General features: G+C 32.6%; 2 protein-coding genes and 1 long non-coding RNA gene across 6 annotated transcripts; 2 read left to right on the top strand and 1 right to left on the bottom strand.

Annotated features, from left to right (window-relative positions):
* Window positions 1-16,673: 16,673 nt before the first annotated feature.
* LOC129885546 (abscisic acid 8'-hydroxylase 4) lies at window positions 16,674-20,801 on the top strand. 2 transcript variants are annotated; one of them, XM_055959853.1, is made up of 10 exons: window positions 16,674-17,141; window positions 17,229-17,553; window positions 17,729-17,878; window positions 17,975-18,223; window positions 18,522-18,608; window positions 18,695-18,773; window positions 19,521-19,627; window positions 19,763-19,881; window positions 20,021-20,122; window positions 20,405-20,801. In XM_055959853.1, the coding sequence occupies exons 1-10, from the start codon at window positions 16,933-16,935 to the stop codon at window positions 20,514-20,516; spliced, it is 1,539 nt and encodes a 512-aa protein (XP_055815828.1). In that variant the 5' UTR covers window positions 16,674-16,932; the 3' UTR covers window positions 20,517-20,801. The 2 variants fall into 2 exon arrangements, with proteins under 2 accessions (XP_055815828.1, XP_055815827.1); XM_055959852.1 differs by lacking the exon at window positions 20,021-20,122 and having other exon boundaries at window positions 16,681-17,141.
* On the bottom strand, window positions 17,621-25,287 carry LOC129885547 (uncharacterized). 3 transcript variants are annotated; one of them, XR_008766089.1, is made up of 5 exons: window positions 25,056-25,287; window positions 23,950-24,016; window positions 21,910-22,067; window positions 21,534-21,615; window positions 17,621-17,959 (listed from the first exon to the last, which is right to left on the bottom strand). It is a non-coding gene; the product is annotated as an uncharacterized LOC129885547 (long non-coding RNA). The 3 variants fall into 3 exon arrangements; XR_008766090.1 differs by lacking the exon at window positions 21,910-22,067; XR_008766088.1 differs by lacking the exons at window positions 21,910-22,067; window positions 23,950-24,016.
* A 7,637-nt stretch (window positions 25,288-32,924) lies between these two features.
* Window positions 32,925-42,359, top strand: LOC129885545 (ceramide synthase LOH2). The gene is made up of 6 exons (XM_055959851.1): window positions 32,925-33,380; window positions 36,877-37,085; window positions 38,709-38,864; window positions 40,931-41,116; window positions 41,204-41,382; window positions 42,024-42,359. Exons 1-6 carry the CDS (start codon window positions 33,264-33,266, stop codon window positions 42,041-42,043), a joined length of 867 nt encoding a protein of 288 aa, XP_055815826.1. The 5' UTR covers window positions 32,925-33,263; the 3' UTR covers window positions 42,044-42,359.
* The last annotated feature ends 9,423 nt before the right edge of the window (window positions 42,360-51,782 follow it).

Below are 51,782 nucleotides of genomic sequence, written 5' to 3'. Positions count from 1 at the left end.
CATGTTGAATGCACCAATTAATGCCAAAACTGGTTGCCTGCACTTCCGCTTGATTATTTGTTCCAACTCCCAAAGGAGAGGCAAAAGCATATATCAAATTACCCTTATGATCCCTTACTATGCCTCCTGCTCCTATCTTTCCTGGGTTGCCTATGGCACTCCCATCAGTGTTAAGTTTAACTATGTTAGGGGGGGTTTGAGCCATTTAACCTGGGTTACTTTTATGTCATGCTTACAGTTTTCTATCCAAATAATTAGATCTTTCCAAGCTGGTGGTCATTGGATATATGGAAAAACTGTGGTAATAAGCATGTATATTTCTTTGATTATATTGAACTTCACCCTAGTAGTACTAGATTTCTTTCCTTCATATTTACTTGCACACCTGTTCTTCCAGACATTCCAGCAAATAAATATAGGGAGGGCTTGCAACATGAGTTTATGTACAGCATTGTTTGGTTTGTAGGTCCACCATCTCATCAAGATGTCTCTAATGGAGTTGTGGTCCTGCCTGATTCCCCCCCAGTTGGAGAAATATGTCCAGATGTGTTTAGCAAAGCTTCCAGAGACAAATATGTGATCTATGTTGTCCAAACCAGGCCTGTAGCAGCATGAGCACTCTGCAGTTTCTCTCCCAAAAGAAATCAGTTTATCATTGGTTGGCAGTTTGTGTCTCAATGCTCTCCAAAGCAAGAATGAAGCCTTGAAAGGGATGTTAGTATGCCATGTCATCCTATCTATCAATGTCTTGTTTTTTTTCTTTCTCACATTTTCCCAAGCTGATTTACAAGTGAAATTTCCATGTGATTGCAGCTTCCATTGAGCTTGATCTAATGTGTTTTGTTGGTACATGATTTTAGTATTGAGAATTGTGTGTATCATGTGTTGAGGGGCCTGTTGCCTGATTTTCTCTTCATTCCATTTTCCATTTGTCAAGAACATGGAGACAGTGGAGTTGTTGAATCTTGGAATATATTCATAGTGATTGGCTAGAGGGCCAATACCCAGCCAATCATCCCACCAGAAACTGCAGTTTCCTGAACATAAGGTCCACTTAATGTGAGGTTCTATGTCACCTTTGTTCTTCATCATGTTCTTCCACATGAGAGATTGACCTGTGTGCCACTTTTTTGTGACAGGGTGAGCTCTTTGGCAGTATTTAGTTCTCAAGAAATCCCCCCATAAAGATCTCTTAGTTCTGAACAACCACCAATGTTTGTATTGCATTGCCAGACATATATCTTCCAAGTTTTTTACACCAATACCTCCCTCCTCATATGGTAAGCTAAGGGTTTCCCAAGAGGCCCAATGGTACTTCCTTTTCTCCTTATCCCAACCCCAGAAGAAGTCAGCAATAAGGCATTTTATTTGTTTCAAAGTGGTTCTGGTAGGGGCTATGGCAGATAACAGATGTATAAGAAGTGATTGAAGCACTGATTTGATCAAAGTGGCTCTCCCCCCATAGCTTAGCATCTTTGTCTGCCACCCTTGAATTTTAGCAATCACTTTTGAAACTATACCAGTGAAATATATGACCCTTTGTCTTGACCCAATAACTGTTTGTGTGACAAATTGGGCTGTCCAATAGATTTTGGGCCTTGCCCAATACCATATTTCAATGAACCAGTCCTCTAACATCTTATAGTGATCTTAATTGGAGCTGACAATTTAGGACAATAAAAAAGATGTCAATGATGGAGGAGTCAACACTCCATATTTTACTCAGGTGTTATGAAAAATAAGAAAGAAAATCGATGATTGGCTGAAAGAAGAGCTAAATGAAAATTAAAGTACTAAGTAACAAAAAAAAAAGGGTCATCTCATATTATTTAATGATCTGATGGAGACATAACTGGTAAAGAAAAACAGCAAAATGTGTGGAACCCTCCTGTCTCTCTTACTAATTATAACCACAAAATACGAAATCAGAATCAACAATTATTAGGTTCACACTGGGTTTATGAGGCCTTTCTCCGACCCTGCAAACGGAAGATATTTTGTGTATTGGATTATTTTATTTTAAAGATTGTAATCTTATAAATATATTAGAATTTTAATGATTTTAGCTTATATTATTCAATTCCAATTAATTCTAATTTTTTCCTCCAAGCTATTCTTCGATTCAAGTGTTAAAGTGCATCATCTTTAATTTAAGACTTCATGATTAGCGTTGCTCCATATTAAAGCGTTCTCCAAATCCACATCAATGTTTGTAAATGATAAGTTCACTTTGTTAGTTTAAGATGTCATATCTTACTTTAGAAATCTAAATTGATTTCACCTGTCAGAGAATATGACATGCCAAGTTAAATGAATGGGCTAATGAAATTATGACACATGCTAAATAAGGTGACATGCTTAGCCTGATTGAAGGCCAATAAAATGTACAAATAAAATCCTTCATACATCAAAAGGATCATCAGATTATTATAATTTATAAGGTCAGAAACACGCCAAGAAATCTTCTATACATCAAAATTTATATTCACGTTTGTGATTAAAGTTTGGCTCCACTTTGGTGATCAAGTTTGGCAAATAAATTCGGTTTATCATCAATTCAAAAACGAATAGCCAAATACTTGAGTTTGATAATCAGCATATTATAGAAATTATAATTCTCGTCATTTTAAAAAATCAAATATTACAATTCATTATTATTTTTCTTTCCTTAATTTCTCAAGCACGAAAATTTTGCGACACATATACTAAATTTGGTCCCAAAAATATACAAGTAGGCTGCCAGAGCCCACATGTATAAAATTACCATTTTAAGTATAATTGTGTCAACAACTAACCTTTTATAATCCACATGGCACTACTTTAATGAACAAACATTGGTGTTATATTTGGGTGATTTGCACAAATGGAAATATTTGAGGCCGTTGTTTAACTTTTGTCTTTGTTTAAGTAATTTGTGAAAACATAATCCCAACGCTACATATATTAAATAATCCCATTCTAGCACAACAAAAAAGACGAAATATATACTTTATTCAATATTAAATCTTTTTTTATGGTTCCGCTTCAAAGAGCAAAAAAACTCATTTTTTGACAAACCTAATACTCGATATTTTTCACCACATGCGACATGAGATTTTTGTAAAAATATTTTGAAATGGGTTAGAAAATATTGTGTAAAATGATAGCCAATCAAGTACAAGATATTAGTAGCATTTTGTACTTATTCGATTTTGTAGTTATAATATGCCTATGATTACAGAAAGTGAAAGGTTGAATGACCATGAGTAAAATTAATCGGCGTGTACAAGTTTTATTGTTATTATTGTTATTAGCATAATTGAGAAAAAAACAACTTTTATCTATACGGTTAAATTAGATTACTTAATCTGGTATTTGGACCATCATAATGTACACTAGAATAGCTTATATAAATATTGTGAAAAAATTTTAAATGTCTTTTTTAGTATAAGAAATTTCGAGTTATGACATTAGTTTATAACTTTCAGGGTATAACATATTTGATTATATTATGCATTAATTAATTTTTTAATAAAGCTTTACAAAATAAAATGTATTAGATAAACGAAAATGGTAATGAACATATTAATGGAAATATAGAATTAGCATTCAATTAAGACTAATAATTGATTTTGAAATTAAATTTCTTTATTTTCTCAATTAGTTTCAAATCTGGTGAGACATTTCCAAAACTAAAAATTTTATTTGAATATTTGTCTCCAACGTTTCTCTCTCTCCTTCATTCAACTACTTTTCAACATTTTGAAAAGCAGTTTTATTTTATTTATCATGGAAAGTGAAAGTTTTTTATCAATACTTGTTCAACATAACGAAAGATGGGATTGTTCAGGCAAGTTAATTAGTGATTTGATTTCCGTTTTCATTCTAAAACTTTGGTTTTGATGAATTTTTTTTTGTTTACTTGTAGTGATGGTAGGATTTTCAACATTTTTATTGATTTTTTTTTTCTGCATGTTAATGACGTTATGCAGAAAGTACATTAAGTTTAAATAATATTTGAATGAATTTGTAATTAATGAAATGACAAATTCAGTGGACGTAAGATTTAGTAATGAAATGACATTTGCGGCATAACGTTACTAGTAGCCAATCTTTTTTTGTTCATTTAAAATATTGAAAATCCTGGTTCAGTTAACTTGTAGCGATAGATGAATGAATTTATGTGAATATATTTTGTATGAATAATGTATAAAATTTGATTAAATAAAAAATTGTATGGATGAGTTGTGTAAATCTGGTATGATTCGATGTTAATAATTTGTTTAATTTAAATATACATTTTGTATTAAATAATTTTTTGTATTTCTATTGTGAAAATTTATTTTGTTGGTTTTTTAGCTTGGAAAAGTGCACGGTGGATAATTTTTGGTGATTTTAAAATATGTATGAATTTGTAGTTAAATTTTGTGGGTTTTTTTTGTTTTAATAGTTATGTGGTGTAAACGTTGGTATAAATTTAAAGTGGTATGCGTGTTGTATAATTTATGCATAATGTAATATTTTTTTGGATTTATTCGGTATGTGATATTAGTTTGTATGTGTATTGTATAATTTAAGTATATATTTTGTATATAGGTAAAAATATTGAATTTCAAATGGAGGTTATTATATATGATGTTGTACACTATACGATGGCTTTGTTAATGCAATATCATCATAATTTGGAGTGGACACATCTGTAGATGGATTGCAGATTAAGTATTTCGTGAGCGATATGTGTCCACCAATAATGATACATAATGATGTGGGTGTATGTGTGTTCTGAACATAGTCTTCTTTAAGTGTTCGAAGAAAATAGATTCCTCCGATGTCTTTCAGTTGAAAATATGAGGTGTGTGGTTTGCAACTTTGATAGCAATTGAACTGTCAACCTTGTGAGAACACTCGTAAAACCAAATTTACAGAGCCAAATGAAATCCACTAAATTTGAATGACGAAGGATCATTCGCTAATCTGTGGTTGCACACTTCGAGAGTCCGGTGGAAACATTCATTCCCCCATGGATAGTTGATGTATTCACTACTCTCAACCTAGTCGAAATACAGTTTAGGGATCGATGTTTTCGTTTGTTCTGAACCTAACAGAAATGAATTGTTGAAATACAAAATACTTATCTTTAGACGGTCTTTGGGTCTAAAAAAATCTTTTTCTAAAAATACTTTGTAAAATTCTGATTTCTTAATCTTTTTTATGCCTAAAAAATAATCTTCGATAATCCTATTTGAAACATCAGGGTCTGAAACAAACTCGCTATCCACCCCGCATTTGAGACCAGTAACACCTGAAAATTCCTTTATGCCAAATCTTAGCTCAGTACCATTTATACTGATAATGAAGAGATCATCTTTGTCGTTATCAGTTTCGATAAGTAAAAGATGTTGTAACAGTTGTGCCTGCACCCTTATGAAAGGTATGTCCTTATAAAATCTGAATGAAATTTGCAAAAACCCATGGAACTGCTCATCTGTTAAGAATGCTTTAAGATCATCAAAGATCTTCATATTGGTGCATGATTGCCAATGTGTGTATCTCTTTTTTTCTTGAAATAATATTATAAACAAATGTAATGACAATTTAAATATAAAAATACACAAAGTCTGGACAAATATTTAAATTTAAAATGCATAATTGTTATCCCAGATTCATTTCATTTATATATATATTTCATACCATTTATATTCAGAATGCACGCCAATCATGTACAATTTTAAAAACAACAAAAGAAATTGATATACCATAAATATGACAATTATATTTACATCTCATACAATTTATATTCCAATTACACACCAAGTAAGTAAAAGCAAGACACCAAAAAAGTAGTTATCCCAATTTCAACCCACCTTTTTATACAAATGTCATACCAATTTAACTAAAAAAATACACCAAATCTGAACCACTTTTTCAAACTTAAACTGCATAATTGTTATCCCAAATTCATCTAATTGACAATTATATTAAAATCTCATACAATTTATATTCCAATTACACACCAACCATGGATACCTAATGAAAAACAAGATACCAAAAAAGCAACAAATGTATCCCAATTTCAACCCACCTATTTATACAAATGTCATGCAAGTTCAACTATAAAAATACACAAACCTGAACAAAAATTCAAACTTAAAATGCATAATTGATATTCAATTTTCATTTTATTTCCATACCATTTATATATATAAATAACACAGTGCATACACTTTTGTTTACTACTACATTCATACCAAAATTAAATCTATTTTATACTCAACACGTGTATTTAAATAAAATACAGTTTTTATGACATTACATGATTTTTGACTAAAAAATTAGGGTAGATCAAATTCATAGTATTTTCGTATTAACTTCAATAACCTGGTATTCATACAAAATTAATCAAAGCATATAAAAAAGTAACATTTTAAACAATACATTTACAACCGTCTTGACCTTTTTTTGCTTAGGAATTTTTAAATCACCTTTGAGATTAGAACTGGTTCCTTTTTTTTTGAGAGTTTTGATGGCTCAACCTTGGTAACTGACTTATATATTTTGGGTTGCTTTTCACTAACAAAATCAGAATCTAAATCCGAACATTCAACTGACGAGGATTTCACCATCTTCTCCTTTTTTTTTACCCCTTTGTCATGATTTCTTTGATTTTTACTAGGCTTTGTTTCTTCTTCAAAGGGGTTAGTTTCTTCATAGCTGTGGTGATATTTTTCTTAGCGATCATTCTTTTTGACTGATGTTTGGATTAATATATTAAAACTAGGTGGCTCAATCTCTATCATATCTTCGTCTTCTTTAAATCGAGGACTTTTCCGAGGTGTATGAGCAACTTTGTGGGTTTTCTTCATCATACTAAGCTCCTCTATACAATAGTCGTAAATGGCAGTTTTAAAATGGTGTGGGATGAAGAAATCTAGACGAAGACCGATGATTTTTTTCTTAGAATATATTTGAACAAATTGAAGAAAGAGAAAAGTACATAAAAGTTGACAGATGAAGCTTTCTTAGAGAAGTAGGGGGAGGCGTGTGTCAGTTAAGAAAAAATGTTTCCTTGATGGTAGTGAATATATTATTACCCATAATTAATGCGCCGTTTTTACTTTCTCTTTCTTATTAATCGTGTAAAAATTTAATAGATAAAAATAATTAATTTAAATAGTTAAATTATAATGTTAAAATCCGTAATTAATAATTTAAATATAACAATTGCACAAAAATTCATTTATAATCTGTAATATAAATCCTTAAATAGATGTGTGGTATATATTTCCATGTAGTCTAAATTTCAAATCTTGTGAATGAAAGCACCTATGCTATAAAGTATACTATTTCTTTAATGAGTTATATACGATTTAAAATTCAATTATTCAAGACAGTGGCCGGATTTTGATATAAGAAATGATTATACCATAAAATTAGACGAGTTAATTTCAGATTTTAGATCATGTATTTAAATTATTACAGTAGAAATAAATGGTCTCACATTATTGACTTAGGAATCCAAATTGAAAAATAAAGTCAAGTCACTTTTATTTTTTCCTTTTTTTGCGATGTCAATAATTGTGCAAAAAAAAGGAAGTGGAGGGTGTACTGTATATGAGGCAGCAAATTCCAAATTGAGAATCAAAGAGTAGGTGACCTAGTTTGGCTAAATTTGGCACATATACTTAACAAGATATTTGCCATCTTTCTTGGGCATCTTTTCCCCCTGTTTTCTTCGAAAACTCCACATTCAACCATCCATTGTTTTTATATAAAAAAAAACTCTTTCCCCCTCCTCTCTCTAATAAGTGTTTTTAACTCATAGCTTTCATCTCAATTTATATGATATAGTTCAAATTTCAGAATCAAATAAGAAAATCTTTGGCCACAATGTATTTGTATGCCCTTTAAATTATTAATTCCTGTGATTTATAATGCTTTTTATTAAGTTTCTTAACATGTAAATTATGTTACAAGAACCTTAAAAATTGTATATCCAAAAGGACAGTCAAAATAAATAATTAAAAATTTAACTTTCTAAATTTAAATTATTTCATATAAATTAAAATGAAAAGATATATAATAGTATCCCAAAAATATTTATATATTGTACTTAATTTAATCAAACACTAGTAGTAATAATAACCTAAAAAGCTAATTTTTTAATATTACGGATAAAACACCCAAAATGTTTCAATTTTGACTCCTAACGAAATGATGGTATGGATCCAAAAAGGGTGGTTTAAATCGCATTTACAAATATTACCAAAAATATTGTGTGAATTTGTTGCATTACTTGCATACATCTATAGATTTTTCCTTCGATTCCTCCATTTAAAACATTTAGAGCCATGTCCAATTTTTTATTTAAGTTATATACATTATTAGTAAAAAAAAAAAATTTATGCTATCAAATATTTTTATATGTTGTAGCATGATTAGAATTTGATAATGTTAGACATCATGCTTAACACATCCAAATGAGGAAAATAAAAATTATACCTAGCTATAGTGTATTTGTTAATACAGTAATATAACTTAAACTCATTTTGACTTGCCCATTTTTTGGACAGGCATATGTACATCATATTAGGATAATTAAGACTCAGGTTGAGAGGGACAATATATTGCAGGTGTTACCATTGATTAATATCCATTTGTGCTGTAACACTTTAATGCCATGCATTGCAGATAAAGTGGTTTGACTTTAGTGTCTTAATTATAAGAATATTTTTTTGCAGATTCAATAAAATCCCAAAATGGATCTTAGAAATCTTAGACCCTTCAAACCATATAATATGCACTACTTTCAACGTGCTTATCCACATTTCTTTATCTAGCTAGGTGTACAATAAAATGAGTAAAAGATAATATGCAAATGCACTACCACCACCTCTCTAGAAGACAAATGAAATTAAAACAAGTGGGGAAATTGCTATGGTATATAGTGAAAGAAAAACCAAGTCGTACAGTTCTCAATAATGGACAAAAAGTTATAGTTGAAGTTAAAGGAATAGGATTATTATTAAGATTTTATAATACATAAATTCAGATCATTAATGATTAGTTTGGCACATTGTCATTGTTTAATTAGGAATTTAATTTCATGTATGATCGATCACAATTATTATCAAGTCATAAAAAGATTGTTACATTAAACAAATATTAATATGCGGGACCTTAATGTTAGTGTACTTTTCATGATCAATAACTCATCACTTCTAGAAGGGAGAAGTTAATCTAGTTGTCTGGATATGGGGAGGGAGCAGTTTGTGGAAGTTTTATTATGTCAATTATCAACAACAAATCTAAACTGTTAGCATTTTTATTTTTTTTTGCTAAATTTAATATTTGCGTCAATTATACATTGTTCTCTTTACCTATTTAAACTATCACACCTTTTGTATCAAAACACATTTCGATGTTGAGTTGGCTAAATATTTATTTTCAATTAACAATAGACATCTCTAAGCCAACTGAGGTATTTTTATTACAAAGAGATTGATAGTTGAGATAGGTAAATAGAACAATAGAGAATTGAGATGTGAAATTATCAACAAACAAAAAATGATTGTTTAAGCTATTAAACTCTTTTTATTATTATGTACTAGCATGATTTTACTACCAGCAAGAACTAAACTCTGAAACTAATCTCAAAAATAGCCTCTTTCCTTGTTCCAGAGTAGGAAGTGGGAGCTCATTTCAAGAACGATATTATGGGAGATATGTTGGATGACAAATATCTTTCAACAAATTCATTGAATATTTCAACGAAAATCCAACCCTATATCGATATTGGTACTTATGAGACAATACTGGCACGCATGATTATTTTTATTTTATTTTTACTATCTAGATCTAACTAGAGGCTGAGGTAAAAATTATGAGTTCATCTAAATTCATAGTTTTAAATACAAAATATATACATATGAAGATCTTAGTAAATTTCAAATTTGAACTCATAATTTTATCAGTATAATAATTAAGTACAGTACTAATAAGAATCTTAGAAGTTGAATTGATTAAATTTAACTTTTGATTTTAGGTCATCCTTGTCCCTATCCCAAGATTAGTAGTCTCTGTAAAGTTTGAAGAATCAGTACTTGGTGTTGATAGGTAGAAGCGCCGTGCCGTGCTGCAGCGTCTTAGTTGAATCTAATTCTTTTGCTCATTTCGAAGAATACAGCATGCCATGGCCAAAGAAAATGAGTGATTCACAAAATCCTGCTCTATTTTACTCATTAGAATCGAATATATTGAACAAGATCACCTTATTTTGTCTTGTTGCACACTACCTAGGTCCCATTTCGACGACCTTTTTCTTTTTTTCTTCTACGTTCAAATCCTTGGGGAAAGCTTAATTTGGAAATGCACGTTAGTAGTAATTTGGATTTAACCTTTTGCACCAAAGCAAGAAAACCATACACTATATATGGAGGGGGGGTGCGACTGATTAACCGAACAAAAAAAAGTCTATTAAATTATTGGGTTAACAGTTATTTAATGATTTTATAAAAAATAATTATTAGATTATCGATTCGGTATTGGTTTTATAATATTGGGTTATTGGGTAAATCGATAAAACCCATTAAAACTATGATAGTTTACTAATTTAATTTTTAATTTTTTACTCATACACTAATATCAAAAATATAAATTTATAATCAGTTAATCTCTATATAATACTATTTAGTATTTATTATTTTAATATTTACCATTTAGGCTATGCCACTTTAAAAATTCAGCGACAAGGGTTTCAAGTTGCAAGTTTACAAGTTGCTAGACGACGGCTCCAAGACTCGTATATTTGTTTTAAAAGTTTTTCTTATTGGTTAAATCAAAAACCGAACCATTAAAGATCAAAAACCGATAAATCAAAAATCGATAACAAATATCTTATTGATTTAGTTATCAGTTTAACGTATTTAGAAACCAAAAATAGATAAACCAAACTAATAATACTTAAAATCAAACCGAACCGATCGATACACACCCCTAACTATATAGATACGGCATATATGATTTAAAACTTAAGTTATGAGAACTATTACGGTCGTTTGGTTGAGGAGTGTTTGGAATAATTAATTGCAACATCAATACCGCACAAAATAATATGCATGGCGTTTGGGTTGGCTATATAAGAAAAAATAATCACAACATAATCGTTTGATTGACGGTATTAATTTATATGCAGGAATTTGTGTAATATTTTATGTGAATAGAATATAGAACAAAAATACATGTATTAGCAATGTGGAATTAAATTATTCAAAGATAAAAATGACAATTTCATGTAACTAAATCATTTATAACAATCTTCTCATCATTCATTAATGAATGACAATCCCTTCAATTATTACACTAGATAAAATTGTCAATTTCATGTAACTAATTTTTGGGTCAGAAAGAAAATAGACCTAAACTCTCACTTGACCACATTTCCTTTGTGATCCATCCCACACCACAACTTTTGATTCTCGATTTACTAATTATTATTTTTTATAACCATCTAGTATATGATGACTCACTAATCCCATCAATTCGAAGTCATGTTGCAAAAGACATTAAAAGAGGTAAACACACTAAAGTTTTGGATAGTTTTTATTTTCATGATTCAAACCTAGCACCTTAGTAAGGGTTTTATCCATCTCTCTACAGCACTGAAATTCTTGTTTAACTAGTTTTTCTTTCTCTATTTATGTGATAAAGATGACCGTAAGGATGCTGACACGTGTCTCATCCAACTATGAATGACGGCTCCTACCATCTTGGTTATGAAAATCTGACGTCAAATAAACAATATTTATTTCATAGGAGCGATATGCCGACCTAAAATCTCTGAGATCATAAGCGGCTCTTGTTATGGAGTACTGCTCTGTGGATCCCAACACCTTGCACGTAAGGACTCATTGCTACAATGTGACTTTCAAGATTTGCAATTAACTTTTTAAAATGACAACATTTACTCGTATATGTGTAGAGAATAGTGGAAGAAAAGTATGATTGGGAAGACATTTTGCTAACCCAAATCGTTAACTAAAATTGAAAGATTCAATTAAAGAAGAGGAAGCTAGAAAGGAGAAGAAATATTTTGGAAAAGAGAACTTGGTTAAGAAGAAGACTCTTTGATTTAGGTTTATTTTTGGTTTTTGTTGGGTTATAAATGTATAAGACCATCCTCTATTTATATTTGTCTATGGATGGTTCTAGAAATTCTTCTAGATACTAGGAAGAAAATTCTAGTAAACTTATCTTCTATATATAGATATTTCTTTAAATGGTTATCCTAACTATTACTCTAGATTAATCTAAAAAGACTACAAATATCTCATTCTCTAGAACATCTACACATTTCTTAGATACAACAACTCTACACAATTCTAGAAAGTTTCACTAAATATCTAAAATTATTTGACCATCCAAAAAGTCATCTTTATTTTTCATACTCCCCCTTAAAGTGACTTTTTGAAAACCACCCCAAGCTTGTTGCGGAAGATACTCAATCAAAGGTTTGATCATTTCTTGGTGAAGATCTCAATAGTTTTCTTCTGACTCCTCTTGTTTCTTCAAATGATGAATTTTTTCCATAGTCAATTGATTTTACAAAAAAACAATAATACATATTGATAAACTTTTCATTTCTGTAACGTATCGACGGCTTTGCGAACCAAGTGAGTCAGAGCTTTGTCGAGTTTTATGTTGTTGAGTTCTCGAGCTCCCCCTTTCTCTTAGCTTTCTGATAGTTGTACTATCTGGATAAAGATCTGTGTTGGGCAAGTTTGGAACTTTGGAGTTCAAGATTTTGAAACCTGCTCCTTCTAACGCAACTCCAACCTCCTCATTTGAGTCGTTGATAGTCTGTTCATCAATTTTCTGTGAAGCCTCAATATTATAATAGGATCCACAATCAAATTTTCTTTCCATCTCTTCAATAACTAATTTATCAGCTTTAGGGCCTCCAAAAGTTATGTTGCTTGTCTCTCCTCCTGAAATTTGGCCTTCAAAGCCAACTTCTTCATGTATTTGATCATCTTCTTCTTCATTTTCTTCTAGTGTTTGCTCTAAGTCAGTCATTGACCTTGATATGACAGATGATTGACTAGAGATATCAACTTCTCCTACATCTTCTGCAGTGCCTTCTCCGTAAAAGTCACCACTAGCATATATTGTTTCAGAAACTGTCTGTTCAGGATCTACTTCTTTGATTTCTGTGATATCAATTACCATATCACCAATATTAGCGTCTTACTTCTCCTCGTGATCGATTGTATTATATCCTGAATCCACAATCCAGTCTCTTTCAAAATTAATGGAAGCTATGTCATCTACTGCTCGAGCCTCAGCTAAGAAGCACCTTCCTAGTCTTCTTCTTCAGCAGCTTTCTCAGCTTGAACCTTATTGCTCTCCTTTGCTCGACAATATCTTCTTATGTGTCCTATTTCATCACAACGGTAACATTTGAGAGGCTTCTTATTGTAAATGCTAAAAGACTTTTTGTTCTTTCCAAGCGATCTTAAATAACTTGATAATCTAGAGAGCGGCATATCTCTTGATTTTCCTCTAAAGTTCCTCTTGTCGACTACAGGAGCATTTCCTTCCCTTTCTTTGATAAGTACACAAGCCAACTGTTTGGCTTGTAGCTCCTGTGACGACAACAAATTCTCAAATTCCTCCAAGGATGGTTGTTGAGCCCATCCTTAAGTTGACATCACGAATGATAATTTTTCTCATTCGTGCTTTAGAGATAGCCTCTTCCGAATTTAATAAAGATATCTCAGAACATAAGTTCTTAATTTTTAAAAAATACTCAGCAATAGAAAGATTACCTTGAGTGGTTTTGGCTAATTCATTCTCCAATATCTGTAGCCGAGCTTCATTCTTCTTGTTGAACAAATGATCGAGGATCCTCCATTTTTCATGAGCTGATTTACACTTTACAATATGATCGAATAAATCAGAGGAGATTGTCCTCTTCAGAATGAACTCCGCCTTCGCTTACTTCCATTTCTTATATGCACTGTTATTTTTCGATTTGTCATCGGGACTTGTGTTACTTCCATTAACAACATCCCACAAATCCTCACCACAAGGTATGATTCCATACATGTCTCCCATACCTTGTAATTAGATTGGTTCAATAACTCCATCCCCAATCCGTTAGCACGACCGTTGACATCCATAAAGAGAAACTAGTTGAATTTTTCACTAACCCAATCTTGAAATAAAAATCAGAAGCCAGTGTATGGGTATGGCTATGGCTATGATACCATGTAGAGAATAGCAGAAGAAAAATATAATTAGGGAGACCTTCTACTAGCCCAAGATCATTAACTAAGATCAAAAAATTCAACTAAAGAAGAGGAAGCTAGAAAGGAGAAGGAATATTTTGAAAAAGATAACTTGTTTATGAAAAAGACTCTTTGATTTAGGTTTGTTTTTGGTTTTTGTTAGGTTACAAATGTATAAAACCATCTCCTATTTATATTTGTCTGTGAATGGTTCTAGAAATTCTTCTAAATACATCTACAAGAAAATTCTAGTAAACTTATCTTCTATATCTATATATTTTCTTAAAATGATTATCTTAGATACTACTCTAGATTATTCTATAATTGACTTCAGATATCTCATTCTCTAGAACATCTATACATTTCTTAAATACAACAAGTAACTCTACACAATTCTAGAAAGTTTCACTAAATATCTAGGATTATTTTTCACAATATGTACCATATTTCTGCTTTCGATCGCATAGATTTTAACTTCAAAGTTTTGGAGAGTAATACACACAGAGAGACATACTTCTATATTTACACAGTAAAAAGAATAGTAAATATAGAGAAAGGAAAGCAATTAAACTCAAAACAATTTAGCTACTATTGAATTGTAAAAATGATACATAACTACCCTTCATCTTCCACGTAAGGTCTCTTTTTAAGACAGATTAAAAGATGCAAATGGTTGCATCCAAGGACATGCTCTAGTGTCAATGAAGTGGGTACAGATCATAAGGTTTCAGGTGCACGATTCAGGTTCAGATTTCCTCCATTTGTCCAAAGTCACATGATACATATGTTGATAAAAGATAGCAGATAGTCAAAAAAATCAATGGATATAATGCGTAAACTAATTCGAGCAACACGATTATAAAAAATAAAATAAAAAAGATACAAATGGTTGTGATGGCTACTTTGTTGAATAAGGGCGGTACTTTTAGCCAGAATTTTATTATTCTTAGTGCAACAATAATTTGGTTGGGCTCCACTTTCGTGCACCATAAGAATGGAAACTTATATTCTCTTCGTTGAAGCCTCACACATCAATATCATAGCCTAACCATTAAAAATCTAAACTCTGAGGTGGCTAAAGCATCACAGTCGTGGCATCACACTTTTCACTAGTACACTGTGCTGAAGCAATTCTACAATTAGATACTGAAAAAGATTCCTCTTTACAAGTATTGCTATATGTAAAAAAAACAAAGTCCACTAACATATTGTATCATATATTAGCAGTAATCAAATAGTATTACTTTTCACGATATTATGTTTTACAAACTAAAGAACATCTACCGTTCACCTTATATAACTAGCCAAAAACATCAACTACTTGTAGGGCAACTGCATCAATATCGATTCTTGTCTAGTAATGTATCACTAAGTAGCAATTATACAAAAGTTTATAACTAGTTAGGCAACGGATGAATAATTTATATTTTAGATGAAGAATAAAGCTAGATAATTTTGAGAAGTTTATTTCAGAGTTCTCTATATTGGAAACACTAATAACTGAATTCTTGAATAGAAATATTTAAAAGGATATACGGAAGGAAAATGCAATCGTGACAATTATATCATAGCAGTTATACAGAAGTAACAAAGTTCTATAGTTGCTGATATTGCTTTTGAAGCTGAAAAAACATATCTACTAATCAGTTATGTCATATAAAGAAAATTAGAAAAGCATGTCCTGTGCTATAATAACTCAAGAGGGAGAGTCGTGTTATGAAAAACATTATTGCATTGTTCAAAAAATATTTTCATATGTTATATATGCAAACTAATGAGCATATTTCAAAAAGTCATCAAAACTTTTTGTTGTTTATGTTGGCTCTATGTTTCTATAATGGACCACGGACATGCTCATTTTTAGTTGAAAGAGAACTTTTGAATTGAGGTGCCATCATATATATATGTGTGTTATTTTATGAACTCGATTAGGATACTATAACATCTATATTTTCTGTATTTTACTAACTATGATCAGTTTCAGTTCGCCCCACGCCCCCACTCAATCAATCAACAACATTAGTATACGGAGTATAATCCCACAAGTGGAGTATGGGAAGGGTAGTAGGATGTATGCAGACTTTATCCTATCTTAGTGGGCTAGAAAGGTTGTTTCCGATAGACCCTTGGCTCAAATGAGGTGCACATAACCAATATGAACGAGATTTTTCTTCTGTTTGATAAACACCATTTCTTCTGATATTATCTCGAAAATATGATCCACAAACGAAAAAGTGAAACTTAAAGAAAATCAAAAGATCACATGCGCACAACTATGAGAACAAAACGAAAATAGTTACCTCTAAAAGAAGAGGAGCACAAAAATATACGTTAAAGGAGACAAAGCTAAGTACTCAGCTATTGGTGTGAGTTTTGTCTTGTTTCAACACAATAGGTCCACTTCATCAGATGAAATTTGATATGCTTAATGTGGTCCAATTTCCTCCTTCTACCTTGATATGTATGAATCTATTATATGGCATATCATGATACACTAATGTAATAACCCCTCTTACCCAACATTTAACCTTCTTCCCTATATATCCCAGCATCTTCTTCCTAAATATAGGGACAACTCTTTCTCACTAGTTAAATAATCCACCGAAGCAAAAGAAATAATAAATATAATATAAGATTGCAAAGCACAACACTGAACTTCTCCATTTGGATGGAGAATATTTCTTGTTACATTCTTTACTTCCTTCTCTTTCTTATAGCTCTTACCTTATACCATCATATTTCATTAAAGAAATCAAAAAGGAGAAACTTACAAAAAGCAAAGCTGCCTCCTGGTTCAATGGGCTGGCCGTACATGGGGGAAACTCTACAACTGTACTCTCAAGACCCAAGTGTCTTCTTTGCTAACAAACAAAAAAGGTTCTCTTAATTCAAAGAGAAGAATATTCATCAGTTTATTGAAAGCATATGCCATATACTCATTCTATTTCAAATGTTTGTTTGCAGGTATGGTGATATATTCAAAACACACATTCTTGGGTACCCTTGTGTTATGCTAGCTAGTCCTGAAGCTGCCAGATTCGTGCTGGTAACTTACGCTCACTTGTTCAAACCAACATACCCTAAGAGCAAAGAAAGGTTGATTGGCCCTTCTGCTTTGTTCTTTCACCAAGGAAAATACCATTCTCGACTAAGGAAGCTGGTTCAGAGCTCTTTATCTCCTGAAGCTCTTCGTAAACTAGTTACTGATATCGAGGCCTTGGCCATTTCTTCCTTGGAATCATGGGCGGAAAATAACAAAACCATCAATACATTCCGTGTGATGAAGAAGGTTTGTTACTAGTAGCTCGTGCTACTTGTTAAATTTTGAGACTATCTCATCTAAAAAGTTTAAGCTATTAAAAGAGCATAAGCTTTTAATTACTTAATTATATCTTCAAATGGGCTCACCTCAAGATTTAATCAATAGATCAGTCTAACACGTGAATCTCACGGACATGTTACAGTTCTCCTTTGAAGTTGGCATTCTTGCTATATTTGGTCAGCTGGATGCTAAGTACAAAGAGGAGCTCAACAAACACTATACCATAGTAGAAAAGGGCTATAATTCTTTCCCTACGAGCATACCCGGAACTGCTTATTACAAAGCTATGGTGGTAAGTAAAGCTTCTCTTATTCCTTCCCTACGAACTTACTGGGAATAACTTGCTTATTCCATAGCTTTATGCTGAAATTTCCTGTTGTTGACAAAGGCAAGGAAGAAGCTGAATCAGATTCTTAGTGAAATAATCAGTGAAAGGAAGGAGAAAAAATCGGTAGAGAAAGATCTCTTGTGTCATCTGTTGAATTTCAAAGATGAGAAAGGGAAGACTTTAACAGAAGATCAAATTGCTGACAATGTCATCGGAGTACTCTTTGCCGCCCAGGACACAACAGCTAGTGCTTTAACATGGATTCTTAAGTACCTCTCTGATGACCAGAAACTTTTAGAAACTGTTAAGGTATTGTCTCCAGATTCCTTTTGGTTCCTATCTACCTTTTTTTCTTTCTATTGATTAGTTAAACAAACACAGTGAAAAGGAATTTTACTGTATCAACTCACCCGAAAAGATAACTACAGGTAATCAATTAGTTAGCCTACTAAAATAGGCTAAAATGCACTTTACTGTAAAAACAAATTTACAGTATCAGTGTACATATGGTATGTCCCTTTCTGTTTCCCATCTCCATTAGAACTTCTAGCATGTTCTATTGGGAGTACGGCTCCCAAGTTTAAGAAAAAAATCCTTTCAAGTGCAGGCAGAACAAAGAACAATTTACAAATCAAACAGAGGAAAGATGCCGTTGACATGGGCTCAAACAAGAAATATGTCACTAACTTACAGGGTAAATCTTTTCTTCTTAGAACTAGTTATATTATACTCGCAGCTTTAGGAAACGAAAATTCCCTCTCATCAAAACTTCGATTGCAGGTCATTTTAGAGAGCTTAAGGATGTCTAGCATTATATCTTTCACCTTTAGAGAAGCTGTGGTTGATGTAGAATACGACGGTAAGTCATAGTTATCAAATATAAGTTCAACCATGGATATATATGTACAAAAGGACACACATATATTAACTCAGTGCTCCTGTAGGAATGTTCTAGTTATCTATTTTACACAGACGACTTCGTATCCGATACTAGAATGTGTTGAGTATTAGTAAATACTTAATAGTTTGCTTTTTTAACTATCCCTTCGGCCATTTTATATGAGGGTTTGACTGGACATGAAAATGTATATAACATACCAAAAGTACCGTAACTATATATCTAGTGGTTTTAAAGATATGGTGTTATTCCTATAGTAGCATTTCATCAAGGGTACCATGAGAAAGTTCAAGTAAATAGTTTTCAGATAGAGAACAATGTTAATCAAAACCACATGTCAGACTCATTGGACACAAGTACATCAAGACAAATTGAGAAATGCATGTATCGAAAAAACTTTATTTTGTGCCTCACACAACTTACACTAATTAAGTAATTATGTAGGGCTTCTTTTTGTCTCACGAGTTGGTGGACCCAAATCATACACTTTTGGGTTCACCAACGTGTGAGATAAAAAGAAGTCTCACACAACTAGTGTCAGATTTGGGTCCACCAACTCGTGCGACAAAAAGAAGCCTCACACAACTAGTGTCAGTTGTGTGAAGCACAACATAATCTTTTCATATGTATCGTAATTGATTATACCTTCAATCCTCCAGTAAGGCCTTACTTCATTTAACATGAGTAGTAAAGATATCTTTAATGCAGGTTACTTGATTCCAAAAGGTTGGAAGGTCATGCCACTATTTAGAAACATTCATCACAATCCAGAATTTTTTGCCGACCCTCGAAATTTTGATGCTTCTAGATTTGAGGTATGTGGTGATCGAGTACTAAGCAAAGTGTTTTTCAATTCTCAACCTGTCTAGAATTTTAAAATATCTAAATTTGGTTTACTCCAAAAATATATATATATATATATATATGTGTGTGGTGGTGGATGGATGCAGGTTGCTCCCAAACCCAATACCTACATGCCATTTGGCAATGGTGCCCATGCTTGTCCTGGAAATGAACTTGCCAAACTGGAGATGCTGATTTTGATTCATCATTTGGTTTTCAAATTTAGGTACGATAAGGACATCATATTTGCTTCTAGATTCATAACTGTATATTATTTTGAGTCCACAGTTTTTAACTACTTAACAAAATCAATCATATATATATATATATATATATATATATATTTAACAACAATAATAATAAAGAAAAACTGCAATAACGGCAGATCCAAAAGTTTTAAGTCAGCAGGTGGGAAATTCCAAAGCATTAGGACTTGTCTATAATAATGGATACAGACTTCTTTTATTGTTTTCTTTTCTAAATTATCTATACAAGCAGATGTCATGTGCTCGTGTGTTCAAGTGTTGAAGAAATACATCTACTCAACTCCCAACCACATAATTCTCACAAAAATCTAGTAAAAGGAAAAGATTGAGTTTAAAGAAATTTCTTCTCAGTTACAGCTCCCCTTGTATTTATGTCACACTACAAGATTCTTTAAATTTTCAAATGTAGCTACTAGAAGCACGCTAAATATATCTGTGTTCTAACTTCATTGGAAATTTATAGTCATGCATTAACCATTGCAGGTGGGAAATCGAAGTTTCCAAAGGAGCAGTACAGTATAGCCCATTCCCAATACCTCAGCATGGACTCCCATGTAGGTTCTGGAAGGAAACAAGAAGCCAAACAGATCCCTAGAAAACAAGATGCGACCTGATAAAAACTAATACTAGCAATAGAAGGAAAAAACAAAAAAAACCTCTGAATTTAGTTTTACTGTTTCTGGTGAAACTAATCCCAGCAACTTTTTTGTTTGCTGGGTTCTATTGTGTTCCCTTTGATGAAATTGTACTATAAAATTATTAGTATGCAAAGTCAATCACATTTTCTAACAAAGAAAGCAATATCTTTTCTCGCTAAATTGTGACATAATGTATTCCTAGATTATTACTAGCTCTGTACTATAACAATATTTATGCCTCATTTCCAAACAAACTGCACTTAGTTATTTGAATTCTCACTTACCGTGTTTCTCCATTTAAAAATTCATCTCAGGAAAACATTATACAAAACAAAATAAAAATAGAAAGTACTTGAAGTTATCTATATTTAATCTCTGAGAGAGCTAAAAGAGTTCTAGAAAGTAGAGGACCCCAAGTAAATGTACTAACATGATGAAAACATAGTTTCAATAAATTAGTTACGCCTATATAGATTTTTGTTCTTCCACTGTGTTCTATCTTAAGCTAAGTTTGCATGGACTCCTTCCTAGCTTTATATATTCCAATTTGGTGAAAGATATGATTCATATAGGTTGGAAAAGCACCACCATAGTAGAATATTACCGGTCAAAAGAAATGATGTTCAATGGAACATTTCTGTGTGCATGGCATTGGAGCACATATATTACTTCACGTGGGAGTCAGCATCACTGGGCCTAAGAAGATCCAAGTGTCCCAGATGCTTGAGTGGCTGCAGAAAAGGAAATGTCTTGATCTAATGGGAAATTCCCATTGTGGAAATTAGCACTTACGGTATAGGATGAAGGGTCCCATTAGACATGTCACTACAAAAATAGCCATCATGTGTACAGTGATCCTGAAGAGATTTTGGTCTGGTCGGCTACACTCATGAGATTTTCTGGACTTAATGGAAACAATTGCTATGGGGAAATAGCAAAATGGAGGTCACGTAGATATTAGGGCAAGGAATTACCTTGTTTTCTAGCCCACACACTCTTAGTCTGGAATGTTCCAACCGAAGATGGTTCTGACTTGTATATACATACCAAAAGTACCTAATAAAAACAAAAGGTAACACCAATATCAATAGAACCTAATAGCCATAAACAAATTAAAAGAAATAGAATGCAAAGGCATCATAAGCATTACGTGAATAGAATACGTAATACATCACAGCATGTGAAATCAACATGAAAGCTACTAAAAATTTTGAGTGTTTCATGACATGACTCTAATTTTAGTGGATTTTTGTATGAACCTATTGACAACAAATTGCATATCTGAAGTAAGTGAAGCTCTTCATAGAAAGAGTAAATTTCAAAGATAGAGCTTCCGGCTCGATTTATCACCTCGATAACCTTAAGGGCAGGAAAACAGGCTTGTCAATGTAACCTCAAGCAATATATGGGCTATGATATTTTTTTGCAGTAGGGATGTAACTGGGAAAGCTGACCAAGATTGTGCACGCATAACTACAACCATGATGTTGCATGTTATTTTAATCTCTCTGCAACCATGAAGGCATATATGTCAACATAGCATAACTTTCAAGAAATCAAACTAGTGCCCTCCTTTCTGAATTAAGAGAACCGGAGACTTAAACATTGTGCAGGAAAACAGGCTTGTCAATGTAACCTCAAGCAATATATGGACTATGATATTTTTTTTGCAGCAGGGATGTAACTGGGAAAGCTGACCAAGATTGTGCACACATAACTACAACCATGATGTTGCATGTTATTTTAATCTCTCTGCAACCATGAAGGCATATATGTCAACATAGCATAACTTTCAAGAAATCAAACTAGTGCCCTCCTTTCTGAATTAAGAGAACCAGAGACTTAAACATTGCGACTTGCGAGGATGAAAGACTAATAAGAGATCAATATGCTTTCCGACCAAAGAAACAAACGGGGCATGATTGGTGTGTCACCATGTAGGAAATGAGAACACACCTAAATTTACATAATATATCACCAAGACAAGCATACATAATACATTAATTATGTTAAGCAAAACAAAATGACTACTATTTTTGGAGATTATATATATGAAAAACAGCTTTATTTTTGTGAAAGTAAGGTCAGAACTGATGGCAATAGTTTCCATCAAAATGACTAACGAGAGAAGACCACGTTTTGCAGGGAAGGTCTCAGTTTAACAAATTAATCTAACAGCAATGCAGTTTTGGTACATCTTCTTAAATAGCATGTACTTAATATACATCAGGCTTCTGTCAAGATACATCGGGATTGGAACTTTTATTTGGATGAAGATCTTATTTAATTTTGAAACAGTAATTAGGCCACACATGAACTGTGGTACAACTGTTATCAGCTTAGCCAAAATAACAAATACAACAGACGGAATGGATTCTTGTTCGTATTAACATCAGAATATTTTGTCAAAACCAATGACTATTACTCAATAAGATTTCATTAAAAATTCAATCATAGCTCCTTCTATCAGTGCAATCTACCACTGCAATTAAGCAATTTACAAACATAGAGTTTAGGAAATCCATAGCAATAATTGAAGGACAAAAGTCTTGCTCCATAAATTATACAAAGGATCTTATTATAAAAACTAGGGCCTTTCAAAGGCTAAAAGTAGATCAATCAACCAAGTCACATGTTTCCATAGCAACTAGGCAGACAAAACAATTACCTATAGATCGATCAAGAATTCAAAAACAGAAAGAAAACCACAATTGATTCAATCCTATTATGGAGACAGTCTTGCTACAGCTATTGCAACCCCTATGCTTCAAACTTAAAAGGTTTCACCCTGTTGGTAGAGGCTTCAAGCACTACATGTACAAGTCGATAGAGTAAGGAGCTGTCCACGCAAGATCTTTCACTATCTTGAGTCAACAAAAATGTCAAACATTTGCAACCTTTGAATCATCAGTTCTGAATGATCGTTCAAGGATGTAACTAATACAGAAAACTCATAACAAGTCCTTAGATGTTATTGTTCCCAACACTACATATATACTGGATAATAATCCTCCTCATATCTAAGTACCAATTTTTTATATTTAAAAATTAAAAACATCCACTTTGTACAAATTAGGAGAAACGTTTCAATGTTGTGTGCTGCATATATTGATCATGAACAAAGATTTGTATTTTGCAGTACAGGAAATATGGCTGGTTCATTGTTGTCTTAACTAGTTAAAGCTAGCAGAATCTGAGAAGCACTTTCCGGAGTTGCTCTCCTACAGACGACAGATGCTTGATCATTGAGATCTTCCGTGAAGAAAATATGACCTGACATTGCACTATTACTTTCAAGAAGTAGAAAGTGAATTACATTCCAGTTAAGGGTATCCTACAAGCTGCAGATATATCTTAAAACATTCTGATATTGGCTCTATGGAACATTACCTTCCTTAGAACATTACACAATTCATATGAAGCCTGAAAGCCAAGGGCATTCAACGAAAGGCTTCCCCTGAAGATACAGATCGATTTGAAGTTAGAAAATTCCTGAAATTTACTCGTGCAGATCTCCCATCAATATCTATGTAGCAACAGAGAAATTAGCCAGCCATTCTAAATCAATTTTACATATCTTGTTTAGCATCAAACACCTCCAAGGGAAAAGCACCTAAAAGATAGATTGCAAGCTAAGGGCATCATATTAAAGTCGCTAAGCAAAAATCCTTCCTCCAGCCCTATCTCAAAAAGGAGAGATCTCCATACCCCATGAAGATACGAAAACACTTGGATTAAATTTATAAAATTGTCATTCACTAGAGTGGGCATAATAAAATAAGTACAACTCTGTTCGTTCATCATACATCATTTGTCATTTCCCAGCACTCTAACTTAACAAGTTCAATAACTAGTACATGAAAACATATTGTAGTTGTAGTATATAAAAACCGGTGTGTGGCCAGACACCAGAGGGACCTGTGTCGATTGGGACGACTCTTGAAGATTCTGCTCAAGACACCACTTACTAGAGAATAATAGTACTGAATGAATCAATACCGTAACAATTTACACAATCTCATAGATCACTCATTATGCACATAAAAATTCTTCGAAGAAACATGTGCTTATGCTTCATATCATTATCAAGTAATATAAGTACCTATACTTATCCAAAACAGGACATGACCTTAACAATCAAAACTACCTCATTCCCTTTATTTTTGTTCTATACTTCCTTTCCATTACATTATATTACTCCGATTTTCTATAACCTACTTAAATAATCTCCTCTACACTCTACAGCTAACCATAATTTATCAGATTACCTAGCATAATTACACAAATTGTTGTAACATTTAAGCATCGTTGATAAATCAATCCGTCCCTGAACAAAAGCCTGACATATATATATCAAGATGCATGTAAGAATGCAAATACATAAGCGGCCCTATTGGTCGACTTAAAGCTAAAATTGACGAAACATGAAACAATTTTCTACATTCAAGAGACGTTATACATTGCTGAGACTAAAATAGAAGATCGGAATGTGTTACCGAGTAGAAATTCGGGAAGATCAGTCACTAGTGAAGCGAATCCTATCGATCGTGTGGGTCGATCTTGTTGTTGCCCTAATTCCCATAGAAGCATATGACGAGTTGAAGACGTGTTTTAGAAAATTTTGGAGGGAATGCAAACTGAACGCGCAAAATGCAAATAGCCTTTTCCCGAATGAATTCTTTTTACTTTTATTTTTATACGGGCGTTTGCAGCGGGACCTCCGGAATGGTCGTGCAGTGTGTAATTTCAGATTTACAGTATAAGTTTGGGATAGCTTAACTTATTTTAAGTTAAGTCAAATAAATTTAATTACTTTTTTGATTTATTTTAAATATTTTAAGTTGATCAGTCAAATATTTTAAAAAGTTATAAGCAGTTTATAAGTCAATTCAAACATGTCCTTAATAGAAGTTATACGGGGAGAAATTAAAATATATATATATATATATATATATATTCATAAATAAATGTTAAATATTTGTATGATAACAAATTATTTCGTTGAAACTTTAATTATAGAAGATTACGTTCTTTTAAAGACAAATTAAAAAAAATTGTGTTATGAAAATGAAAGAGATAGAATATTATGTTTTGAATCAAGAGTCAATGTGACGTTTAATTGTTTGGTTTGTCATGTGAGCGCATGTAAACTACAAGCATTTTATTTTAAAGATTATTAAATAAAATGTGCGTAAATAATACGATTTGATCAATAAACAATTGATGCAATTTTTAATCAGAATGCTCAGTTTCAAATTTTGAATATGCCGTCAATGTGTCTATTTTTTAAAAGTGACAATGTTATACATAATTTACTTCTGCATTTGAAATATTTGTCACTTTGATAGAATAAATATTAGATAAATCTCAATCTCAATTCGATATTAAATAATTAAATATATGTCGTTCAACCAACAACAACAACAAAACACAGATTCAAAAGTACCCAATTGTCTTCATCCGATCTGCTAATACAAATCTGATACTATATATTTCTGTTCTACTAAAAAAATTATGTACCTACGTACTCCTTCAATTCTATACTAGTTATCACTTTTTTTTAAACGTCTCTTTAAAAATCAATAATTTTTTTAAAAAAATTATTAATTTATCCATTGACTCTTTTTAATGAAAGCTTAATATGAATAATTTAATAACTTTTTTTGAACTATTCAAATTTATAATTTGTATGCATTGTAATCAATATTATTTCTTTTTAAAGTAATTAATTTTAGAGGCAAAATTTAAAAAAAAAATCATTTAATGATATTGACCACTGATATGAAACACAAGGTGTATAATAAAGTATTAATTTGGGGGATTTGCAGAAGAGTATTTATTACACTTGCTTAACATTGAGATCACCGTGCAATATATCATTAAAGCTTCAAAGCAAATGTTTGTCACCTAACAAAAGCAACCAATATATATTATATATTTATATACGTGGTTGGTAGAAGTTTATAGTTTAATTGTAACTCCTTTTTTTTTACCATTTTAGTTCCACATGTCGTGTACTATATTCTACTACTACTATTTCTTTGATCTATTTTTTATATATATATATATATAAATGAAGTACAGATATCCTCCTATTTAAAAGAAGAAAAAGAAAGAGTAGAGATGTGCCAGTTTGTGATTGTGTTTTCAAGGAGATCCACCAAATCATGAGTGAGTTGGAAGTCAAGCAAGATAGTCTAAGGTTTAAGTTTATGTAGTCCCTCCTTCCTATTGATGTGACAATTTTTTTTATTTTGATTTAAAAATAATCAAAGTTTACTAATTTGAAATAATCTAATTACATTTTTTATTATTATTTCTGATTAGTCGTAAGTTTTTGCAGCTAAGCCAAGATCTCTGTACATTCTACCCTCTTTAAAAGATCATTTATCGCATGAAGTATTGCATCCAAAAAGTTAAACTGTTAGAAAAAAATATACAACAACAACCCAATGAAATCCCACAACGTGAGGTCCGGGGAGGATAAATTGTACGCAGACCTTATTCCTAGCAAAGTAGGACGGTTGTTTTCGAGAGACCCTTGGCTCAATAGAAGCATAAAAAGAGGTCAGATAAGGCTAAGAAATTCAAAGCGATATAGGAAAATAAATAACGAAAGCGACACAGAAAAAATAGAGTAATCAAAGTATAGAAAGTAATAGATAATAACAGAAATCAGAGCACAAAAAATTATAGTGCGCTAATGCGCCTACTAATACGAAAAAATAATGAGACTATGTACTAGCCTTCTATCCTAATATGGGTCCTCCACACCCTCTTATCTAAGGTCATGTCCTTGGTAAGCTGTAACTGCGTCATGTCCTATCTAATCATCTCTCCCAAATATTTCTTCGGCCTGCCCCTACTTCTTCAGAAACCATCCATGACCAACCTCTCATATCTCTTCACTGGGGCATATGTGTCTCTCCTCTTCACATGCCCAAACCATCTTAGTCGCATTTTCCGCATCTTGTCTTTCACCAAGGTCACTACTACCTTGTCCCGGATATCCTCATTTCTAATCATGTCGCTCCTGGTATGCCCACACATCCATCTCAATATTTTCATCTTAGCAACTTTTATTTTTTGAATGTGAGAGACCTTAATTGGCCAATACTCTGCCCCATATAACATAGCCGGTCTAACCACCACTTTGTAGAACTTGCCCTTTAGTTGTAGTGGCACCTTCTTGTCACATAGCACACTGGAAGCGAGTCTCTATTTCATCCATCCTGCCCCAATACGATGTGTGACATCATGTCAATCTCTCCGCTGCCTTGCATGATAGACCAGGGGTACTTAAAACTACTTTTCTTTTGGATGGCCTGGTCACCAAGCCTAACTTCCGCTCCATCCTCCTCAGGTATCTCACTGAACTTGCACTCTAAATACGCTATTTTGGTCTTACTCAGCTTAAATCCTTTAGACTCCAAGGTATGTCTCCAATCATCCAGCTTAGCGTTAACTCCGCTACGAGTCTCATCAATCAAGACTATGTCGTCCGCGAAAAGCATACACCATGGCACCTCACCTTGAATTTGTCGCTTCAATCTATCCATCACCAAGGCAAATAAAAATGGACTAAGAGCTGAACCTTGATGCAACCCCATCACAACTGGAAGTGCTCTGAATCCCCTCCTACTATCCTTACCTTGATTTTAGCACCCTCATAGGTCCTTGATCACCCTAATGTACGCCACAGGTACATCTTTAGCCTCTAAACATCTCCATAATATCTCTCGTAGAACTTTGTCGTAAGCCTTTTTAGGTCGATGAATACCATATGCAAGTCCCTCTTCTTCTCCCTATACTGCTCCACCAGTCTCCTCATAACGTGGATGGCTTCTGTAGTTGAGCGTCATAAATCTGAACTGGTTCTCTAAAATAGACATACCTCTCCTCACCCTCATCTCTACTACTCTTTTCCACACATTCATAATATGACTTAGAAGCCTGATACCTCTATAGTTGTTGCAGCTTTGGATATCCCTCTTATTTTTGTATAAAGAAATCATTACGCTCGACCTCCATTCTTCAGGCATCATTGTCGTCTTAAAGATGATATTAAATAACCTAGTCAGTCACTCCAAACCTACCGAGCTCGCGCTCTTCCAAAATTCTCCAAGAATCTCGTTAGGTCTGTTTGCTCTTCCCTAGCACATTCTACGCAGTACGCACAACACCCTTAACCTCTTCGATCGTAATACTCATGCAACACCCAAAATTGTGACACGTCCATGTATGTTCCAAATCTCCCAATATAATCTCTCTATGCCCTTCTTCATTCAAGAGTTTATGAAAGTATCACCGTCATCTCTATTTAATGAGGGTCTCCTCTACCAATACTTTTCCCTGTTCGTCCTTAATGCACTTTACTTGATCCATATTGTGCGTCTTTCTCTCCCGCGCCCTGGCTAGCCCGAATAATTTTCTATCCTCGTCCTTCGCTTCTAGTTCAGTATAAAGGCGTTCAAAAGCTGTTGTCTTTGCTATTGAAACCACCGACTTCGCCTTCTTCCTCGCTATCTTATAAAGTTCCCTATTCGTCCACTTCTCCACTTCATCCTTGCTTTCTATCAACTTCCCATACGCCATCTTCTTTACTTTCACCTTCCTCTCCACTTCTCCATTCCACTATCAGTCTTCACGATGCTGACCATGGCTACCTGTCGCGACTCCCAATATTTTCTTTGGTACAACCTTAATACAACTAGCCTTTCTATCCCACATATTGTTCACATCCCCACTACTATCCCAGGCCCCATATTCTCCAATTTCTCTCCTATCTCCAAGGCACTAGCCGTGGTCAAACTCCCCCATTTGATCCTAAATCGATCATCCCTGACCCTCTTCTTTCTCATCATCTTGATCCCTAAATCCATCACCAAGAGCTTATATTGGGTCGTAAGGTTGTCGATCGGAATGACCTTACAGTCTTTGTACAAATCTTTAGCATCCTTCCTAAGGAGTAAAAAATCTATCTGAGTCTTAGCCACCGAACTACGGAAGGTTATCAAGTGATCTTCCTTCTTTGGAAAACTCTAATTGGCTATCACCAACCCAAAAGATCTTGTGAAATCCAAAAACACCTCTTTCATTTCTGTCCCCGAAGCCAAAGCCTCCATGCACGACATCATACCTTCCCGAAATAGACCTGATGTGCTCATTGAAATCCCCCCTCTAAAAGCTTCTCAGTAGGCAGTATGCCTCCCACTAGCTCATCCAAATCCTCCCAAAAGCGCCTCTTATCCTCCTCGCCTAAACTCGTTTGCGGCGCATAAGCACTAATAATGTTCAATGTGATCCCTTCAACGACGACCTTAATCGACATCATCCTATCAGTAACTCTCTTAACCTCCACCACCTGATCTCTTAAATCACTGTCTACTAAAGTGCCTATCCCATTCCTATACTTCGATCTACTAGAGAACCAAAGCTTATACCCGTCTACCTCCTTAGATTTGGAACCTACCCATTTGGTCTCTTAGACACAAACTATATTAATCTTCCTCGTCTGTAGAATCTTAACTAGCTCTATGGATTTTTCCATCAACATCCCAATATTCCAAGAACCTACTCTCAGTCTAGACGCTCCTTTAACCCATTTATCCCTCCTTACCCTCGTCCCCGTCCCCGTTCCTGAGCGAGAACATGACCCTAGTCTACCATCACTATCCAAAGCCATGAAAACGCGTATGAACTAATAAATTATTCAAAGGTCTAAAGTCATCAAAATATAACTACAATTGTATGAACAAAGAATAGATATGGAAATCGGAGGTACCAAATCCAATTGAGATGAACCTGAGTGCCGTCGAAAAACACTGTTCACGTTGGAGTTACTGTTCACGTCTTTCTCGGGAGCAGCCAACAAAGTTAAAGGAGAGTTGAGGATGTTTTGAATCTCACAGTAGAGTCAGCATAACATTTGAGGCTCGTGCTTGAGGAAGACGACAACCGGAGTCGATGGATTGCAGGAACAATGGCTGTAGCAGGCGAGATTTCATCGAAACCTTTACCGATTTGGCCGGCATCGAGCTGATACTTAAAAGAGACAACCAAATCTGATGAAACGTGCCCTATTCCGTAACCTACAAAAGATGAAAGCAAAAGAGAAGCAACAGCAACAACAACAATGGCAAATCTACCACAGATCTATGTAAATTGTAATGCAGTTTGAATTAAGAGACAATATTTGTGATTCATTATTTAGTTATATTTTTAATACACCTCCTCATATACAAATTTGAATTTTTTTTCATGTGTAGGAGGAACATATAAAATAAAAAAATTATATTAAAATTCGATCTCAAAATCTCTATTTGCTTTAACACCATACATAAAAGTTCGAAAACAAAGAAATTATACTCATGTATTTTTCTCTTAGAATTGGAATTAAGCAAGACAATTTAGAGCCAAGTTGAATTAACCTATTTTAAGTGTTTTAAAGTCAAAGTTGATTTTAAGTATTTTTTATTTTTATTTGACTAAATTAAAAAAAAAATTATAATCACTTGATATTAAGATAAAATGATAAGAATAAACTCAAAATTATACTTGTAATCCAAAGGTTTAAGTAAACTCCCTCCTTCCACTGATGTCACGACATTTTTAAAAATTTGATTTAGAAATAATCATAGTTTTCAATTTTATAATATTTTTAATTATATTTTCCATTTTAATATTGATGTGACGACATTTTTAAAAATTTGATTTAGAAATAATCATAGTTTTCAATTTTATAATATTTTAAATTATATTTTCCATTTTAATATTGATGTGGCTACATTTTTAAAAAAATTGATTTTGAAATAATCATAATTTTCAATTTTATAATATTTTTAATTATATTTTTTGATGATGTAAAGGCTTCCTTTTCTTTTCTAGTACAATTTATTTTTTTATTAGATTAAAACACCAATTTTTCTAGTCTATTAATTTTATCAATTTTTATGTTAAAAGATTATACTTCTTTGTGAAATGTTTTTCTTGTTGAGGTGAGTGGTTTGAGTTATGAAATTTGGTGTTTTTAAGTGATGATAAAGGTTTTTTTGTGTGTTTCTTTTATTTTGGTTGTTGATAATGGAGAGATTATCGAATGTTATGATAAAAATGGTGAGAAGAATTTTTCAGTATTAGTAGTGATGAATCTCATTGGATTTTATTTGGAAAGATGAAGAAGACGAGAGCATATGCTTGAGTATTTTTATTTTCTTTTGGTTAAATGGAAAAAAAGGGTCAAAATTTAGATTTTTATGCACTCAAAGTAAGCGTAATACACACAATGTGCAAAATTAACAAAAAAAGATCAAAATGACACAACAAAACTCTATTATAAATGTTTAAAATGAACAAAACATATTTAAAATATGTAAATAAAAATTGATGTCAATTTTAAAAGGTCATCGATATGTTCAACATTAATGTTCAGCCTTAAAACAATAGAGGATTTGGTAGGTACATGTAATTCAAAGTGTGATTTACAGTAAAGGATAATGACATGAAGATGATGACCTCATGAGAAATCATGGAACAACTTCAAGAAATAAAGAGTAGGTAAGAATAATAAAGATACAACTTGCAATCTGATTTGGATATTATTTTCTTTATTCTTTTTTATTTTTTTAGTTTGTCTTTTGTATTTTTATAAGTATTAATTATTATTTATTTTATTAAATTATCTTTTTTAATGGTACATTGAAAATTTTGAATGACGCAGTACTCTACTTAAGAGTAAAATTGAAAAAAAAAAACTAAATTCTTTCTTGACTTCTTAAAGTGAATAAGCAATAACAATAGTTATGTCTCTTATATTCAATATTATTATTTATAAAAAAAACTATGCCTTTAATGAATTCTCATTTGTTATATTTGTTATTTTTTAATATATTGAACAAATAAAAATAATATTCCAACAGGAGCGGGAGGCATCATTGCCCATTGAAGCTAAAAAAGTGAAAGGTGAGAATGGTTCAATAGGTGGTTAATTTTTTATATATATATATATGAGTATAATTATACAGGAACTGAATTTTGTAAAGATAATGTTTAATTGTACAAGAACTGAATTTTATAGGTAATAAATTTGCTATTAAATATTTATAATTTAATACTCTTTCCGTTCAACGATACTTACTTTGCATAATTTTTTAGAAACTATAAATAGAAGAACAATTTTATCATATCCCTCTTTAAATATAATAAATACAATATCTTAAAAATATAATAGAAAAATGACTATTAATTAGTAATAAAAATAAATTAAAATTATTTTTTGATTTCATAAATTAGATAAATATTGTTAGACACTTATTAGTATATCCTGAACAAATAAAAATGGACACGTGAATAACTTAACTCGGTCTAATCTTGATCCTGATTCGAGCATTGAAAGGTTATCATAACACAAGGGAACCACTTATAAGAAATATACTAAAACACACCCCGCCATTCACAAGATCTCCACCATTGGCCCTTCTTATTCTGCCTTTTCTTCATTTCTTGTCTCCCTCTATTTCGTTACTATTTCCTAATTCTGATTCTCTCCAGCCCCCTACCCCCTCCGGTAGTCCGACCCGTATTAGCTTCTCCATCGGACTTGGCACTGCGGTGGGCACAAGGGCGAATTCTTGTTCAAACATTCATTCAATTTAGATGCGGATTCATCACGTTCCGCGAAATTGAGATTTCTAGTTTTCTGTATAATGGACTCGATTTGGGCGAACGATGGTGCCCCTGCCGCTTCTCATTTATTATATGCTGTTTACTTCGCTTTTGGTTTCGTCATCGTCAGATTGTTCCTTGACAGATTCATCTTTCGGGTAAGTTTCTTGAGAAATTCTTGTTTAAATGTTACTCATTCAATGCTTCTGGTGCTATCCTTGTTTTATTACTTCTTTAATTATTACATTTGAGTATTGTGTAACTCAATCTTGGTTTGACTCGTGTAATTTGTGGATTGCGTAAATGGACGTCACATTCAACCTTCTTAAAGCAAACGCATATAAATGTGTCATTCCCTTCTGCTCTATTATTATAGATCCCATCTGCTTTGTTTGTCTGGACGAAGCCTATTTGAAAGACATCTTGAGGGAAAAAATTCTTGGCTTAATTAAGATTGTTATTAATTGATTGAATTAAATCCGATTTTAGTAATTTCATGATTCTGAGGTTCTGGTGCAATGTGTATGAGTCAACTGTTTAGTAGCCAACATTAACTTTCTCGATGATAGACCTTTCTCGGCAAGTTTATTTATTTCAATGAAGTTTAAACGGCTGAACTGAATTGGGGTTTCTTCAATTATAGTTCTTGAACTCCAACTATTGTCACCATCAAGTAATTGAATCCACCCAGACTAATCGGTGAAATTTATCTTCTTAAGAGTTAAGACTGCTTTATTAGAATTTGAGCTGTTCGACTTCTTTAGTTGTCTGCTACAACAACACTTTTAAGATTTTATAAAGTACTTTAGACTAGGGTGATTTTCATAACCATTGAAATTGATGCGAAACTTCTGTACAGATGTTGCCATCCTATCAGCTGTTAAATGGTAATTTGGTGCAATGACTTGTGATCTCAGATTTGAAATGTGTTTATTATTTCATTTTGCATTCTCGTTTTGGCGCTTGTCATCACATAGATGTTAGTTGTATAGAGCTTTGATTTGAGTGTCGGTATTCTTAGAACTGATACTCGGTTCATGGAGGAACGTTTTCTTGCATATATTGCACTATGTACACCATCATGTAGTTCCAGTAAAATCTAGAATTTTCTGCAGATTGCCATAGATTAATATGTTTTAGGTGAGATGTAAACTACGTTTACTCCTCTTCTATCTCTTGCCTCACACGCATAGATGAGCAGATTTTGCCTGACTTGATTGCGTGACTGTAGTTGAAAATAGGTGCCATTTCTAGAGTTGAGTAAAACAAAATTATTTCTGGTTTCAGGATTTTTTGTACCTCTGGCTCTTAGCATGTTTAAATGCTTTCACTTAGATGTTGCCTCATTCTGTTCGTTGATTCTTCGATTCAAACTGTATCATGGCACAAAAGCCGCAGTAAAGCAGAAATGATTCCTCAAGTTTCTATGGAATATTTTTATCTTGTCATTTCAAGAATTTTTTGCCCGTAACGAATGATGGACAAATCTTCCATCCATGGCCAAAGGAGGCGGCAGGCTGAAGGAGACCCCTTGCTACTAACCCCTCCTCCCCCCTCCTCTCCAAAAAAAAAGAAGAAGAAAGAAAAGCGAATTTTCTAGATGCCCTATATTTGGGAATAGTGAGCACCAACGGGTAATGACATTTAAGGTTTTGTTCTTTGTAAGGTACCAGTGTTATCAAAGGGAAAAAGGATAGAAAGCCGCCTAAGTCTAATGGGGTTTTAAGCTAAGTGCAAGTAATGTATGAAGAAAAATAAATAAATCATATTTAACTATAAACACAAACAACTTTATGGACAATGAAATTCAAGAAGTACAATTGAATAAAATGTATGAAGTAAAATTCATGTCACTCGAGATTCAGAAACTGTTTGAAGTTTCTCATTAGATGCAAACATGCAATTTTTGAATCTGTAATTCAAATTAGTTCTAATTTGTTTATTTAAATTTTCTAAATTCCTGTTCACCGACATATTTATTCATTTCATTTCCTTCGCAATTGATATACCAATATTATTTATCTAGTCCCACCATCTTTTTTGATGAGAAGGAAAACCTATAGCCGCTACTCTTTGGGTGCGCACAGGGTAAAACCCCTGTTCCTATGCAATAACTCGCAAACCACACAGGATAGGTAACCCGCACTAGGCAAGCCCGGTGCGACGAGTTCGACCCCGAAGGCAAACCTCTTGCCTTCGCTGGCAAGGGGTTTCGAACTTGAGACCTCCAACATGGAAATCCCAAGCCCAAACCACTAGGCCACCCCGAAGGGTTCTAGTCCCACCATCTTTAGCCTAGAACTTATGAGTGATGAGACTCATGCCTTGGTGCCGGTACTTTTTCTTACAGTTATGGTACTCAATGGGCCCCACATAACCTGATCTATATGTGGGGTACATGTCTTTAGTGGAGAATACAAACAAGTCTTTGAATTAGAAGATGTAACTTGCACAACTAACTCTACCCTTTATTAGACGAGCAAGAAGAATTTAAGACCAAAAATGTTGTAAAACATTCAAATGCCCGCGTCAACAATTCCACCAACATCCAGTCCAGCTCTCCAATTCGTAGTTTAATTGCTTTTCGGTTACAATTTTAAGGGCAAAGTTGAGCTACTGTGTCAGGTATAACTATTAACTGACACTCCATATGTTAGCCTACTTTAGTTAATAAATATTATCAGCCATGTCTTAATATCATGACAAGAGATTAGCTTTAGTTGGTTGATAAAGGTTAATTCTTTTGACATATTACTTGGTGAGTTACTTTGAACATTCAATAGTTAAATAACTAAGTTGTATTTATAGTTAGTCATAAAATCTCCGATGTTAAGTCCTTAAAATTGATGAAAATTTAAATTTAATATTGCATATTTATTATTTTGGCACCCCTGGAAAAATATATGCATCCATCTGACTCGCCCTCCATTTTGTGAATCATAATCTTCAGTCCTTTACTACCTTGGCAGACTAAGACCAGCATAATCCCTCTCCAGGGTTTATTGATGGGATTATGTCGAGTAACTTGCACTGGCCAATGGATTTTCTGTTTGCAACAATTACCCGAATATAACTTAAATATTGCATATGATATTGAAGAATACGACAAATACAGTTCCTGTGATGTATTAATTGCAAAATGCATCATCATCGCGCAATGTATTTGACTCTTTTGTGCTACCTTTGCTTGGAAATATAGTGCTTTCCCCCTCCAGGGTCTCCCCACTACCACACTATTTCTTCTGTGCAATTGTGAGAGGTAACTTTTAGCGGAATATTTGTAATGTATTTGTTAAGTGGAGTGTACTCTGTTAGGACCGGCTTGTTCCTGTATATCGATTAGGCTTATTTCTTCTATCGGCAGTTTCATGATTTACATGTTTTATGCAACATGAATTAGTTCCTTTGAACGTTAATAATATTAATTTTTGCCCTCATTAAGCAAACACTAATTTTAACTGCTTGAAAGTAGTCATTGTAAGGAGCTAATATTCAGTTACTACTTTCCTGATGTTGAAGAATTCAGATGATAGAAAATTAGGGAAATTTTTAAAAAATTGAAGTGAATACATGGACTGGCTGCTATGTGACAGATTTGGTTAAGTCATTTACCTTACTCCATCTTTCTGACATATCTATGTTCCTTGTTTCCAGAGGCTAGCCATTTTGTTGCTGCACCTGGGAACACCCCATCTGAGGAACGATGAGGCTACAAGAGGAAAAATTGTTAAATGCTCTGAATCCATGTGGAAATTTGCTTATTATGCCACTATTGAGTTTTGTGTCCTAAAAGTTGCTTATCATGCGCCATGGTTCCTAAATGTGAAGGGATATTTCAGGGGCTGGCCAAATCAAGAACTATCGTGAGTATCACATCCTGATTGTTCAATGACCTAGTATATGACACATGACAGTCAACATGTAATATCTGTATAAGACTAAAATTGGGTGGTCACTTTAAATAAATGAGCAAGCAAGTAAGAACAATTACTTGTAACTATTTGAGGGAAACAACAAAAATTGCTAGTTATACGTGTTTTAATTCAAAATAGTATAGTTAGTGCAAATCTGTTGCTAAACCAGCTGCAGTGTATGTTTTACTTCTTATTCTGTATTAAGTTCCCACCATTGAGCCTCACATTGGAAGTTGCATTTCTCAAGTTCTGCAGTTTCTTCTTGTCTCCTATAACAGTGTATTGCATTTTATGGGGATTTTGGAAAAAGAAAAAAAATCTTATTTTGCCACCCTACTGTCGGAAATCTTTTCTCAAGGTCGATGCATTGATTTTAAGCAGTGAGAATGTTTTCTCCTTTGATGGTAATACAACACAAAAATTGGGAACCTCTTTTGTTCCTAACCCATAGAGGATCTCATGAAGTTCATATAAGCATGGTTAAGGTATTCTGATCATGAATTGATACTCTCGTCTGGCAACTTGTTCATGTCGTAATTATTTTATGCATGGAGTATCTATTCAAAAGTATTTTCGTGCATGGTCGATGCCGTATTGCTTAATTGTTACCAGTATGTATCTTGTCTAGTACTTGATAGGTTCTATTTGCAAGCATTCAAGGGCTACCACCTGTGTTACTTAATTGTTACCAGTATGTATCTTTCCTAGCAGTTAGGAGTTTCTAGCTGCACGAATTCAGGGGGTTCTATGCTTTTTAGGAGTGGTTTCGCCTTTGAGAGATTTATATATCTAGAAAATACACAGAACTTCTAATACTTTTTATTTCTATTTGCATAATATTGTTATGAGATGGGTTTTAATGGAGTAACACGGTCAATGAGGATTCATAGTGCCGATCCCAACTTGTTTGAGACTAAGACATAATTGTTGTTGTTGTCCATGTATATATTATATGTATATAGAGTAGTTTCCAAAAAGGAAAAAGGCCTGTCAAGTGACCAAGCAAAAGGAGACATCTTTACTACTCAAAGAATAGAAATAATTTCCCGAAGGAACAATGTATACACTAGGATTTGTGCTCAATGGTTGTAACATATTTAAGTTTCCTTTGGAAAGACCCTCTAACACCTTATTTTGGGGTAAGTGTTGCATTTCCTCTTCCTCCATATCTTCTCATCACCTGAGAAAATAGCACGGGATGCCTGAAGCATGTGTGCTCCCTTGGAAAAAGCAAACAAGAAATAGGTCTTCTTAAGACACTATATTGTTGACTTGGCCAGACTTCTTTTCTGATATAGCATGCATACTTTGTTCCAGTCATCCGAATTCACTAAATCTTTTGTAGAGTGAACATAAGTCCAACTAGAAATGCAAACCCATGTTTCTACATTTGAGAACCCAAAATTTTGCTTTCAGTTATCATTGAACTGTGAGCAGCATTTATTGCACTTCATACTTGCTTCACAAAAAAGGATGAGTGTTACAGGCAACTTTAATTTTTGTAGGCCTTTAATAAAAGGTTCACATGGGGTTTGATAGAATCTAACATCACTTGTTCATTTTTCATTTTAGGGCTGGAATTAAGCTTATCTATATGTGCCAATGTGGGTTCTACCTCTATTCTATTGCTGCCCTCCTTGTTTGGGAAACGCGACGGAAAGACTTTTCTGTAATGATGTCTCATCACATAGTTACAGTTTTTCTGATTTCATTCTCATATATTTCAAGGTAAGGTTTACTTCACCAGTGGTTTACCTTCTATTTTTTAGTTACCATGCTCCTCCTTTCATTGTCTTTTTTTTTTTTTTGGGTACAAATACCCTTTCTCGACATGAAAACAGGGATATGATTTATGTACGATGTTAGCAAAACTTTTTGGTCTCTGTACCTATGGTGGGTGCAATACAAGTGGGAATTTTGCATGTGCTTGGAATTTTCATAATTATTCAACCACAGAAAGCAGACATTTTTTGGCATATTTCAAGAGATGACTTTTCCTTTTATTTTCTGTTGCTGGTGGGGGGGAAGGGATGCTAGGTCGAAGTAGATTTTAGAATTTGAAGACCTGGTTCGAGATGTAGAAGAGGTTTAAAAAAAGTAGGAAGGGAAGTGGAGAATTGAACATTTATTGCCAAAGGAAGAACAGTTAGATGCTGGTAATGGTGATAATATTAATTTGCATATTCATATATAAAAACATATACAATTATCAATTTTAATTGGATTCAGATCATGTAATGTGTATAAGAAATAGAGCACCCAAGGGTATGGCTTAGTGATCAATGAAGCGGGTTGATTTCTTCCCATCTATCCGAACCTTAATGGATATAGTTACCAGATACCTGTTGCTGGTGGTGGGAGGTGACAGGTATTTCGTGTAATTAGTCAATGTCCGCGAAAGCTGACCCAATCACCACAGTTATAAAAAAAATGTGTATAAGAAATAGAGAAAGTGTATTTCCCTGTTTTTGTTAATTGATGTGATGTTTTGCTACATTTGAGAAGTGAAATAGAGCTGATATGGCCAATACATTGAGATGCTTTAATTTAACGTCATACAGTTTGCTACCTTTTCTTTTGGCTGAGATTTTCCGTGAAATGAGGATATTTAATAGATCCCTTTCTTCTATATTTTGATGCTTTATCACTTTGTCGTGGTAGAATCCTTTATGCATAAGCACATAAACAGCTCCTGATCCTTTGGACAAATTTGACCTAGCCAGTCCCATCCTTCTAATCCTGCACAAGGATGCTAATATGCCGTCTAAATGATAAAATAATGAAATGGTTGCTACTTTCTAATAAAAAGATAATTGTTTGACTGCCCCATCTCCCCAAGTTGGTCTAGTTTGTAACTCAGCTTGCAGATACAATTATTAGTATTTTTGCCTCAATGGTTGATCAAAAGGTTAATGTTCTCCTATTTACCTAAAAAAAGAGGTCCCAAATTAATGTTGAAGTTGTGCGTGGAATTGGCAATGATTATTCCTGAGGGTCCATTTTGAATTCATTTAACGCATTCAAGAAAATTGATCAACCTTGGACATCTATCATTTTCCTCTTTTTATTTAATCTGTTGATTTCACGATAACGGGATAACAGATTTAGAAAACTTGGATTTGTAATTTACCTTGCCATGCCTGCCTTGTTTCCCTCTTCTGAATTATAATTTTGCTGATCTCTCCTTATCAATTTTTTTTTGCTGATGTCTAAACATCATAACATCTCTTGCGACTATCTATGGTTAATGATTTCCCTTGAATCTTTTTAAGTCATTTTGTGAAGTTCGTGAACATTAAATGAAAGACCCTTTTATGTTATAATCCCTGCAGTGGAGCTAATTCTCCTAGTGAGAAACTTGCTATTCTGGAAAAGGCTGTTTTCTTGTGAGGAAGAATGTATATGTTGGAGGAGTATGGCTGAGTATTTTCTTTCCTAATATTGAATATGAAGACATTATTAAATATAGGTCTCCTCTCTTACTAGCTGGGACTAACAAGCCACAAACTCATCTGAAGGTTCATTAATCCATAGCTGCAGTACATTAATGATGACCTGTTGTATGCCATCTAATATATCCCCTTGATTCAATGGCAGAGCTTATCTGTCAAAAACCTTGTCAGAGTTCTTGGAATTTTGGATGAAGTCTCTAACCCAATGTAATTTCGCTAACACTCGAGGAAACATATTAGCAAATGCAAAATTTTCCAAATGCTGCCTGCATATTAGAAGAGTGGAGTAGCTTTTATATGTTTCATTTTGTCTATTAATTTGATGTGTTTTGACATATGTAGCTTCTTTCGGATTGGGATAGTTATTCTTGCATTACATGATGCAAGTGATGTCTTTCTTGAGGCTGCCAAAGTTTTTAAATATTCAGAGAAGGAGCTTGGAGCTAGCGTACTATTTGGTTGTTTTGCTGTCTCCTGGCTTGCACTGAGGCTGATTTTCTTCCCATTTTGGATCATAAGATCCTCAAGGTCGGTGCTTATCAGATTTTCTACTTTTATGCTATTGTTTCCCTTTTCTGGTTTCTCCTAATTAGTTCAATGTTTTTCACTTCCCAGCTATTATCTATGTGAGGTCTTGAAGTTGTCAGAGGCATATGATACAATCATATACTACTTCTTTAACACAATGCTCTTGACCCTACTTGTGTTCCACATTTATTGGTGGATTCTCATATGTTCAATGATCATGAAACAGTTGAGAAATAGAGGGCAAGTTGGGGAAGACATAAGATCTGGTAAGAATCTTAGTGTCATTTGAATTTACAGGTACACTATGTTGTTGAATTTGTGCTGATAAATAGTGCACACTTTTTCCCTTTGTTAGTCTGTTCCTAACAAAAAAAATTACGAATGGAAATATAAGAAAAGCATGAAATGAGTAATCAAAGTACTTTTCGATGCTGCAGATGGTTTTCTCATAGATCTTAAACTGATGAAGACTTGTCTTGTCTGTTCACCCTTTTATGTTTATATTGAATTGGGTGGTGAAGTTTGCTGAAAAGCTGACCTCATCTTTATTGAATTGTGTATAGTTTTGTAGACTGGCTTTGGGACATAAATTATTGTTCTAAACAAATTTGCTGCAGTCTCGTTTCTTTTTCTGGATTTCTGACAGAAGCCCATTATAAGATTTACGACTTTTTCTGAAAGGTAAATAATTGTATTAATGTTAGGGAAATCCCAAAATATGGTTCTCTGTAAAGGTCAGCGAATCATCTATAGAATCAAGAACCTCATTTTGCACCATAGAGAAACTATAGACCTATGATTTTTTTTGGTTGTAAATTCTTTAGTAGTTGCAACACCAACACCAGCTTCTTGTTAACTGTCTGGCTCTTTGAACTGTTTGCATTGTTTTTTCCCCTTCTGAATACAGATTCGGAAGATGACGACTAATTTGGAAGGCTACACTCAGATTCTTCAGCAGAAACGTGCTTTGAATATTACATATGAGCTGTAGGATTGCCTCTGCATATGATCCTTTTCCCTCAATAGACTTAGCTTGACTTCTTCTACGCTTTTATAGTCAACTATACATTTTTTTGGGTTTGATCATTTATAGTAATAGATCTGGTAGCATTAGATTGCGGGGACATTATCAGTTTAACTTGTTATTACATTTTTGGTGTACAAAATAATAGGTGTCTCCTTGTATAATTGTTCCCTAAACAAGTATTCAAAACGATTCAAGCAAACCATCTTCACTTAATAACTGCCTCGTTCTTTGTTGCCGCTGGATGTTTTGGTTTTACAGTTATTGATGATATGAAAAATAAGTAAATATGGGGAATCAGATTATGCATGCCACAGTGTGCAGAGGTGAATTCCGAATTTTAACTCAATGGGTTCAACCTTTAAAATTCTTGTCACTAAACTCACTATAGTTTAAGGGTTCAAGCCTTAGAAACAGTCTCTGGCAGAAATGCAAGATAATACTGCGTACAATAGACCCTTGTGGTTGACCCCTTCCCCGAACCCTGCGCATAGCGAAAACTTAGTGCACTGGGTTGCCCCAAACTCACTATAGTTTTAATATTATGGATTCAGACTAATATTTACGCTCCGTGTTTAAATTATTGTATGCAAGTTCGTTTTTTGATAAAGCTATTGGCGCTGTACCATTGCGTAGAGGGAAAAAAATGGCAAGTTGCATATTCAACCTAAAATAATTGCATTCGCTAGCTAAATATACACGACAACAACATTATACCCTGTGAAATCCCACAAAGCAGGGTCTGAGAGGGTAAAATGTATGTTGATCTTACCATTATCTCGTGGAGATAAAAAAACTATTTTCGAAAGACCCTTAACTTAAGTGTATCAAATCCAGGCAAAGAAAGAAAATAATGACGAAAGCATAAGAGAGAAAACAACAACATCAACATATAATATGATAATAAAAAACTAACAAACAATATATGAAAAGACCTATAAAGGCACAACTAGTCCTATGACAGGCACAATACCTCTACACGACAAGAAAACACTCTACCCCTACTTTGGATGATGGACCCGAGATATTTAAAAAATTTGCTCAAGGAAATAGTTTGTGTGGCAAGCCTCACTTCCACGGCCGGCTCAGCCAACGCCACATTGAAATTGCACTCCAAATATTCCGTTTTGGTCCTGTTCAATCTAAACCCTGCGGAGTTCAGAGTTTGTCTCCAAACTTCCAACCTATCATTAACTCTGTCCTGAGTTTCATCAGTTAGTACTATGTCATCCACAAATAACATACATCATGAAGCCTCCTCCTGAATAGACCGCGCCAGCTTATCCATCACCAAGGCAAATAAGAAAGGGCTTAACACGGTTCCTTGATGTAGACCCATCTCAACCGGAAAGGGATTTGATTCCTCTCCTACTGTTCTAACCCGAGTCTTGGCTCGATCATACATGTCTCTTATCACCCTAATATAAACCATTGAGACACTTTTTGCCTCCAAACATCTCCAAAGACATTCCTCAGAACTTTGTCATAAGCCTTCTCAAGATCATTGAACTCCATTTACAGGTCTCTCTTCCATTCCCAATATTTTTATACACTATTTTTTGTATAAAAAATATATATTTCATCTATATATATATATATATATATATATATATATATAAATATATGCACTATATTTTGTAACAAAAATGTACTATTATTTTGCTAGGCGGCTATACATCGTAGTTTTTTCAAACAAAATTGCAGAGAACTATTTGGAAGGTTTGGCAAAAGATGTTATTATAGTCGGTAGATTAGTCAAAAGAATTTTAAAAGAAAGAATAAAATTGGCTATAACAATGGTAGAATACTTAATACGTTAAACTCGAAGGAAAAGCGCCAAGGGTGTGACCTAACAGAAATGAATGAGAATAATAGAAGGTCGTGGTTTTAAATTCCAAGAGTGGGAGAAAATTATAAAAAGACATTGATGTTAGTATTATTGTGATTTCTTCCCGTCTATTCCGTACATGTGATGGTGAAATAGGCCAAATACTTAATAAAATAGTCGAGACACGTCAAAATTGGCCTTAATTTTAAAGGAAAAAGTTAAAGCTTAGTTGTATTTATATGCAATTGAGTTGGATAATGTTGATAAAATGAATTTCTCAAGGAGTTGTCTTCATCATATAACATAAAAGTGAGTTTTCTTTTTCTTTTTAAGAAAATTGAACGTTATTGTAGAAAATCCAAATAAAAAAAAACAGGTAAGATATTTTAGATTGAGAGTTGAGACAAAAAAAATAAGTGATCCATCACAGTGGAAGTTAGTCGTATATGTAGTCAATTTTTTAAATAGCTTTGACTTTTGACTTGTGTTGAACTCATGAGATGACGACTAAGTCAACTTATGCTAAATTGTGATCAGTTAAAAGAAAAATGTGCAGTGTGAGAAAGCCTCACGTTCATATTAAATGAAATTAATCAAGTTTATCAAAGAATAAGTCACATTAGTAAATTTAAATATGTTAATTAACATAATTTTCAATATTAGCAAGTCATTATTTTTGAAAGTCGGATGACTGAGTCAACTTTTACTAAAATTAGAAGCCAGCCGTATGCGGCCATAGAAGACCTTTTTAGCGTGAAGTACGTGGCCACACCAACAATAGAAAGTCAAAACATTTTTTTCTTCTTAGTACAAGTACTTTTGTCAATTGTCATTTATAGCAATGTTAATAGATAATTTACTTCTCACATGTTTAATAGACTATTTCCTTCTCACATGTTTAATAGACAATTTGGTCATTCTCAGCTAGTGGGTGTAAATAAATATTCTCATAAAGTCACTAACATGGCTGTACTTGTGATGCAGTGGTGAGATTATTCCATCCTTAATTAAAAATTTTAAATTTGAATTCTGGCAAAAATTCTATTGTGAGCATCACGTCCAAATGGACCTTCAGTGCACAATTCAAACATAATCGAAACTCTACAAATTCCATCTATCGGATGAAAAATCAAATAAAAGAAATAAAAAAAATACTCTCATACAGTCGTGTGGTCTCATGCCTTTTTCATGAAATTAGTGTTGTTGATACAGTACTATTCTTCTATATATTACAAGTATGGGCACAGTTGACTCTACTAATTTACACTCATTTGTTGTTGTTGTTAATATATTATTTCTTCCTTAACTTAGTTGTTCATTTTATTTTTTTACATTATTTTTAAAAAATCATAAATAAGAAGTTATGTTTTACTAATTTATTTTTTTAAAAAGCTTGTTTTGAAACTTTACCAATTTATGTACACTTTCAATAAAATAAAATAATTAATTATAAGGATAAAATAATTTTTAAAATTAATTCTATATTGATTTTGTAAATTAACAAATAATTTGACTATTGTTTTATTCCTTCCAATGATTTCAGGTCTCCTTTTAAAGAGACGTTCCAATTTATTTTTTATTTTTTGTAGGCAATCAATAATATTTAGAAGATATTTGTATCAAATCAACAAATATGGATAATATAATATAATATAATGCTACATCACCATGTTATTCTATTACATGAACTCAAACTGGATTTTACCTCTTGACTAGTAGCTATCCTATTATTTCACATTCAGACTATCAGATTTTAGCACTTTCTACCCAAATAAACAGAATTAATTTATTCAATTATTTTTTTAATCTTAATAGTAACGAAATAAAATTAGATATAATAATTTATAATATGACGAATGAGTAATAATTTGGTAGTCTTCCACTCAGGCCGGTGTCAAATGCGAGTATACTCCAATTTCGTTTATTTTTATTTCTTCCACTACATTTTTGAAAATATTCTTCAACTACTATTTGTTTGTTATATTCACATTAATTATTATTTTTTCCCGAAAACAATTGCATTATATTACTTTCATATTATGTCTTACACATACATAAAATACATGTGCATTATTTACAATCCAATCTTGGAAATCAGAATCCCAAAAAATTCTATATACATAAAAACAAAGGAGAGAATTTACCTATTATTATGAGCTAGCATATTTGCGTAATTGCTTTTATCTGAATAATAATTTCAATAATTATGACATTATAGATGCCAATTTCTGGACAAGACCTTTGTTTTTTTCCTCCATTTTATAATGCATAGATGAGTCATCAGGATAACTACTTATTAGTGCTATTACTATTTATTGAGTCACATGATAAACTGCATATACCGACCTTTGTTTTTGATTTATGAAAGGAAACTGTCATTGTTTGAATAGGTGAACTTTTTTGAGTCAAATCAAATGGAAAATCTTATCATTGTTTGAAAAGAAATACAAATAGAAGGTCAAAATTCATCGGTTACCTCTTAAAGTTAGCATCAACTTTCACCTAGATATTTTAACTAGGCTTTGTTCATTTTAGACACCTCAAGTAAGACTTCGATGTGTCATTTTGACACTTTGTGCTGAATAACCAAACTATATTAAGTGTGTGTAATGCACTCGCCTGACGTGTCAAAAACAACAAATTAAATAAAGACACGTGACATATATATATATATATATCAAAAATAATTATCAAATAATGACTTTTGAATAGAAAAAAGGACCAATAATTTGATGACACGTGATATTTTTTTAATCCAAATAATAATTTTTTTAAAAATAAAAATTAACAACATTAACCCCACCCACCGTGCCGTCATTTTCTCCAACCCTACCCACCCCAACCCCAACCACTGTCCCACCCCGCCGTCATCTTCTCCAACCCCACCCACCCCAACCCCAATCCCTCCCCCACCCCACCAAATCTTTTTCTCCTCCAACACTCACCCAACGTTATCCATATCATCTAAAGAGGAAAAAATGGAGCTATAATGGCAAACAAAAATATAAATCAAATTGGATCAAAAAATCCGACGAACCTCCATTTTTTTCCGCAAGATTAATACAAATCTAAAATTATTTTCTTTAAAATTGTTAAAGAATTCAAACCTTAAAGAACCCACAACAAAATTTGAAGTCCAATTAAAAAACAAATGGGCTATTCTCCAATTTCTCAGATTTCTAAGAACAATTTCAACAATACAAGTAGTAATCTTTGAACCCAACTCATCATGTTCTTGGCTTTTTGATGAATCAAGAGGCTTAGTGAATATATGAACAAGTCTAACAACGATTCTTGAATCGTGTGAAGAGATTGTGGGAGGGGAATTTATGGGTTTTGGCCAAATGGGTGTTGAAGAAAATGAAGAAAGATTGTGTTTTATAAAAGGAATTTGTAAAAGAAGAACACACAATGAAGAAGAAGAAGAAATGAAAAAGAAAAAGAAAAAGAAGAAGAAATGATGACAGAAATGAAGAAGAACAACAACAACAACAAAAAAAAAATTTAAAGAAAAAAAACGTTTTTCATGCGCTTAAAATGGGAGCAGCATACGTAATATACCAAGTCAGCACAAAGTATCAAAATGACACATCAGAGTCTTACTTGATGTGTCTAAAATGAACAAAGCCTAGTTAAAGTGTCTAAATAAAAGTTGGTGTCAACTTTAAGAAGTCACCGATGAATTTCGCCGAGATTGAAGCCAACAACATACAAGGCTTCAAATCTATTTGTGGATATAAATCCACATTTATCCATATCTTGTTTTGTCTTAATTAAAACTATAGCATTACGTGCTTCAAATCCATTTTTATATATTTGTGTGGATAAAAATCCACATTTATCCATATCTTGTTTTGTCTTTATGCCTTTTGCACTATATATCTACCTAACCTAAGTAAGATACCTAGTAACCTACAAACACGTTCATTAAAAACATCTTTTTATTTTACCCCCATTTTGGAGGATTTATAGTGTTTTCACACTTCCCCTCCACTGTGACTCGAACCCAGGACCTATCGGTCGTGGGTGATTAAAAACATCTTGGATTCCTCAGATCAGGCGCTGAGATATCAAACGATTCGTACCGCCTATATAAGGTAAAAAAAAATAAAAAAAATTATGTAGATATATAATTTAATAATTTTTTTTAATCTCATGAAAAATTGAAATTTTGGTTTAACTCAACCTCAAAAGCTAACTGAAGGGGAAAAGAATATTATTGAAGACCATGTAAGGAAACCAATGATCCTTTATCCCACCGAAGTGGGACTCTAACACCCCACACTCTCAAGCCTGAACATATGAAGCGTGTATAATATTAGATTGGAAAATAATGAGTTGGGATGAGCCTAATTTAAATTTAATGATAAAAAAATGGACGTTATGCCTAATTCAATATGAAAAGCCAACTCAAGAGGGAGAATTGTCCATGACCATATGAAGAAATCAAGGACCCCTCATCCGACCAATGTGCGACTCCACATAATCCTCCTATTAGAATTTTTGGTTCCACCATCAATATAGATATCTCCTTAATTAGAAAGAAATTAATACTACGATGAGGGTTATGGTGAAACAGTACTCCACCCTTAATTAGAGATTTTGAGTTTGAGTTTTATTGGATATGAAATCGACTTTATTAATGAGTGCTTTATCATAAATATGAGACTTTCCAACATAAATCCAATTTAGTCAGACCCCTAAGCAGATAATGGACACCAAATGAAAATACAAAAATCAAGAAAGAAATCAGTACTCCTTGGGTTTTAGGTGTTTGATTGGCAACAAAATTTAAGCATGAATAAAAAATCATTTGAAATTGACGATTTAAAATAAATCATGCATATTTGTGTGTTTATAAATTATCTCATTAAAAATAAAATAATAAAATTAAATTATTTTTAAATAAAAAAAACTATTTTTTTAATGAACTAAAAAACAATATCACATAAATAAAGATGAGAGAAATATAAAGCCAAACCCACAATTACTTATCGTTGAATAGAAGAATAATTCATAGCCAATAAGTTGAGGTAATTTTAGCCTCTATATCTAACTCATGCTAGCTACTATTATATCTTGAAAGGGGAATCTTGTGTCTTTAGTTGCCGAGTAAGGTGCAGTACTGCGCTGTATATTAAGAATAAGAAGATCACTTTTTGCCAAAATATAGTGTGTACGGAGTATATAATTCTCAATTTGTGGGGGTGGTGCCCACAAAATTACAATCTTATGATTCCATGTAACGTCTAATCAAAATGGTTCCAAAAAAAATTATTTCTTCTTTTTAATTTATTTGTTTAATTTTTATTTAATAAAAAATATATTTAAATATTGAGACCTTAAATTTAAAATATATGGAATATATTGAAATGCTCTCTTTAAGCTCTTGAACTAAATAATATCATGCAGAAAAATAAAATTAAAGAAATATAAAAAAAAATTATAACGTACTAAAGAAAAAAGAAAGCAAGAGCTTTTTCTCTTTTCAATATCATTTGTACAACAAGTGAACAATGAATCTGCAATTAGGACAAAAAAGAAAAAAATATCATTTGTACTACCTCCGCCTTTTTTTCACATTAATTAGCACGAGTTAATTAGCTCCAACTCTTTTAACGTCAAAGCAATAGAGCTTCTTCTATTTTTTTAACTTACTAATTTAGTGTGCGTAACATATGTCATGTCAATATAAAACATTGCATACAAAAAGGATGAAGTATATAATATTGCAAATAAAATTATAATAGATACAATACTATATATTCATTTTAATGGCAAAAATGTGTGCTTGTGTAATTTAATATATGTGTATTGCCTATATATATATATATCGCGTCATGAATTAATTAGCATAAAATATATTTAAAAATAGAGTATTGAGAAATAACAATTAACGAAAAAAATACAATATTTTGTTAAATGATGAAAATGGGATCATTTAATTATTTACCTAATGTATAGAAATAATTATTTAATTATTTTATAATATTTAAAATTTCTAAATCAATTAAATTTTATATTTTAAATCCTTCTTTATTTGGACTATATACCATATTTTTAAAAGAAAAGTAACAATGAAAAATCAAAGAAGGAACTTCGTGCATCCTAGATTTCCTTTTATATTTCCTTTTAGGTTTAGAAGTCCTTATTCTTCCTTATAGAATACATCCGCTTAAATATTCATATATTAATTTCTTTCAAAAGAAATTAATTGAAAGAGAATAAGTAGAAAATTATAAATAAAGTGTGCACTTAGAACTTCTTTCTGGGGGGTGGGGATGTAATTTAAGAAATCAAATAACATATGTTCAAACAAAATTTCAATTTCATATTAATCTGTTTTTATATCGCATGTCCAAATGGGTAAGTAGTAAAATCATAAATCGACTTAAAATGTGATTATGAATTGGTGGAGTTTTTAAAATAAAATAAAGGAGCATTAGTAATCAAATCAAGAGTGTTAATTGAGTTATTATTGGCTTGTGTTAGTATATCTGCTAAGTGACGCGCTGATCTCTTTAAGATGGATGGTCATTTACAGCCCTGTATCAACAGTTTCTTCTTCGAAAAATAACACAAGTGTTTATTCATTTTGTTAATCATGAATTAATAGGCTAATATTGTATGATTAGACATGTTGGATTACAACGGGGCTTTTGCCAGATTGTGTACTTTTACCATTAATTATACATGTTATTTATTTTTTTCTCAATAATTTAATCGATAACAGCTTCTTCTTCGAAAAATAACACAAATATTTAATTCATTTTAATGTTGGATTTTGACTGATCACAAAATTTTTAAAATTCATCTTGTTTTTATATGTTAACTATTACTTCTTCTTTTTTTTTTTTAAGAAAGTAAATGATGCTAAAAGTTTCACATATCTCTTCTTAAAATGAGTAGTAGTGAGAATCTCGATAAGTTATGTCATTAAAAATAAGTGAAAATATTTAAATTAAATAATTTCAAAAGAAAAATACATTAGTCTTTTTTTTTTAACAAACTACAATAACATATCAAATGTAATTTCACAAAGTAGAGTCTAAAAAGGATAGTCGTGTAAGTCATGAAAAGTCACCAATATATATATATATATATGCGCAAAATTTGCCAATATGTTTTTTGTTTCAAAATTGATTCAAATTGGTCCCAAAAAAACTAGAGAAGACTCCAAATTATACAATATTCTAATGTTAATATCTAACAATTTCTCAATCGTTGAATCAATCCAAACATTAAAAATTTAATATACTCCCTCCGTCTTAATTTTGTAAAGGTATTTGACCTGACATAGACATTTAAAAAATAAAAAAATATTTTTAAAATTTATGATCTAAAATAAATTATATAAATTTTTGTGGCTATAATATATCTTATTAATGGTAAAATAAAAAGTTTAAAATTAAATCGTTACTAAATATAGAAAATAATTCTCTTTGAATTGACTAAACAGGAAATAATATTACATAAATTGAGTCTTTAATTTTTTATAAAATATATATTATATTTCTTTTCAAATTTAATTGTATGTTTATAATTTATTGCAAGAAAGAGATGTAGAGAAGGAAGAGAAAAAAATAATCCGACAGGTGCATAATGTTGAAGTTATTTTAACACAAATTTGTTTAAGAGGTTTTTCGACATGCAATTAGAATTTTAAAGTTGAAGTTTTGATTTGATAATTTGTGTTTATTTATAATATTTTGAATAAAACTACAATTTTAATTCAAATTTTTGATTTTAAATTCTAAATTTACTTAAAAGTTAAAAAATTAATTCTAAATCAATGACTTTTTTTAAAAAAAGAA

This window comes from Solanum dulcamara, chromosome 4 (genome assembly GCF_947179165.1).
Source record: "Solanum dulcamara chromosome 4, daSolDulc1.2, whole genome shotgun sequence".
Taxonomy (NCBI): Eukaryota; Viridiplantae; Streptophyta; class Magnoliopsida; order Solanales; family Solanaceae; genus Solanum; species Solanum dulcamara.
This window is presented reverse-complemented; position numbering and strand designations above follow the sequence as displayed.

Bases quoted from the DNA above. Each gene is read 5' to 3' on its own strand.
- LOC129885545 (XM_055959851.1), top strand. From the start codon at position 33,264: ATGGACTCGATTTGGGCGAACGATGGTGCCCCTGCCGCTTCTCATTTA. The intron at 38,865-40,930 runs GTAAGGTTTACT...TGACATATGTAG, and splicing joins TCATTCTCATATATTTCAAG to CTTCTTTCGGATTGGGATAG. The intron at 41,383-42,023 runs GTAAGAATCTTA...TTCTGAATACAG, and splicing joins TGGGGAAGACATAAGATCTG to ATTCGGAAGATGACGACTAA.
- LOC129885546 (XM_055959853.1), top strand. From the start codon at position 16,933: ATGGAGAATATTTCTTGTTACATTCTTTACTTCCTTCTCTTTCTTATA. The intron at 19,882-20,020 runs GTACGATAAGGA...ATAATAATAAAG, and splicing joins CATTTGGTTTTCAAATTTAG to AAAAACTGCAATAACGGCAG. The intron at 20,123-20,404 runs GTTTTCTTTTCT...TAACCATTGCAG, and splicing joins GGATACAGACTTCTTTTATT to GTGGGAAATCGAAGTTTCCA.